This window comes from Podarcis erhardii, assembly GCF_964252035.2.
Source record: "Podarcis erhardii genome assembly, chromosome: 5".
Lineage (NCBI taxonomy): Eukaryota > Metazoa > Chordata > Lepidosauria > Squamata > Lacertidae > Podarcis > Podarcis erhardii.
In genome coordinates this window covers 70,844,718-70,916,806 of record NC_138509.1, presented here as the reverse complement: position 1 = coordinate 70,916,806, position 72,089 = coordinate 70,844,718, and the positions used below count along the sequence as shown (strand labels likewise).

Below are 72,089 nucleotides of genomic sequence, written 5' to 3'. Positions count from 1 at the left end.
GAAGCTCTTCAAATGCCAATCACCCACAGTGAACGCCCTCAGTCTCGTCACATCCTGGAGGAGTAACACAAAGGGATTTGTCCCTTTTGTGTCTTCCTTTTTGGGGTTGGTCTTGCAGCGGTGACCCACTTGCAGCCGTGGCTGCCAAATACAGTGGTACCTCGGGTTAAGAACTTAATTTGTTCCGGAGGTCCGTTCTTAACCTGAAACTGTTCTTAACCTGAGGCACTACCTGAGCTAATAGGGCCTCCCACTGCCACCGTGCTGCCACCGCACGATTTCTGTTCTCATCCTGAAGCAAAGTTCTTAAGCCGAGGTACTATTTCTGGGTTAGCGGAGTCTGTAACCTGAAGCATATGCAACCTGAAGCATATGTAACCCAAGGTACCACTGTAAATAGGCTTCCTCTCTGGAAACCAAGCACAGCTGTGGCAAGTTACTGCTCTTCATGAGGTAAACTAACTTGACCAACAAGCTGCTGTGCTCCAGGTGCCTAGAAAAGAACTGAGGTAGCTAAGGTTGGTATTCTGTGGTTACTGTTTATGCTCAGTCTTGGGCTGTTGTCGTGTTTTTGCCCCCTGGGGTTTTATCTGGAAACGTTGGGATTCCTCTGAGCATACCAATACTTCTCTCTCCTGTTTTAATCCCATAGCTGTCAGAACTCAGAATCTGAGTTCATTATTCGCATATATAATGTGTCAAACTATAAAAGATGTTCTCCTCAGTTAAGCTCTGGTCAATCTACCAGTAGCTACAACTGTAGAATGTGAAGGGGTTAAATAAGTGAGTTTTCCCTGTTTTCTTTGTGATGGAAATTCATCAGCAGCTGCAGCAGAGACTGCAATAGCACAGTGATTTCGGAACTGCCATAATTTGCCTCCCTTCTTATACATAAATGAGATAGCGTGTTCCTCTTAGGTGCGTTTCATTTCTCTTCCAGGTTTAGAAGAAAAGACCAATGATAAGGGGCCGCAAATTGCTTATTCCAGGAAAGGCTGGCACTAAAAGAATTCTGATGATAGGGAAATGATTATCAGAGCATGGCTTCTTGAACATCACGGCCTGAAGCGCAATGTAGCTGACAGGCCTGTGAAATGAAACAGTAGCTGCGTTATGTACAACAGGCTACACACATTTGGAACTCCATCAGGCTGATGATTTGATTATATAGCTTGCCTTTTCATCTCATCCTCTTTTTGATAGAAGCTGCAATGTGAGACCCTTCTAATACACTGCTGCCTAAAATGTCTTAAAAGCTAGGGCTCCTAGGCTTTTAGTAGTTGCATGGAAGGCAGAAATTAGACAGGCAAAGCTATTCCTGACATAGATTCATAAACTTATAGAACTGTAGAGTTGGTAGGCACCCTCAGGGCCATCTAGTCCAACCCCCTGCAATGCAGGAATCTCAACACTCGGTCTCCCGTCCAATTTGAAACCAGACCAGACCATGCTTAGCTTTGCAAATGTGCTAGCTGTTTTATTGCTACCCTACTGGGAGGCCATGAGATGGAGTGATGGGGAAGCTACCCCAGGTGAATATCTGGCTGTCATCTGCCATTAAAGAAGCCTTGTAAATTAGTCTCCTCCCCAGCCACCCCCAAAAAAGTTACAAGCCTGCAAAAATCTATGAATAACCATAGTTTAGAGGTCCCAGGCCCTAAGGAAGTCAGACTATCCTCTACCAGGGCCAGGGCCTTTTCAGTGATGGCTCCGACCTGGTGGAATGCTCTGTCCCATGAGACTAGGGCCCTTCAGGATTTAATCTCCTTCCATTGGGTCTGTAAGACAGAGCTATTCTGCCTGGCCTTTAATTTGAGTTCAGCCTGATCTTTTATTTCCCTTCTCTTCCTTCCCCCTCCCCTTTTATGAAGATTACCTGCTCTGAGACCCCACAGCTAATTCTCCCCTGGCCTCCTCGCTGCTCCAAGTAGGACCAATTCAACCAGATAGCCCTGAGGATTATCTAATTGATTTTTGAATTTTATTGTTATTCATGTTTTTATACTATATTTTATGCTGCTTTTATAATTAAGTGTTTTAAAGTGTTTTAAATTTGTTGTTAGCCGCCCTGAGCCTGCTTTTTGAACCAAGAAGGGTGGGGTATAAATAAAATATTATTATTATTATTATTATTATTATTATTATTATTATTATTATTTAATCCTGCTGGGGGTGGGGGGTGGCTATCAGAAGAGGGACCGAGAGTCCATCTCTCCTGAAGCAGTGCACTCCAAATCTCTGTTGGATGTGGAGAAGTCTTTCCTCCTCTGGCAGCCCACCTGGTTTCTATGTTGGGCCTGGAGGAAGGATGGAGCACTTCATTCATCCTTTTGACAGCCCACTCACTTGCCTGCATGCCCTTCACTGGGGCTAGCAGGCTAGTGTTTAAATATAAGTGCTTTAAAGGGCTCAGGGTGCTTGCCAGCAAAAAGAAACATTTGTGGCACTTTATTCAAAGGATACACATCCCAGGAGGCTCTGCTTGCCTGCTGTTTTCAGAGACAAGAGAAATAAGAGTGTTTCAAGTAGAGTTGGACAAATATGTCAATTTTGCTTTCTCCATTTTCCAGTCTTAAATTCATGGTTCTCCACATGAGGGTTTTTTTTTGGGGGGGGGTTATGGGTTATGAGTGGAATTCTCAACAATGGGGTGGTGGTTTTTTGGGAGGGCGAGACCCTCCTGCAAATACCATCCCACCATGTTACTCCTAAGAGCGCCTCCAGATTGTCAGTATTTTGCAGGAAGGATTCAAGCTCACACCATAAATTGACCAATTAAAGTAGACTAAGGTGCTGTGTCACCTTAGCACTTCAAATCTGCTTTTTAAAAAAGAAGCAGGCCTTTCTTGCAGTTACGAAAGTGACGAGGAAAAGCTCTTTTTAAAAGATTTATTTGATTATTGCACTGTAGCAGGCTGGCAAAGATATTGAAGATGTCATTAAGAGCAGCGAAACTTCTGGAGACGTTGAGAAGGCATATTTAACTCTTGGTAAAAACAAACAGACTTTTTATATTTAAAAAAATGATCAGCACTTGAAGTGACTCTATTTGCTAAACTTGGTGAAATAGTAAGTTGAGGGAGGGGACACTATATGGGATCATGTTCTGAAAAGTGTGGCATAAATACCCCACAAGCAAACCATTATGAATGCAGAATGAATGCTCAGCTCATTGCTTTATAACCAGGCTGTACACAAATCAGAACAAATGTTCAATAAAGACTAGGCATCATGTGGCCTCTAAACAAAGATAGTGCGAGCAAGTCAAGACGAATGCTCCGTGAATAGTTTGTGTGGAGGAGCCATAACTGTCAAACATGTTTGGGAAGCAAGTTGGCAAAGAATACCACACTTCTAAAGTGTCCTTTAAAATCCCTCCCCATCACACTTATAATGAATTGCCAATCCCTCTTTAGCACCTTTGCTTTCACCCCTGCACCCCATTCCCTGATATGCAATACTTTATTCCCTCCCCCTTTTATGCACGTATTACTTTGAACTAAGTCAATGTTGAATACGCACAAAATTTCACAGCAGCAGGTCTGCTGGCTCTGCTTCCGATTCTCTTACAGTCCTGTTCTGAGACGCATTGTGCCAGCAAAGAAACACTTGCGATTTGACGCACCAGCTGCTGTGCTGATGTTACATCACTAGCAATGATATTACGCTGATGTTTCAGGAAAATATATCGGCAGGAACATTTAGGAATCTGCTGCCTACCTACAGTTCCACTTGAAGGAAAACATGCCTGTATGAGTCAGTTTCTGCATTAAGTATAAAGACACAATTTTGTGTGTGTGTATGTGTGTGTATGTGCATAATTCTTCCTCCCACTTATTTTCCACAGCATCATTCATTTTCCTCCCTGGAAATGCTGCTTTCAGTGTTTTTTTATGGAGATCCTGACATGAGAATGTATTCAAGCAAGGGATGCCCCACACAGTCTGCCATGGGACTTGACTGCCTATCAAAATTTTCACACTGTCTTTTCATTCCAGAAGAGATTGCTCAAGCCAACTCACATCATAGAATGAAGACAAACATTACAATGCAATTCATTTGAATTATAACACAGCAAAGTCATATGTTTCTATAATGTCGACGGCGATGAGACTGCCATTTCTCCAATGCTGGTTGCCTTGGACCAGCTGTATGTAGTTCCTTAAATATGCATATTAGGGTGTTCCTTGAATAGTACAGGTGAACTTACTTAATTTGTAATTTCCAGAACAATACACAGACTGAAACATAAGCATTCTTCGAAATTTGCATTTCTCCAAACTTTGCAATATAATAAAATGTATTTTTTTTAAAAAAAATACACATACTAAAGAGTGAATACACATACAAATATTCATGAAAATGACAAACACCTTTTTTACTGCAGAAAATTGCTTCACAAAGATAGGTTTATTAGGTAAAATTGCATACCAAAAAAGTGTATATTAGTTGACTGGGGTGTGGTGCTGGTGAATTTTCATGAGGGAACTGATGTGGAAATGTGGAAAACTGAGGAGTGGACAAATGAAAAATTGAAAGGAACCAAAATAGACAGAGTTTCCCATCCTTATCCTTGAACCACCTTCATCCCTGGAAGCTCAAGTAGCCACAATGACAATCAGATTGTGGCTTGAGACATATAAGCATCTACTGTTTGAGATGCTCATGAAAAAGTATTACAGGAAACCAGCCCAAATGATGTGCTTAAGCTGCTGAGATACTGTGTTTATTACTCTGGGAAGTCTTTATCAACAGTCAGTCCAAGCTCATGATGATTTCTTTATTGATCACTTCCTATAATAAAACATCCCTTCTTTCTCCCTGGGAAATCTGATTTTGCTTTAAATACAGCAAGAGTTTTGTTCTCTGATCTACCCGACATCAAGCTAGTTATTGAGAGGAGTCTTTTCTGCGGCAGCTGGCCTTTGTTTTGGAGAAACAGCTAGTATTGATGCTCACAACTACAGAGTGTTCTAGTTCCAGCAGTGACATCTGATATCATCATGGAAAACTCTCTTGGCAAACTTCATGCATTTGAGAAGCCAGGCTGGGTCTAGTCAGATGATGGAACCAGGCAGGGTTCATATTCTTCATCTGGAAAGCATATGAGCCTGTGAGATGTAACTTTGTATGAAGGACAGTTCCAAAACATATTTGTTTTGTTATTTCATTTCTGCTTAAGTGCAGCGAATTTCAAATAGCAAACCCTTTGAAGCATGCGCACAAACATAGGACTTTTAACAAGTTGAGTTTAGATCTGCTTTATTTTTAGTTATTTTTTGTAATATTGATTATTCAATATACTACTTGTAATTTTTATTGTTGTAAGCTATTTTGGACAGGCTTTGACTAGAAAAGCAGCATATAAATATTTTTGATTGAAGTTTTTTTATTTAAATCACCCTTTGGTGCAGAATGTGCCATGGCAATATAGTCACAATGAAACATAAATAGAGGCGGGGGGATAAATGTAATTTTTTTATATGGAAAAAGCAAGTGCCAATGCTATGTGCTTGTGTGTGTGTGTGTGTGTGTGTGTGTGTTTGCATGTGCGTGCATGTGTGTGCTATGGCTACTAGCCACAGTAGCTATGCTCACGCTCAGAGGCAGTGTGCCTCTGAATATAAGTGGGGAGAGTACTGCTGCTTGCAGGTTTCCATAAGTGGTTGGCCACTATGAGAACAGAATACTGTACTAGATGTGCCACAGGTCTGATCAAGCAGAGTTGTTCTTCTGGGTTTTTTTAAAGGGAAAAACACCACCCTTCTTTCCAGGGGCTGCCTGCATAAGCCAAACAGGACTATAGACTTGGTGATCTCTCTCCCATGGATTCTTCCCCACTCCCCCCCCCCCCAATAAAATTGGTCTTTTATGCATGACTTGCAAAAACAGCCACACACAAGTATTCATTTATTGGTGTTATCTAAACAACAATTGTGTGCGTCTATTTATTGTGAGAATGTTTATATTACCCTCCCACAGAATAACCTGCTGTTTTCAGCATTCACATGATTGGTTAACTGAACTCAATGAACTCGGGGGGACTTACTTCTGAGTAAATATGTACAGTGGTACCTTGGTTCCCAAACAGCTTAGTTGTCGAATAAATGGGCTCCTGAACGCCGCAAACCCGGAAGAAAGTGTTCCGGTTTGCAAACAAATGTCCGATGTGTCTTCCGCAGCTTCCGATTGAAGCTCCTGCAGCCAATCGGAAGCCGCGCCTTGGTTTTCGAATGGTTTTGGGAGTCGAACGGACTACTGGAACGGATTAAGTTCGAGAACCAAAGTACCACTGTATTACGATTCCTTTGCATGACTCTTCTAAACAAACCAACCCTCAGAGTTGTGTTAGAAATGTGATTGTTCAATTAATAGCATCTTAGAAACCAGTGAATCATGGTTTGCTTTAAAAAGGAGTTGGTCTGGGAGACATGCAGATACTTCTGCAAGAGTGTCAGAACCATGTGGAGATTCAGAAGTCCCCCAGCCAATATTCTTAGGGTGCAAAAAAGAAAAAAAGAAACACGATCAAATGAGATTAGAAAAAAATTACTTTAAACATTATAACAGCATCAATAAGCAGTCCACATTATTGCTTGGATGATCACAGAGGAAAGCACACACTGAAATTTTCTCTGGAGCTTTTGAAAAGTTGGATGAGTGCAAGAATAAATGGTCTGGTGTTAGGCAACTCTGTATCTACTTTCTTTCATTGCAACACTCAAAATTAATTCCAAAAATGTTGATTTCAAATGGATCAAACAACATAATTCAACAGTAAATGCATCCGAGTCTAAAACAGTGCATAAGAATATCAGTCATGTCTTCCTCCGAACGTGTGACCCTCCACGGCATATGTGGCTGGGATAAAGAAGAATTATTGTCCAAGGGCCAATCCTGGAAAAGTTAAAATGTTCAGTCCAAGCTGACCTGTTCATCTGAGTCTTTTGAATCATGAATGGAAAGTTTAGCCACAGTGCACAGCTTTCCACTGTTCAGAAATCTAATGAGAATTTCAGACAGCTTTTACTCCAATCTCTGGTGAAATTGAAAAATGCACACCCTTCTGAGTAGCAGAATCTTACATTTAAAATTAATATTGCTTTGGGTTGAAGCCAGGCAAAGTTGGGAATTCTTTCATTACCTGAAATCAATGGAATAAATTGATGATGGTTAACTTGATTTCCCATTGATTTCAATGGGAGCAAAGCACAGATATGATCCAATCTATTAAATGTTAAACTAAAAGTGAACAAGAAATTTCTTCAGCAGATAGCTGAAGAAATTAGAACTGTACAGAAGGAATGTTGCATTCTTTTCAATGAGCTGCAACTTTTCTACAGATTTATCCAATGGCAAGATTCACAGATAGATGTATCAGACCTAAGCAGGTGTTGCTACATGTGAAGGCAACCTCTACCTCAGGTGTAGGGAACCTGTGGCCCTCCAGATGTTAAAGGTAGCAGAAGAGGTGGTGAGGGTTGGTGAGCAGAGTGATCAGTGGTGGTAGCCCCTAGTGATTACATATTTACAGTATTTCTTAGTTCAGGGGATCTCAATGGATGCCCAAGTAATTTAACAACAGTCATGCAAGAGCATTCCGAAGAAAAAATAGAACTGTTAAAACATTTCCAAAAATAAATGAAAAAGAAAGTGAAAAACCCAACCCACTCTCAATGCCATTTAAGACAATCATATTGCCTCAACAACAGCAGAATACCAGTCTGATTTTTATCACAAGACCATCCTAAACAGCCAAGTAGTCACCATTCACTAAAAAAAAGGCAGCACTGATTATGCCAGGCAGACCTTCCTTGTGGAAGGTCAAGCAAGAGTTGCAGTACCAAGACTGAAAAGACCCTGCCTCATGTGTGCCCACCCACCACCCCTGTGGCAGAGGAACATGGAGCAGGGTCTCAGATGTTGGACCCAAGGGATAGGCACACATATGAGACAAGGTATTTTGGATATCCTGGTCCCTGTAGTATAGGATTCCAAAGGTGAAACGCAGAACTTTTGGGTCTAAAAACAGTAACCAGTCCAGATAGAATAACACTAGTCCTATGCCTCACACAGCAAGCTCAGCTTCGACTGTCCACAACAAACACTGTCACTTGTATGCTATTTCAGAGGAAGTATGAAAGCTATGCTCACAACTGCTGGAATATGGGGGGGGAGGGGTTCTTTTTTCTTTAAGGAGAGTGAGAGAGGGAAAAGAACCAAACAGATGAAAGCAATGAAATCCCCAAAGTATTGACAGCGTGGGAGTAAACATGTCAGATTGGGTCAAGGTCGTTTGAGGAACTTTGCCAGTTTATGACAAAATGAATCCTATTAAAACGGCACAACGTACATGTTCTGCAATCACCAGTCCAAGAAGTTAGAATGGGATAGTCAATGTGGTGCCCCTCCAGAATCTCATCATCCCACATGATTCTCTAGGCTGAGTCATGTTGCTAGGATTTGCAGACCAACAACATATGGAAGGCACAACCTTAACTAACCCGTTAGGTTCACTCATTGAAAAATTGTGGTCAATTGCTGAAGTTCAGGGGGCTTCTGCTTCTTCAAGAACTCCAAAGTAGGACCCCACTCATTAATCTCTCCCACTACATCAGGCATAGGCAAACTCAGCCCTCCAGATGTTTCAGGACTACAACTCCCATCATCCCTGACCACTGGTCCTGTTAGCTAGGGATGATGAGAGTTGTAGTCCCAAAACATCTGAAGGGCCAAAGTTTGCCTATACCTGCACTACACGTTATTATGGGAGAGGCTACAGAGGTAAAACCTACAAACTGCTATGGGGTTTTTCTTTTCTTTCTTTTTTTTTTTTTTTGACAATCAAGCAGTATATAAATGTTATGAAATATAAGAAAATTAATGTGCATCATTTGGCAACTGCTACAAAAAGCAATGACATGCAAGAACAGACACAGATCAAATGCTGCAGAAAGCTTTGTATTACCTCAAACGCACTATAGTTCAATGGAAAGTGTTTCTAGTTCAGCCAAGCATCAATATGAGCAATATGATGTTAGAAGCGATGTAGCCGCTTGTACAAATCACTGTGTGTTCACTAGGGCTTTTAAACAGACAACTCCTGTCCAATTACAGCACCCCAGCTTCTGCCGGCAGTGTATACTAAACCTCAGAAAGTGCTGTGGAATCAGAATAAGGAAATAAGCACCCATTTCCAATGGGAGCAAACCCTCTATAAAAGAGTAGAGCTGCTGGACCATCTGGTCTACATCAATGTTGGCATTTTCAGTGTTGGCATTTATGTAACATTCTCAAGATTTTTTCTTCTTCACATGAAATATGCACATTCTGTATTTCTTGCCAAAATGTTCCCAGAAACCCAAAGGGGACTAAACACTGTCCAAGGAGTTGCGAGACTACAGCACGACACAACTCCACCTAATACTGAGCTTCGCCATTTAAGAAAATGCAAAAAATGCACAATTGCTCACACGAATTTGGAACAGTGGGCTGCTTTTGAAAGCGAACTTTTTCTAGCTCTTGGGTGCTTATACAAGATAAGGATGCCTCAAGACACACCTCAGTTTCTCCCCTCCACTGATGATGCTGCAGTTCACATAAGACAGACTAAGTCACAGGAACAGGGGGCATGGAGCACTGGCGCGTCATAAAGGCATCAAAGTCATAATGTCAGTCATAAAGGCATCAAAGAAGTGAGTGTTTTAGTCCTGGGTTGCAGACACTGCTTCCTCTTCCAAGTGAAGAAGGCATTCCCAATTCTGAGTTTGGCTGCAATGATATACAGTATTCCAGGCTTTCTCAACTTTGGGTCCTCAGATGTTGTTGGACTACAACTCCCATCATCCAGAGCCAGCAGGGGCAGCAGTCAGGGATGATGGGAGTGGTAGTCCAACAAGGCCTCTCCACTTCCAGGTGGGGTGATGTTGCGGACAGGCCATGTGGCCTCCCGCACACAGCGGGGGCTGGGCTAAGCCCCCACGTCATCAGGGAGACCCTGGCTGCATCACAGCCCCCGGACAGCCGAATTGTGTGGGTGTGGCTTAGTGCTTCGCGGCCAGGGGATCTCCCTTCTCATTCCGGCTTCCGCAGATCTCCCGCCCTCCCTTCAAGCGTTCGACATATTGGCCTTGCTATGGACTTCGGTTGGTCGCCTGTTGAGGGGGCCTGGTAGGAATTTTTCCACTTGGCAAATTGGCACTGGCCATTTGGTTTTCGCCTACCTCGTAGCAATCATCACAACTTTTGGAAGGTTTGGCGGTTAGGCATTGGTAAAACCTGGTTCGGGAGAGGGGAGGTGTGGCCATCACCTGCCCCTCCATTTTAAGGGTATTTCCATTTTAAGGGTATTTCGTTAAAGGGATCTGGGGGCGTGGATCTTGTCCAAAGCCCAGGTAGGGGCTAGGGCCATGCCACGACCCCATCGGGGACCCTGGGGGAGTTCTTAGTTGATGTACATCAACAGGGCTCCCCCTATTGGTGGTTGACCCTTACTGGACTACCTGCATGGTGGGCAGGAGTCAGATATAGTCAGTTTAATGCCAGTGCCTAAGCTAATACCGCTCACATTCTGTAACCAATAAAGTTGTGGCCCAAATTTGCCCATTTACCCTAATATACTGTGTCCAGGTGTTATTATTCGACATAAAGGGAGACCTCGGGGTCTTGACATCTAGGGACCCAAGGTTGAGAAAGGCTGGTATATGCACTTACTTGGGGGGAATTCCCATGGGGCAGGCATATAATATATAAGCTTGCACTGTCATTAATTCTATGAAGCAAGGAATAGGGTTAAAGGCCCATCAGGGTGACTCTCTAGAAAAATACAAAACAGGAAGCAAATTAACTTGTGAAACTCAATTTTAATTTTAATTTTGAAGTGTAAATGTCCAATTACAAATAAATAATTCATACAATATAACTCAAGTTATGATAGACACATTTTCAGGCAGTTCAGAATAACAACCAAGATGAATGAATTTACATTAAATAATTAATTAGTACAATGAACAACTGGTCATCCAGTTATGTTTTCAGCTTGGTCTAATATGTGTACAGCCTTTTAAAACAGTTCTCTCTTTTTGCCACTTTAGAAGACAACAAATGCAAACAATTTTCATACAAGCCCAGAAGAACAAACACATTACATTTACTTTAAAAATTTCAAAAATTAGTCAAATGGGTGAAGTGGAAGTCTTAAAGCAGGAAGAAAGAAAACCCAGCTTGTGGAATTTTTGCAGCCAACAGTTATTTTCTAAGGGTTTCTGTTCTGCTGAATTTGCTGCATAAATTCTCAAGCATTATGGGCTCAAGGAAGTTTTTATTTCAACTCTATACATTTTTTTCGTCTTTGCTAAAAAGCAAAAGCCCAGAGAACACTTGTAGGCTTCATTTTGAGTTTTAATTGCACACTGCTTTTAGCTTTAACTTCAGCGAATTATTTTACTGCTAAAAAGACAGCTTCCCCTTGAGGTAAATAGATGTATTAATTGTAAACTGCAATAGCAGCAGCATCAGTAAAAGCACATAAAAAGTGTTTCCTGACATAAAAGGGTACAATCACTGCTGCTTTATTCTTTTCTACAGAGTTTGCATGGGGCTCCATCACAAGACCTGGTGAAATGAATGACAGGAAGCAGTGCTTGGGCAATTTCTTTTACATTCATTTCCACATGAAGCTTTGCTTCTCCTTGTTCAAGGATACATGCAGTATCTGGGGCAAAACGTATTGATTTTTTAAACCCTGAACTTTTTTTTTTTAATGTGGCACTTTTACAGTTCATTCTGTTTTCCCATAGTTCCTATCTTGAATGTCTATGGACCTCTTTCCCACATCTGCAGTCCTGTGGAAATCACATTCTTGTGGCTTGAACCTTTGTGGTTTTAAGCTGGCAAGATCCACAGGATCACTCACATGCAGGTGGTCACATTATTCACCAGATCCCACATTGCTGTGGAATCCTATGGAAAGGTAGATCCCCCTTGGCAGCAGGAAGATCTTAATCACATTTAATGCCGAAATCCATCTTTCAAAACTACATCTTTTTACTGGGACAGGAAGCAAATGTGCCTGTGGATCAAAGCTAAAGTAGCATATAGCTACATAACAATCTCCCTACTATTTTGAAAAATGTGGGGAAGCAGCTATGGGAGCTGTAGTCTTTAAGCAGAGGGAGGAATTGCTGAATCCTGTCTCACTCGAGCCCATTTCTTTAATTCAGAACTGCTTTTCAAAATATATTTTTGCTGTGTGGGTAGAAAAGTGGTGATAGAGGCAAGCAGAAAACTGCTTGAAGGCCAAAGCTCCAGAAGGACTTCTCCTCTACAGCTCTTCTTTTTCTTTTCCAAAAAGATGTTTACACACATTTGCCATGCAATGTCTAGCAATGTCTTTTTTAAAAATGGCAAGGCTCTTAAGGTTCTGAAGCTACACAACTGCGTTTCCAGGTCTGGTTGCTAAGGTAGGCCTACTGCCTCTGCTCACTTCTACTTCTGGTCCTGCTGCAGAGCAGCCACGATGGCATGCAGCCAGAGATAAAAGAATGCTCACAGTTCAACAGCCTAGAAGATACTGCAGCACAAACAAGGAAAATAGAAAAGAGACTGCCAAAAAACAAACCCAAAAAACCCCACTTCTTTAATTTTGGTGACCAAAGACTATTTATGGCCCATAGTCTTTTCACTTTGGTTCTTTGCTTTAGTACCTGAATCTAAAAAAGCATAAAGAACCCTCCAGCATGAAAACCATTCAATGGAAATAATAAGCTATTCCATGGAGCCACACGTTAGGCCGTTTGGTATCTTCACTGCAAACAATAGCTGTCATATACAACATTTCTCCAATAAAGAGAGCACAGTGATGCTCAGAAAACTAATTTGTGAAAATTCTCAGAGATGTGTTAGCAATGATTTTAAAAATCCATCAGTTTTAATGACAAGGTTGAACCCATACAATCAGAAATGTGTCATCTAATGTTTTTTAAAAACAGAGGGCAGTATCTAACGTTTGTCATTCTCAGAGCACACCCACTGGACTCAATGGACTGATCAATCTATTGATTTCAGTAGAACAATGGATTTAGTTCTGGATTGTGTCACAAATGCTATTCCCACAAATTGTTATTAAAGGTGTGTAACATTTTTAAGCACAATGAAGAAACTAGATAAATGTGAAATTGAGCAATTCAGGATGAAAGAAATATTTTTAACACCCATCTACCTTATTTTTCTCCAAATGAGTTTTCATGGCCAAGGCAACTTAAACACAGTAATTTTTAAAATGATATCCAAAGTGATTTTGAAAATTAAAAAAGTGAACTTCAATTACTCATTTGCAGCTGTGGGATCTTGTATCTTAGCTTAGATCAGGCTGCCCCAACCTTGTGCCTTCTAGGCATTGTTGGACCATGCTGGCCCTGCTGGCTTAGGGGGAGGGGGAGTTGTAGTCCAGAAAATAAGGTGAACAGCAGGTTGGGGAAGGCAGATTTAGCTAATTCCACCAGGCTATTTCGTTTCATAATATAAAAAGATGCATTAATTGAGTTCCCAAGGAATACAGTAGTATCTTCAATTAGTGAGCCAACTGATTTTAATTATAGAAACCTACCTGACACTTTGCAATAGAACTCCATATATTAGGAGAACATAACACTCTATACACATTCTGTAATCTTTTTCTAATTAAGATGCCTCCCCAATTAAAGCCTCCCCAATTAAAGCTTTTTAAGAATCTGTGGCCACAGATTTTTTTCAAGTAAAGGATGGGCATGATTCAACCAAAATTAAGCATTTGTAAGCTCCATTGTTTTCAGTGGGAGAGAAGCAAGCTTTCATTCTCCATCAATGGGTTTTAAAGTGCTTAATGCTGGCCAGATAGTGTCCAAAATCTGAATATCCAATGCCCTACTACCAAGATATAGGTCCAAGGCCACTGTTTTTGTAATTTAATAGAAAAGAAAGTAAACCTTTTCAAACTAAAGCCTCTTCCACACTTCAGACTTGTGTATGGGAGAGATCAACCGTTGCACCAGCAGGTGTGCCTCCCCCCCCCCCCACATTCCCAGCCCCCCACCTGCTCCAGAGGATCACCCAACCAAGTAGAATTGGGGGGGGGGCACAAGGGGGCTGTAGGGAAGAGGAGAGGAAGGAGAAATCTCATTTGTGAGATGTCACAATTGGATATCAATTACTTTACATCTTCTATATTCTCAAGTTGACCATAGAAATTATATTTGTAATATTGCCGGGGGGGGGGGGGAGGAGGTAAGTAGATGAACCAAATATTGAAAGGTTTTCCGGACTGAGACCTTATGTGGCACTTAAAACTTTCTCAACACATCATCATAATCTGGAACTCCAGTTAACCCTCAGATGCCCACACAGAACTGAATCAGAAGGCTGCACCACCACTTCAATGTCAGGAAAAGCACAGCTTGCCCATGCCATTGCCTGCACACTGCTTCCCCCAATTCTGCAGTCCATCCTGTTCTGCTTCTACAGTTATCTGTGCACACACCAGAGCATGTGGACTGGAGCCCGATGGTAGTACTTATAATGAAGCACACAAAGGAACACATTTTCAAACTGAAGATTTGGGGCACAACAATGACCAAAAAAATAAATAAAATGTGACTCAAGGTTATTATCTCAAATACGGTTAATCTGGAAGAATGTTTTCTTTCGAAACAGCAAATTATATGCCCAAGTAACTTGCGTTCAGGAGTAAGGTACCAACAATGGGATAATTAAAGACGACATTTCCATCAGCACCCATGACATTGAGACAGACAATAGTAAACAAATCACCATCAGTACATTTGAAAATGTTCTCCAACGGCACAATCCACCATGAATTTATCTTGTGCAAACCCCCTACACACACACACACAAACGCAATTCAAATCCATTTTGGCTAGGCTTGTGCAGGAGAACGTCGCAATCGACTGTGTTCTTAAAACATTTGGGCTTCAGCTAGACCTGAACTGGACTGTAACTGCTGATTTATACGCACATAATAATAATAAAAAAAGCGAGAAGCAGCCTGAATTGTAAAGCAGATAAAAATCAACACACATAAAAGTCCCATCTTAGTAAAGGACATTGTCAATCAGAATGCAATTCATTTAAAACTGAGTTGTCACTAGTTTTAACAAGTCAATTTCTTTATAAAATTGCCTCAATATATTTTCAAAATTGAACTATGTCTGTTAAACAGATTATTCACAGGTGTCACATCTGCTGTGTTAGAACATACTTTGCATGACTCAAGCCTCATTCCCCCTTGTTTTGCAGGAAGGCCTGCTTATATACAGCACTTTGCCATGACCATTTTTCCTTATTTCAGATAAAAATAAAATATATATGTAGGAGGAAATTGTCAGGCACATACTTCAGCTGTTACTTTATAAGTCAGAATATCAGACTATTTCTCTAGCAATTTTATACAAAACAATTGCACAGCAACAAATAATCTGGTGTTCTGGCCAACAATGATTTTCACCTATAAGTCATTTCATTGTACATAATTTCACATTGATACCTCTTTAATATTTAAATATTTACGTAAAAAAAGGCCCCCAAACTAATCATTTTGTATACAGCCAAGTTCTCCCTCTATATATCCAAACTTCAAAAAGTTACGAATGGAAACATTATACAGGATTTATAAATCAGGTTTAAAAACTTGAGGCTTCAAAATCAGGTTAGCCCAAAAGGACATTTAGGAAAATCCACTCACTGACAAGGTAGCAGAAAAAAAACTAAGGGAGGGAAAAAGGAGACAGACACCAATTTTCTGCCTTAACATTTTACTAATCCTGCCAGTTAAAGACGCTGATATTATCAGAAGAAACAGCATAAGCTGAGAGTGAGTAAAGATGTTTTTAATGTTGGTCCCAAGTGATGAGACATGTGATTCAAGTATTTCCTATTTGATCTGAGCTCACCATAGCAAAGTGGTGCAAGAAAAAAAACCATTATTTTATTTTTGTTCCATACATTCGATTAATATCTTCCTGGTAGTGTGCAGTAAGCTCTTTCCGTTTTAGTTTGAAGGCATCTGTCACCAAGCCTGTCTCTGGGGTCCAAGGTTCAGGGCTCAAACGGATTTTGAGTGGGATTTCAAATTTCTCCAGATTAGCTACAACAGCAGAGAGAGAAAAAACATCCAATTATACAGTGTATTTCAAAGAGGACAGCACAGAGCTGAGAAAGGGGCAGAAAAAGGTCAACCACAACAATCAAGGAACTGCAGCATCATCCCCTCTGAGGAAAGGCTAAAACATTTTGGGTGTTTAGCTTAGAAGAATGGGAATCACAGAAAAACAGGTATGGGGTGCAGAAAGAGTTCCTCTCGCTTTGACAATACTGTACTAAAGCTGGTGTCATCCAATAAAAGAGGCAGACAAATGAGGTATTTTACACAATGAACCATTAATTTGTGGAATCCCATGCAATGAGATGTGGTGATGAACATGAGCTTAGAGGTCTTCAACAGGAGATTAGTCACATTCATGGAAGATGAGTATGTGAATGGGGAATATGAACAGCAATGGCAGGGGAGAGCTGTTGCCTTAATGCCTTGGTTGTGAACTTCCTGGAAACATGTGGTTGGCTAGTGTGGGAAACAGGATGTGGGAAAGCAGATGACGCTCTTCTGTAATTTTTAATTGTTGCTTTTTAAGCAATTCCTCAACAACTAGTGGGGATGAAAACGAATCTAATCTTTTCAAGAAGATCCTATCACTTTTCTGATACCTTTCTTTAATTAACAGTTGTTCTGCATTTTACTTTGCAACTTTGTTTACCTATGTGAGCAGCTTCAGCTATAATCTTCTGTGCTTCTTTTTCCATTTCAGGACTGTTACATATCTCCTCCACAGTTCCTTTAAATCCTTTCTTTCGTGCTAACTCTTTAAGTTCTTTATGGTTTGGCACAACAAATCCAATGACGTAAGACTGGAAACTAAAAAGAGCGAGCAAGAGAGATGCACACCATTTCAGACTGATGTTTATATTTCTTCTTGGCTTTATGCAACTTTTCGTATTTTACTATACAGTGGTACCTCAGGTTACATACTCTTCAAGTTACATACACTTCAGGTTACAGACTCCGCTAACCCAGAAATAGTGCTTCGGGTTAAGAACTTTGCTTCAGGATAAGAACAGGAATCCTGCTCCGGCGGCGCGGTGGCAGCAGGAGGCCCCATTAGCTAAAGTGGTGCTTCAGGTTAAGAACAGTTTCAGGTTAAGAACGGACCTCCGGAACGAATTAAGTACTTAACCCGAGGTACCACTGTACATGGATCACATTTTTTCCTAAACTTATGCCCAAGTATAGAGTGGAGCACATGTTACTTTTGCCAAAGAGTTACTATTGCAGTGTGCACCCCATGGCAAGTTTACACTGTAAAGCCATTGTACCAGACTTGCTCAGACATAATACCAAAACCATGGTTTGATATTACAGGTACAAATCTTTAAAGACCCTCAGCAATAGAGCCCCTGGGAAACCAAAGGAGCAGGAAATACTTTTTTTCAGGCAAAGAGACAATTGTTAAATCTTAAAAGGGTAAAGGGGACCCCTGACCATTGGGTCCAGTCGTGACCGACTCTGGGGTTGCGGCGCTCATCTCGCTTTATTGGCTTCATGTGGCCAGCATGACTAAGCCGCTTCTGGTGAACCAGAGCAGCGCACGGAAACGCCGTTTACCTTCCCGCCGGAGCGGTACCTATTTATCTACCTGCACTTTGAGGTGCTTTTGAACTGCTAGGTTGGCAGGATGTTAAATCTTACTGATTAGTTAAATCTTGTTTGTTAAGTGTCAGTAGGAGTTGATGGGGAACAATGAAGATTTGCTACTGCACTTTCCACAGCACACACTAGATTAAAATGAACAAAAACAAAACACCTCTGTCAGGCAAAAAGCTATTTTCTACTCTTTTCATTTGCTCGGTACCCTTCCTCCTTCCTAGGAGATCAGGGGAAGGCAATGAGTGAGCCTGGGCTTGAAGACACTCCATTTCTCCTTGCCTGATAGGACAAGATGTGGGAAGGAGAGCTTCAGGATTCCGGTATCTGCTTCCAGTATGAACAGCTGTAACATGTAGCCAAGATCTAAGCTTATGGGAGTTCTGTGAACCAATTCAGCAGTTGGTCTTGGGACAAAAACCTATTAGCAGTTCCCTTCAAAGACAATTAAATATGGATGTTTTTGAACAGTAACTCACAGCTAGCTTTAATTTTTCTTCTTCTTTGCCATTGATTCACCAGCTGGTGATGAATGGAACAGAAGGAATTTATTCTGCTATCAAGTCTATGTAAATTCAAAAGGGCATGTGATAACTTTTCAGCTAAAAGCATATAAAAGTTTCTAGATGCAAACACTGCTCTAGCACAAACGCAAGATTACATGGGCTGTCTTACCTGCTCGCATATACACAAATATTATCTATTAGTGGAAGATTCTTCAAAGCAGCTTCAACTTTACCGAGAGAAACATATTCTCCCGCTTGAAGTTTCACAAGGTCTTTTTTCCGATCTATAAAAAGGGGAAATAAAATTAATGTGATATTCATTAAAAGTTCAGAATACATTAAACACAGGTGTACAGGAGGAGACTCACTGCAGACGTGGAGTTTCTTTTATTTTTATTTACTTAACGGAGTTCTATTCTGCCTTTTGTGAACCACACTCCACAAAGCAGCTCACAAAGATATACAAAACCATCCAAATCCCATACAATATGAAACCATTTAAGATCTCCATTTCCTAACACCAAAAGCCTAATCATCAATATAATAGTAAAAACTAAAATACAGTAATGAAGCGAAGGTCTTCAGGACCAGCTTAACAGAATTCCATAATCACTCCCTCTTCAGGGAAATCTGAGATTTAATGATCTAGACTGGATTTCTGTGGCTAAGTTCTGCTAATGTGCTTAGCCCTTCAACAGATCAATCACGGACTGGACTTTTTAAAAAAATGATCTTGCATTAAAACTTTTGTCTAGTGACTTCATAAAGTCCCACAACATGCATTTAAATCTTGAACATGCTCATATAAATAATAGAAAAACCATGTTTGTGGCACGAAATGGTATTTCTGCAATAGTCTTGCTCAGTCAAGTATTACAGGATTAACTCACCAATAATTTTTAGACAACCATCTGCCTGGAATTCCCCAATGTCACCAGTGTAGAGCCACCTCTGTCCATTCTCATCCACCATGAAATCACTTCGGGTCCGTTCTTCATTTTTGTAGTAGCCCATAGTTATGTTCTGACCTCCAATAACAATCTCGCCTCTAGGATATGGTTTGTCTGTGTTAAAGTATCCACCTACAATAAAATTTCATGAAGTGGGAGTGTTAATGTATAAATATGTACTGTATATATTTATAAAATACAGAGTAGCCACATTCCAAAATATGTTATGCTATGTTTCAAGGCAACGGAAACTTGAAAACCATAAGCAAGAATGTTACAATGCCCAAACCACCAAGGATGTGTGCAGAGGAAGAGAACTTTGGGTGGAATTCACTGTTGCACTGTGAATTCACTGTGATGAATGTTCTAACAGCACACGTATTACAGCTTGCCAGATAGAACAATCCCCCTTTCCTCCCTTGTGTGCTGTTCTGGGGTGTCTCCTGACCCCAGACAAGCCAATTTCAGGGAGAATGGGATGTGAATGAATCAATTTGAACCTCAAAAGCTGTCTAGAGATGTAATTAGTTGATTGTGCAGCTTATTTAGATAACAGATGAAATAAGATGCCACTTCACTTCACACATACTTATCAAAATGGAAAAGGATATATGATGCAACGGGGCAAAACATGTGCTTTTCCAATATGCAGATTACTTTTCTCAACACAGAGGTTACTATGTGCAGTGGCCCTGAAAGCAATGCCTAAGAAGAAGATTTTGAGCCCAAGTCTTCCACATCTGAATACAAACAATCCACTCTAACACACAGCTGTTAGGGTGTCAGTTTTATAGACCTAGTTGTCTACATTTATCTCATTAACAATGACTCACAGTTTCCATCAGGAGGCTCAAAGTAAGCAGGGAAACAAATCAAATGCAGTTTACACTGAACTTTAGTGAATCCAGCATTTTGAAGCATTGCAAGTCCTTGTGTATGTTTCTCTTCGTTAATATTTCTTTATCTAGCAGACTTTATAATATAATTTTAAAGAGAAACAAAAATATATAGTGCTTGGATTATTTCTCCAGACTGCTGAAAATAGAACAAATACGCTGAAAATATTGCTCATCTTCTTGCGCTTTCTTTTAAGAATATTTATTCCAACATTTCTGTGCACAACACGAGAGGTGATTTATTAAAAAATTGACACAAGATGTTCAGCTAGAAAACCAATGTATCATTTCTTCCCAGCATGAATTCAGCATTCCTATTTCTTATGGAATACATCCATACTCATTTGCCTTCCATAAGTTGCGACTGGTGGAAACCACAGGAGAGAAGAGTCCTCTGGTGCTCAGGTCCCGCTTATGAGTTTGGCATGCGTGGCTGGTTGGACACCATGAGAACAAGGTGTTGGAGTAGATGTTCCTGGGTTCTTATGTTCCTAGGTTGACATTTCTCTTGTCTGAAAGATGAGAAATAAGAGCTCCCAAAACCCCTTGTGCCTATAACCTGCACAGGGCAGATAGGGGAAGACCAGCAGTATCTAGCTATAGAAATATATATATATTTTTAATGTCCAGCAGCACCTTAGAGACCAACTAAGAAGTGTGCATACACAAGAAAGCTTATACCAAGCACAAACTTAGTTGGTGTCTAAGGTGCTACTGGACAATTTTATTTTTTATATATATATTTCTACTGCATCAGACCAGCATGGCTACCTACCAGTATCTAGCTACGTGTGGGCAATTTAAGGGGGAAATCTATGGAGACTTAAAACACTTCACACCTGGGAGAGAGGCAGCAGTACGATATTGTGCAGAATAGCAAGAGATCATAAGTTTGCAGCCTTAGGAAATGTAATTAGAGACAGGGAAAAAGGATTGTGTTTAACCCTTTGTTCTTTCTGCTCAATGAATTGACTAAGCTGTCTCTCCATCGACTACTACTTTTTGAGATGTCGTTGAGAAGACACAAACAAAACCTTGTGCTAATTGCTAAAGTGCACCTTGCATGGGGGGGAAAGCTTTAAAGGGAAGGGTGAGCTGAGCAGAGGGGTTTTAGCTAAGAACTCTCTTTCCTCAGATGGCATGGAACCGAGATCATGGGTGGTATTCAGCTGGCAGTGAGGCTGAAGGAAAACAAGCAACCTGCCTCTTGACCTCAAACTTTTCACCGTGGAACATAAGGCATGGAAGAATGTGTGGCAGAGAGGACCTGCATTTGGGGTACTATGCGCCTAACACATGTCCTCCGAAGCCGAATTTTCTCTCTCAGAGACGTCGCTGTTTCCTCCCCTCCACCTGTTGCTAAGAGTTTCAGTGGGCTGCTTCACAGTCTTGGAAATAGTCAAAGGAAAGGGATCATTAAACGCAGGGCTACATCTCCAACCCAAATCAGGTGCCACTGGCTGTTTTTAAAACTAATGGAAGGAAATATCATCATGGGAAAGCTGATAAATGATCTCTGATGTTAGGGCTAGTTCTGCTCTCATAGGTAGTTTATGAAATATCAGAGGGTGTTGCTTTTAGTCCAGCCACCAGCAAGCCAGCCTTTGGAAGCATGTTAATAAAGAGCTCAGTGGATCACTGCCGCATTATTCTATTTAAACAAAACGTTTCAGTCTGTCTTCAAACAAAAGGATAATAATCACACATTGAATAAAGAACTTCCTACCTTCTACCCAATTCATGAGCTTGATTTCACAGCAAACCAAGGGTGCTCCCACTCTGCCTGTGGCATAGTCCCAAACTGAAATTTTGGAAAATAAAACATCATTAGGAACTCAAGAGGTACAGCTTAGAAACCATCTAAATATTTCTTTGAATACCCATTGTAGAAAATGAATAAAAAGAAGTCAATAAATAAATAAATAAATATTTCTTTGAATACCCCATGCACCATTTGTTTTTATTTATTTAATAGAATTTGTATACCACTTAAATCATAAAAACCTCTAAACTAGACATTAATAATTACCAAGAAAATCAGGTGTAAAAACAAGCTGAACTAAAAGACTGACAAATCAGCAGTTAAAAATTACATTAATATAGAAGAAAATTCCATATTAAAATACACGTCAACTTTACAGAGATTTTGGAGTAAAGTACTATGACTTTACTGGTAACACCCAACTACATCTCTACACCTGGATTGGCACCTGAACCTAAACCCACCACTTACCTTCTGTTATCGTTCCAGCCCCAGAGGATTCTGTTAGTCCATAGCCCTGTCCCACTGGGCAACAGAAACAAATGTTCATGAATCTCTGAGTTGCTGCAGAAAGTGGAGCTCCTCCACACAACAAGACCCGAATCTTTCCACCCAGCAGCATCCGGACTTTCCGGAAAATAAGTCTAAAAATGTTAAGAATATGTTTTTATTGCTCAATAAAAATAATATCAATAATAAAGAATCGGAAATCATTGCACATAGCAAGTTCTGCAACATATATGGCACAATTTATGTGGAAATTGTTCAATTTTGTATACTTTTTGATGTGTTTCGCTTATTATTTATAGCTACTCCTGTAGTTAGCCACTTTGAGCATGGCTTTTCTATGGAAAGGCATCATATTCTATGCTTTGAATTCTATGCATGCTTATTGAGAAGTCCCACTGATTGTAATGGGAATTACCGTACTCCTAGAAAGTGTGTGTGTAAGTTTATAAACAAAGGCAGATGAGAGGGAATACAGACTAGGCAACAGAGTAATATAAATTGTTTTTTCTTTCTTTTAAATACTTTATTATTTTTACTATTTGCATGCTGCTTTCCCACATAAATATGCCCAAAGACACTCGGAAAACAACGGCAATACTCTTCAATTTATTTCCAGGCTCAATACAAAGTACTGGTTTTGATCATTAATTAAGGTACCTATCCTCCCATCCAGACTACCAGATTTGTGTATTGCTACCTAGGCCTGTCTTCTAATAGCCAGCAAAAGTGTCCTGGTTCCGTGACAGATTAAGCCATGCAGGCCGCTCTTCATCCGTCCATCTCCCCAAGTAAAAACTTCACCCCTTAAGGGGAAAAACATGCACACCACTCCCTCAGTTACCTACCTGTCACACAATGGAGTAGTGTAGCCTTTTGAAATCTGTTCCATCTTGTAATTATAAGCCAATATAAACAGATTACGTTGGAAATTGGACATTTCGTTAACTCGATTCATGACATTTTTGTAGATTCGATCCATGATTTCCTAGTTACAGAAATGAATTAGGCGTATCAAAGCAAGCCAACAACAGGTGATAAATTTAGATTTACTGCACAGGTCTCTGAGGGCATTAGTATTAGAGAGAATTAGAGGGGGCAGGCCAAATTTGACAGGTGGGCTTTGCTTTTCAGGAGTTCAAAGAGCAGTGTAGGGCTGCTTGAAAGCCCTTTGCAAACATCCCCACGCAGCTCCTGAAACCTCCTAAAACAGGGCCATAAGGAACAGTGCCATGCTGTTTACAAAGGGCTGTTTAAAAGCCCTTTCCCTAACCATTCTGCACTGCTTCCAAAGTCTTCAGAGGTTTGAGGAGCAGCACAGAGATTTTAAAGAGCAGTGTAGGACTGTTTGGGAAAGGGCTTTCAAACAGTACAACACTTTAACCGCCAGCTTTTGGAGGTTCAAAGAGTAGCACTGGGAGAGAGAAGAAGTTTCAACTGAATGGAAACAGCTTCCCCCTCCTTCAGCAAGGTGTGCTCTCACCAGAGCTCACTTTAAGCTCCCAACTGTTCCTCTGAAGCCCCATCCTTACCAACATCATGGACAACTTCAGGTCTAGAGGTCTAGAGTGGGTGGACATGGCTTCCTAAAAAATGGCCTGGTGAGACAAATGGGGAGGCCTGGCATGCCAAGTTTTGCCTGTGGGCCAGCAGTTCCCCGCCCTTGATACACAGCATGAACTATAACAGAAAGCTTGGCATAAAACAACTTCAAACGTTAACTGTTTTCCCCTCAAATCTATTTGCTCATACTACTTTTTGAGGGGCTGCTCTGAGGAGGCGAGAGGAGGAAAATAAGCTTTATTCCACTTGTGACTGTCAGGAAACATGTCATAGTAAATATTAATACTATGTTTTAAGCAACTTATTAATAATATAAATTGGCAGGATTAGTTTTATCATTGTTGTTTATTGAAAACATGAATTCACCCAACCATGTGGCTATTTCAGGGAAGTTCCAGAAGCAGGAGGCATTTAGTGAAGCAACTACAGACCTGTCATGAGATTTCGCATATTATTCCCATGCACAGTCCCATAGTGGAATGAAGGATTACCTGGGAACCGCTTAAACAGGCAATAGAGAAATTCCTAAGGTACTAAACTACCTTCAAATCATCATCTCATCGTATGTAACTCTTGAAAAAGGCAGTCTTCAAATGCACAACTTACCGGCACAGCTGCCATTAGCGTTGGCTTCAGTGCAGAAACATCACCTTTACTTCCTTTCTTTATTTTAGAGGACTAAAAGAGAAGTGAAGAAAGCAACATGTAACCTTAAGTTAGTCTTCATCAAAAATCCTCTTGTTTGCCCGGCGTAAAAGATGCACACACTGGAAAAAAATCATGTTTCACCATAGCGCTGGGTCAGAAAGCATCTACAACATATTTTCGTCAGAGATATTGAAACAGATATCCTGTTAAGTAGACAAATACTTAATTTCACATATATTTTAGACAACTTTTAAAATGCATAATTTTAAAATGCATAATTTGATACTATGGTCCAAGGTTGTTTTCAGTGGGTAGTTGGACACAAAATGTTGTGTGTACAGTTGGAAAGTGGATGCAGATTTTGAAAAAAAAGGGGGGGATTAGTCACGTTATGCTTGTGTGTTTATTAAGCACTTACATGCCAGGCAGTATTAGGACAGAATGTGCACAAATTATAAGGGTAAAATGCACTGTTTCCATGCTTAAAACAAATTGCCCAAACCATACAAAGAACCTTCTTTTAGGACAGAAACACCACTTCTTTACCTTCATCTTTGGGCAGGCAACCCTTCCTTGTAAATACCCTTAAAAGTGCTTTTTCTGCTGAACTGAGGCAGATTCATAAATGAATCATTGCTGCATAGTAGATCAGAACTACTGACTGCCATGAAGAAGCTACCATTGATACAAGGTCTAAGCCAAGCAGACTGTGTGCTTGTTCAGCTTTTTCCCCTATTAGTGTGGAGTGTCAGATAGGGTATTTGTCTAGTAGAAAAACGTGCTTTTAAGAAGCGTGCTATTTGTTTGGAAGTGGGAGAACCTTACCTGATCACTTAATGTTTGAGGTGATGAATAGCCAATACGGCATCCGTGAGTCAAGCAAACAAGTTCAGCACTTAACTCCAAAACATGAGCAAGTGGCAAGTATCCAATGTAAGTATCTTTCTCTCTATGGGAATAAGAGAGAGATTACGGTAAGCTCTGTGCCAAGTTGTGTCAACCCACTGCTTGAGACTGCAGCAGCATTATAATCTAAAGAGCATCCTGGCACAACAACTTTGCAATGCTGGCATATTGTCATATTTAAACAAGAGCAGGCCAAATTATACATTCTCCTCGTGCATGTGGTTAAGCATTCTGGCAGCATGATTTACCAGAAGTAAGACTACTAACCACTCTTTTTCTTAAATCAGTCAGAACATTTCACCTCCATAATTAATTAGTTCAGTATCAACAGAAAATGCAGCACCATTGGGGGGGGGGGATCTCTGGTCCACAAGGTCTCCCCATTTGGCCTGTGAGGCAGTTTTGGCCAAGTCACACACTCATCTGCCCTAGCCCCAAGTCATAGGACATCAGTTGTCAGGGAAGGTAAATACAGGGCTAAGCCAAAGGGAGGTTGCAGGCACTGGTGCTGTGACTTTTCTGGCGTGGTTTCATTTCAAAATTTGCTTGGCCAAAAACAGGTCACTTGATGTTACTGCAATTTCAGGTATTGTCAAGTAGTCACCCCCACCCATTTGCCCATGGATGGGTGTCTCTGCAGTATATTTAAGCTTCAACTATCAAAGGGTAAACAAAGCTACAGGAAAGCCCTTGTTCCAAATAGCTTTGAGGTTTCAATAATCATGTTTGTCTTTGCAAAATACAATCACACTAGTGCAAAAAGGTCTGGTTTTTTTTTTGTGATTTATCATTCCTGACAATCTATTTGTACTGAAAATGGTACTCTTGCCAGACTTGCAAAACAGTCGCAGAACTTCTCTTTTCTGAATATCCAATACTAAAGAACATAAACCAGAACAATATGACCACATATATTCCAACATTTTAGGTGAGCATGGAAAGTTCTTAAAGTAGGGGTTCTTTTTGTGCAACAGAAGTTTAATTAAAGCCAGCATTGTACTATATTTCTCTAAGGACGTTAACAACATACACACTAATGTGTTCATTTCAATAATTTTAGTGATAAAGCAATAAAAGCATCATTTAGGATTATGTGTGTTACATACCCAAGATTAGGAATCCTTTCAGCCATCCCAGTTATACCAGAAATAAGATTACAATGCGAGATCATAACGCCTTTTGGGACACCTGTAGAACCACTGGTATACATTATTACTGCAATGTCCGATGGCAACGGTCTCTGCTTCTGCTTGTTGGCTGGAACTTAAAACAAAAAAGAAGCAAGCGTCAAAACAATTTGAAAGAAAGCAAAATTGAAAGAAAATCTAAAATATTGACTACTAAGTTATTCTTGTTGTAAACCTTAATGTGTTCTACATTTTTATATGTCACCATTTTAAGCCAATGAGTGAAGTCAGGGCTGTGAGTGATAGGTGGTTTCTCTGAACACTAGGGAACAGGAACCCTGGGAGTCCTAAAGTGCTGCTGTTTCCTGCTACCCTACAATACACTTTTCCTGCTTCCATCTTATTTTCTAGTAGTCCCTGGAATCTTTGTTTGCCCTTCATGTTTTACTAGCAACCAGGATGCATCTTTCCACTGGTAGGTTCACCTGATATCAGGTATTCCTTAGAAGTTATTTTCTTAAAAAAATACTGCTACGCAAACTCTGTATCTTGATTAAAAACATATGCTAAAAATAATAAGTTATCAACACAACACCCATCCACCATATACCCTGGGCAGAATATAACTGGCAAGATATTAACCACATTTAGCATTATCATGTCTTAGATTTCCTTCACTTTTTTCAAGAAAATACTATCATTAGGAAAAAGGAAAAGGTATACGTACAGTTTTCTGTTTTCTCTCCCATAGCTTGAACAGATGCCATCGTGTGAACAATTACCCCTTTGGGGAATTCTGACCATGTTGTTGGTGTGCCATCCACAGTAATAATATGGCGCATCAGAGGAATCTGAGAAGCAATACTCTGCAGAAAAAGATGGGGCAAACAGTTTAACTGTTTCCATCATAATAATCATAATGCCCTACATTTGCAGTTCTATACTTTAATAGTTCAACCTGCTGTAAATAGAGCGCATTCAAAAAAGCTAATTTGATGTCATCTAAGTGGGGACGCAGGTGGCGCTGTGGGTTAAACCACAAAGCCTAGGGCTTGCCGATCAGAAGGTCGGCGGTTCGAATCCCCATGACGGGGTGAGCTCCTGTTGCTCGGTCCCGGCTCCTGCCAATCTAGCAGTTCGAAAGCACGTCAAAGTGCAAGTAGATAAATAGATACCACTCTGGAGGGAAGGTAAACAGCGTTTCTGTGCACTGCTCTGGTTCGCCAGAAGTGGCTTAGTCATGCTGGCCACATGACCTGGAAGCTGTACGCGGGCTCCTTCGGCCAATAAAGCGAGATGAGCGCCGCAACCCCAGAGTCAGTCACGACTGGACCTAATGGTCAGGGGTCCCTTTACCCTTTACCTTTAGCTGCTAACAGTGCTAATATATTTTTAAGGTATATTCTTTCAGTCGTAACTTGTTTTAACCCTATTCTTTTGGTTGCAAATTGTTTTAACCAATTTTAAGATTTAATTTTCACATTTTAACTATTCCTGGAACCTTATGGTGAAGGGTGGGTAAAAAGAGGGCAAGCTGATTAATTACTATTTACTACCACAACCAGCCAGTTGTGAAATTTCAATATGTTTGGAATAAACAGTATCAATGTAATTTATAACAATTCTTGCTGACACTAAAAAACGGTGTGCATTAAAGTTCTAATGATGAACTTAAAAAGGCACAGCTTTTCTCAGCTGACCATTTCGCTTGTCATTTCCCCTCAGAATTCTTCTCCATATATCCTTTCTTCTTCTTCTGTCCACTCCTTCCTCTAGCCATCTTATCTTCTGGTTCCCTGGCTCTGCTGCTACAAATACTTTTAGTGAATTATAATATAGATTACACTTGGAGACATGGTCCCCAAAGTGCTTTTATGGTTACACTGTGAGCCAAGATGTTGGCCTATGAAGCCAATGCTCAAAAACAGGGTATTTAACAAACCCTTTTATGGAAAGAAACTTCAGATCTGCGATGATTTTTCCATGCTTCGTTCAATTAGAAGCAAATAGAGAGCAACCCATCACGTCTTGACAAGTTTGCTGGCTCCCCCCCCCCCCAGCAAATCTTGTTAAAATTGTTTAGGCTGTATTACTGGCTAACTGGCTAACACAGCTTTTTACAATATAAGATCAAACCATGGCAGCTAAATTACAAATTCAGAAGCACACAAACCCCACCCTCCACCTGAGCTGCACCTCCTGACTTGCTTTGGGGACAGATCCAGGACAGGGTGGTAGGTTCCCAGGTTGCTACAAGCAGGGCAGATTGGCTTGATCCAGGGCCAAGAGGCCACAGGACAGCATAGCCCTACTAAGGGTAGGATATAAATAAATATAACAACAACTACTGCTACCACAATACTAGGATATGAAACATTTATACATAGCACACCGTCCATGTACATGACACTTTGCAAGAATGAAAAATTGCCCACATTCCCTGAAGTGTGTGTCAATGTCAGAGGACTATCTAGTACAGTGGTACCTCTAGTTGCGTTCACCTCTGGTTACGTATCCTTCAGGAACAGACTCCTTCAGGATGCGTACACGGCAAACCCAGAAGTATTTTTCCGGGTTTTGCCGTGCGCATGCACAGAAACACTAAACTGCACCATGCGCATGCGCAGGACCTCCAGTTGCGAATTCCTCGGGATGTGGCCGGAGCTCCGGAATGGATCCCGTTCACAACCAGAAGTACCACTGTATTGAGTTAAGCACCATTTTGGGGGTGGGGATCAGTCCTTTTTAAAATGGAAACTAAAGGTGCATCCAAATCATTTACACTTCCATAATTTTCTGTTACATAAGAACATAAATCTGTAGAGCAAGAGAAAAAACCTGCACTATATGTATATCACCTTTTCCTCTATAGAATTGAATAAACAAACGAACAAAATCCACATTTGTATACATGCATCCAATTTGTCTAGCCAAGGACAATCCTTACCTTCAGTTTTGTTTGCATCAATTCTCTGCTGGTAATAATGGTTGTCACTGCAGTTTCATTTAACCCATGTACTATCGCAGGGCCTCCTAGAGTGGCATAAAGTGTAACAACTGGGGAGGAAATGAATAATGAATTTCCTATTATTAATTATTATTATTAGACTCATATACTATAAATGTCCAGGATACAAAAGATACACTGCATGCTGAAAATGTCGCAGTACACTGCTGCTTCAAATTCAAGATTTCAAACTTTGAGAAACATAAAATGCAAATGTACTTTGGTTTCACTATGCATATTTGTACTCTGAAGAATTGAGGTCTTATTTTCCAAGCCACACTAGCAGGATCTCACTTCTTTTCTTTACAGAAGAGGTCATGTGACTTTTTAGTTCTACACCGCACTCTCAACACAATATGAGAGCACAGAGCACAGAAAGGACTTCCACCTTAGATACTTCCCTCCCATATTATCATCGGATCATAGAATTGTAGAGTTGGAAAGGACCACAAGGGGCATCTAGTCCAACCCCCTGCAATGCAGGAATCTTTTGCCCAATGTGGGGCTCGAACCCACGACCCTGAAATTAAGACTCTCACGTTCTACCAACTGAGTTATCCCAGTGAAGTAATATCTCAATGTAATTACTTTAAGACAGGGGTCAGCAAACTAAGGGCCGCAGGCCATATCAGGTCCATTTGCCTTCAAGATCCGGCCTGCGGACTGTCCGTGGATCGGCATGGAGATTCTGTTCATTCGTTTTTTTCCTGTGCCATTCCATTCCCCCCGCCTTCCTCACACACACCGTGGCGGCGGTGCCTCCCTCCCTCCTCCCTCCTCCTGGCTTCTCCCTGCCCTGCCTAGAGGAGGAAGGGGGCTGGGCTGAGCTGGCTGATCGCCATTTTAAGCAGTCCAGAGCCAGCCCTTTCGCACTACTCATCTTCCACCGCTGCCCTGGTGCTCCTGTGGGCCAGAGAGCAGAGCAGACAAGCTCATTCTGCCTACCCACGAGAAGCAGCAGCGGCAGCTGCTTCTCTGGTCCGCCACAAGATCTGAGGGACAGTGGACCAGCCTGTGGCTAAACATTTTTTGCCAGCTCCTGCTTTAAGAGTTAATTCGGGCATACAATTATTCTCCAAACAAACTTGAAAAGCAAGTAATATTGGCCACAATTATATTTAAGTTACAGTGGTACCTCAGGTTACATACGCTTCAGGTTACAGACTCCGCTAACCCAGAAATAGTACCTCAGGTTAAGTACTTTGCTTCAGGATGAGAACAGAAATCGTGTTCCAGCGGCACGGCGGCAACGGGAGGCCCCATTAGCTAAAGTGGTGCATCAGTTTAAGCACAGTTTCAGGTTAAGAACAGACCTCCGGAACGAATTAAGTACTTAACCCGAGGTACAACTGTATTGTGATGTAGCAAAATTTGGTTTTGCAGTGGCGGAAGGAGTATCTAATATTTGCAGGAATATGGCACTCTGATCACCTGCTTGGGGACTTTGCTTTCAGCTAGTCTCCTCAGCACTGAGAAAACAGATGGTTGCTTTATTACTTTGGCAGGAAAGGATCTCATACATAGCACTCTGTATGCAACTCACTGCTGTGCACAAGGATCTGGACCAATTCGGGAATTCTACAAATATAAATGGGTTTGCTTTATGGACATCAGAGCTGTGCATCTACGCTGCTCACTTGAAAGCAAGCTCTGCTATAACATCCTGATTATTGTGCAAAGTGCTTTAAAAAGCAGCCTCTGCCATTTTTCTGACCCCAACCGTAGCTGTGCTATGTAATGCCAGCCATCTCATCATTCTGGTCCTATGCATGGAGAGTTTCTGTGTCAGTGTCAGCCACTTCCCAGAAGCCATAGCAGTAGCCTGGGAATTCTCAGTGTCAGAATGAAAGCCTGGGCTTGGCAGAAGTACATTAACACAACAAAACGGTTTCCAGTAGTCTCAGCTTAAAGCTATAACATGCACATCAGCTCATACATCTCAGCGAACATGTTTAAGATGACTATTTATATATATCAACAGCAATTAACCTATACGGTATGGGATTGTAAAGTGCTTTTTAAAAGATATGCACACATATTTGCTGCGAAAGAATTTGCTGTTGCTTGCTTGTGGATTTTGAAGTGTGCATTTGCACCTGAAAAACAGCCTTGTATGTTGATAAATCAAAACCATGTAGTGTAATCCTAAACAAAGTTCAACAGGACATTTCATCAGGGAAGTGTGCTGTAGAATTGCAGCCTTATACTCAGATACAAGGTCCTGAAATTGATAATCCCAGGCATACAATTCAGCTATTAGTTGCAATGCAGTTCTTTGGAGTCACTGGTTACAACAAAAACCATTTTCCTTGATTCAGAAATCTGAATGGTTGCCATGAGGGTATTTAACAAGGAACACAATTCCAAACTGTTGCAAAGCAAGTACACATGTACATTGTTTTCTTTAATTTGGTGGGAGCAAAGTACAAAAGATTGCCTTTATTAGTTCCCATGTGCTCTCTGTGCTCAGTCCAATGACCCTCATTATATAAACACAAGATTTCCCTAGCAGGCTCTCAGCAAGCTGAGGAAGAAAGAGTATAATCTCTCAAAAAACCATTGATATTATTCACCTAAAAACTGGAGGGAGAAAGGGGGGGGGGGGAGATGAACGAAGTGAAAAACAATTAGGCAGTTAATGAAGTCAAGAAGCTTGTCCAGTTTACAAAATGCTGCACTGATGTCATGGAGAAAGAGATGAAGTGAGCCACAGCAGCTGCAAGTGATTATCGTGCAGTATGATCTACCCAGTTGCCACTTAACACTGTGTATAGCACTTCTTCATGCACACATAAAATCTGATTAAAAATTATAGTGTTACAAACTGTAAAGTAAAAGCCGGCAGGTGTAGATTTGTTACTTTCTAGCAATGACAAAGCAGAAAAAGCTTTCCAAGACTTTGTTATGGAGCTATTTTCAAATACAGTGGTGCCTCGCAAGACGAAAAGAATCCGTTCCGCGAGTCTCTTCGTCTAGCGGTTTTTTCGTCTTGCGAAGCAAGCCCATTGACGGCTTAGCGGACTAGCGCTATTAGCGGTTTAGCGGCTTTTAGCGGCTTAGCGGCTTATTGGATAAGCGGCTTAGCGGCTTAGAAAAAGGGGGGGAAGGAAAAAAACCCGCAGGAACTCGCAAGACATTTTCATCTTGCGAAGCAAGCCCATAGGAAATTCGTTTTGCGAAGCACCTCCAAAACGGAAAACTCTTTCATCTAGTGAGTTTTCCGTCTTGCGAGGCATTCGTCTTGCGGGGCACCACTGTACCACATTTTTCACTCCATAAGACGCACCAAACCATAAGGCACACCTAGTTTTGGGAGGAGGAAAACAAGAAAAAAAAAATTCTGAATCCCAGAAGCCAGAACAGCAAGTGGGATCTGGCTTCTGGGATAGCCTCTTGTCCTGGCTTATGGGATAGCCACGCACAGCCTCTCCTGGGCAGTGGGATGAAGGCTCCCCCTGCCTGAAGAGGCTGCGCGCGGCTAAGGCAGAAGCCAGAAGAGGCACTTCGCTGAAGGGGCGCTGCGCAGAGAGCGAGAACTGCGCAGCGCCCCTTTAGCGAAGCGGGAGGAGGAACAGAAGGAGTCGCTTCTGTTCCTCCTCCGGCTTTGCAGGACAGGCGCGTCGCTCAAGGGGTGCTGCACAGTTCTCCCTCTCTGCACAGCGCCCCTTTAGCGAAGCAGGAGGAGGAACAGAAGGAGCCCCTTCTGTTCTTCCTCTGGCTTCGCAGGGCAGGCGCGTCGCTCAAGGGGCGCTGAGCAGTTCTCCCTCTCTGCGCAGCACCATTCGCTCCATAAGATGCACTCACATTTCCCCTTACTTTTTATGAGGAAAATAGTGTGTCTTATGGAGCGAAAAATACGGTACTTAAAGAAATTAATTCTGGACAGGGGAGGGGGGGCTACTTTAAAGGACATGCTCTACTGTTTGTCCCATTGGACTGTGAACAATGTTCATTCACTTATCTCCAAGGAATAAAATATTATCAAGAACAAAAATCAGGGCAGTTTTGGCTAAATATGCACATAAGTTACCATAACAATCAGGCAGAAAAATCCTTTAAAATAACAGTAAAGTTTAAAATGCAGTTAGTGGATGGAGGGGACATGTGCCACAGAAGAATGAAGATTTAAAAAAATAAGCACAGTTAGATCAGGCCTATTCAGGAAGAGCAGTACTTGGCCAAATCTAGATTAGCAAACATATTTCCTTGAAAAATTAAACAAAATTTAATTCGTTGCGTTTCACTGCCTGCAACTCAAGTTTCAAAAACGACTACGTGAAAAGCATATGACAATATTACCATCTGCCAGCAAGCAAGTCAGCCAAGTTCATTCATTTGACATCACCAAATGCTGTGTCACGCTGTGAGCTGAAGCACGTCTCAGAAACTTGAAACATCCACTTAAATCCCCATCATCTCCCTTCCTACCAACCCCCCTTTCAAATGCAAATTTCTTGATTCCACACATTTCAGCATTTCCTACATTTTCATGTTACCTTAAACTGACCCTTTTGAAAGTTAAAAGTCTTATAAAGGTCTAAGTGGAACTTGCCACAGAATTGCAGTATTTCTGATGGTGTTTTTTGTCTGTCTGTCTGTCTGTCTGTCTGTCTGTCTATCTATCTATCCAGCTTTTGGGTACTTTAATAACTCTCCTTATTAAGGCAAACAGCGGGGTGGGGGAACTATCCATAATGTTGCCTTCCAGTGTAATTTATTTCTTGCAGCAGTGTTTTCCACAATGCCCCCTGCAGGCAAATACTGAGCTAGTTCAGATGTCATGCCAAATTATGAACGATGGCTTTGTGACTATGAGCTTTATTACCACACCATAATTCTGATTACCTCTCCTAGCTCCAAGGTGTCAGCAAACAATAATTTGCAATTTCACCCAAACCAAGGCAAACCATAATTTGTGTATGCCATAGAACCAAAGTAGATATTACTTGTGTTGATACTTAAGTCTCTATTGATTCACAATAAGGATTTGCAAATGTGATGTGGATAGCTGTTGTTTTGAATTATTGTTTGACAAGGGAGAAAATGCACTGGAAATGTATTTTGTACTGTATTTGTGTACAGTATTACAGGGTTACAAGCAGCTATAAAATGGAGTATAGGAGCATTTCCATTACTTTCATAAACATATTCAAGAGGTCTGAGGATAATGTGCATTCCCCATGTGCTCCACAGATCGCTGGAGGAGGGAACTAAACTCTACAAAACTATGACAGGCATGGCCAGGTAAAGGCATACTGGTGAACAAGGTGGTGATGGAGGAGGAACTTACCATGGAACCACAGAGATGAACATGGAGGGAAGAAAGATGCAGAGCAGAAGCAGCCAAGTCAGCTAGTAGTTATCAGATCATATTTGACTCAGCTAGTTTTCTAGTTGTGATTCTGTCTATTAAAATAATTGAGATTCCTAACTGCAGGGGGTTGGATTGGCTGACACTCAGGGTTCCTTGCAACTCCAATATTTGTGATTCATGGAAATCCCATATGCTTGATTGCCAGAATGATTTAATAATCAAGGTGGATGAAGCAAGTCACAGATAGCAGGGAACTGTTGGCTCTGAAACTAAATGCAGAATACGACTGCAAGTGAGTAAAATCCTTTTTTTTTCTAGGAAATGTTTACGGTTGAGAGTGTTGACGTTTTTATTGTTGTAAAAGATATCGGATACTGCAATTTTTTATGAGAGGTGTACTTTTTTATTGTAGTATTGTATGATTTGGTGAGAGCCCTTGGCTACACAATAAAGATGTGAGATTAATGAATAAAAAAGAAGCAAAGATCACCACTCAATCTAGTAGTGAATTAAGCTGCTGAGTGCTGAGAGAAATGGAACTCGGAGGGGAAAACATTCATTCGCTGAGGAACAGGGGAAGGCAAAGGTTTTATAAACTACCTTTTTTAAAAAAAACACCTAAAAATAAAGAGCCATAATGAGTCTCTCCCCACCGCCAAAAAAAGGGGGACTGAGCATGCTCAGATTTTATCCTATAAACTACCACCAAGACACACCAAGTATCATTTGGAAAAGAATAACAAAAAATGGAAGACGGGAATGTCAAGCTTGAACTTCCTCTAAGCTTACCATCCCCCTACCATTGGGTTGTTCTCGTCTTTATTTTGATTACAGTGATACCTCAGGATGTGAACGGGATCCGTTCTGGAGCCCCGTTTGCATCCCAAACAGAACGTAAGGTGCAACACAGTGTGTCTGCGCGTGCGCAGGTCACATTCTACCGCTTCCGCACATCCGTGTGACGTCATTTTTACCGTCATTTGCCGCAGAGCACAACCTGAAAGTGCTCAACCTGAAGTGTATTTATCTCGAGGTATGACTGTATGTATATTTTGTGGTTTTATATTGTGATTTTATCCTGTGAACCACCCTGAGACCTGTGGGTATAGGGTGTTGTATGACGACGACGACGACGACGACGACGAAGAAGGAGGAGGAGGAGGAGGAGGAGGAGGAGAAGGAGAAGGAGAAGGAGAAGGAGAAGGAGAAGAAGAAGAAGAAGAAGGAGAAGAAGAATGAACCAAGAAGAAGAAGAAGAAGAAGAAGAAGAAGAAGAAGAAGGAGAAGAAGAATGAACCAACTATCACTACGTAGCCTATACAATAATGGAAGCTGTGCCAGCTTTTCTTTTAGTCCATCATCTAGAACTGAAGTAGCCATGATACTGGTACTTTCCACAATTTTGGACTACAACTCTCATCAGCTGCAACCAGCACAGCCAATAATAATTGAGAGTGACAGGAGTCACAATTCATAACATCAGGAGGGGTTGATGTCATTGATTCCTGGCCTAGAAACGATAGCAAGGCAGCCCTCCTGTTAGCAACCACTTCCTGTCATAGGCTTAGCTCCAGAAGTTGCATCTTTACACTGGCAAAGGGGACTACTGCCCAAGCCTGGGCCATGCTCTTGCCAAGCCTTGCAGCTCCAGAAAGTAGCAAAAGTATTACATGCAAAGCTTGTGGAGATTTTGCAAAGATACATGTTACATGTCCAGCTTACATTTAATGAGATGCTTTCCTTTTAAATGGGTGTCAGTTCTATTTTCCTCAGAATATACTGAAGTAATTAGAGCAAAAACTATGAGGGGAGACAGAAGCAGCAAAGCTTCCGTTGAAAGAAAAGCTGTAACAAGCTACTCCCACAGCTATAGAGAAGCTATATATAATAATCTGCCAAGGAAGAATAACCAAATCTTCAAAGTGCTTTTTGCAATTGCTTACAATGGCCTATTATACCAGTCTCAGTTCCTTTTTCTACTTGGGCTTTAAGTGATTTCTCTTTTGAGTTGTAATTTAACATTCTGCAAAACTGCTCTCTGAATGAAACAAATTTCATTCATTTATGTTTGCTGTTTTTACTATGAAAGGGTCTTTTGATTGCTCCTATTAACTTTTTGGTGAGAACATACAATACAAATATATAAAATCGGAAAGAATTGTTCAGTCTTCTACAGACATTGTTCTTTGCCTCTTACCAAGAAAGATGCTTTTATTGGTGTCCTTTAGAATCACAGAATTGTAGAGCTGGAAGAGACCCAAAAGGCCTTTCAGTCCAACCCCCTGCAATGCAGGAATTATAAGTGGAGAATCCCTGACAGATGACCATCCAACCTCTGCTTAAAAACCTGCAATGAAGGAGAGTCCACTACCTTCCAAGGTAGTCCGTTCCACTGTCAAACAGCTCTTACTGTCACAAAGTTCTTCCTAATGCTTTAGCACTGCTGAAGCACTGCTCTTGCACAAATGAACTGGAATTGGACTTGTAACAATGGTTTTCCAGACTGGAAAGAAGTGTGGTGCTTGGAAGAAAGCTGCCTGCCCTTCAAAACTGTCACACGTGCTTGAAGGAAACCAAACCTAAGAAAGGCTGTGTGAGAAAGGGAAATTCCCAAAGCCAGAACCATCAGCTCATCCTAGGAATTGGTATCTTTGCAATTCCATGGAGATGGCAACCCAAGTCCTAGGAGGAGACAGAGGAAGAATCTTCAAAACAAAACTTAATCATACTAATTTAGGGACAATAGTAGCTGCCCTACACAAGTTATTAAAAGTGTTAGGAAAACCTTCTCAGTGTATCCAAAAGCTCACAAAAAAACCTGATAATGCCATAAAAAAATGCTTACGTATGAAGTTGTTCATGAAGCAAGCTTGGGCAGCGATCATCCACTCGGCTCTAGTTTCACAGAAGATGGCAATGTTTGTCTTCGGTTGAATGCCCAACACAGTTAATCCATCTCCAAATTTTTTCGCTTTATTGAAAACATCATCGTACGAGAGCCACATATATTTTCCAAGGATAACCTTAATAAATAAAAAAAGACTTTTTAAAAAATCACAAACAAGCCTAAGCATGCATAACTGCATTTCTGTGTACTTGCTTGCCTTTGTCTTTCATCTCCATGTTTGTTTTCCTGTCTAACAATAGTTAGACTGAAAGGCCTATGAGATGCAGACATGACATTTTGCATAGGTTACTTTCCAAAACTTACTGTGCAAAGTGGTGCTGTATGAATAAAAATACAATAAAGAAAAAGAAAGGGTACGGAACTGTTTCTTATCTCCCTAGTCAAGTGAATGGATTAACTTTGTTATACCAAATGCCCGTATTGGTCTTGAATATAAGCCTCACTTTTTTCCCCCAAATTCCGACCGTGAAAAGTGAAAGTGCGGCTTAAATTCGCAACCTTACAAAAATGGGCTTTTATGATATCGCTGCTGAAACAGACATACGGTAAAATGGAACAAAAAAATGTTTCATTGCCTATTTGAGAGCTTAAGATGGTTCATTTGCCATTTTTGGGTGTGAGGGCCTGCGGAACTGTAGCAATTAAATTGCAATTTGCACTTTTAGCAATTGTACGGTAACTTTTGCGGGCTTGCAAGATCAAAGCCTTAAATTGGCTAATAGTTACAATTCTACCAACTGCAGCAATTTTCAGCCTGCAACCCAATTTTAAGGGAGTGGCTTATATTCGGGTATTGTCTTTTTTTCTTTTGTTTCCCCCTTTGAATTTTAAAGGTGTGGCTTATATGCGGGTGCAGCTTATATTCAGGCCAATACGGTATCAGAATTGTATCAATTATCTGTAAGTGCTATTCAAGAAGAATTCAGAGGTGAAACAATCCCAAGCCCCAACCCACCATGCTGGAGAGGATACTGAATAGAGCAGAGGGGTCCTCTACTCAGTGCTGCACAGCTTCTTTGGCCTTCACCATCAGGAAAGCTCTGCCAGCCTCCGACATTGGGGAAGGCCTGCTGGTGAGGAGTGCCCCAAAGTGCCCATACAAGCGGCAGGTGGAATTTACCAGACATTTCAGATTGAAAACCCAAGAACAACTTTGATTTTCAGATTCATACCAGCCTTTTGGACTACGTTTGTGTTTATAAAAAAAAGGACTGAAGTTACTAATACATCTAAGGTCAGGGATGTCCAACCGGTTGATTACAAAAACTGTGGTCCATTCTCCCTAAAAAAGCTCAACTCTGTCTCCCTAAAAAAGCTTAACAACTCTGGTCAATCCTACTGTGAGTAGATCACAGTCTCTTGGAAGTTGGACATGCCTGATCTAGGCTATGGGTTTCCAGATTGGCAAAACAGATAACAGTTTTTTCCTGTTAAAGCTCCTACATGGAGTAGCAACTGTGGGTAAGGGGCCCATGCTGCACAGTGTTTGCCCCAGATCCCAGACCTGCCTTCCTCTTGGTCTCCCACTGAGGAACTGAGTGTGGTCGCCAGACCCCTGCCTCACACCACGACAGCAGCTTTAATAGGAAGAGACTGGGGTGCCTAATCTATGCAATTTTGCACACAGAAGGCTATTTTACCTAGTGCTGCACCGCACAAGCAAAAAGCGTTCAACAAAAGTGAGCATAAAAAGATAAGCACTGCTCTCTAGTGTGTGCTTTCTGTTATAACACTTAAGTACAAATACGAGTCTGCTGTGATCAAAAATTAAGTAAATTTCAATGTGGCCATGAGGTTACTAAGGTTGTGCTCCTAAGAAGACCTGCTTAGGAGTAAGCCCCCACTGCCGTCAATGAGACCTGCATTCAAATCAACATGCACAAAATGGCAACTTGCACCCTTCAGCTTGCATTCCTTCATTGAATTAAAAGGAAAGCCTCCTCTTCAGATTCCATACAAGAGTTTTGACATAAATTATTAACCTTATGTGCCACTTAGGACACAGAGGAAGATTACAAACGTTTGTTGCACTGCAATTTTCTCCTAAATGTATAAAATTCTATTTTTCAGCACAAAACAAATAAACAATTCTCAGATGGGAATGCAGAATGTTGTTGTAAATATCCCCCAAAACTTTAGATTTTTATGCATAAGCTCTTAAATTTCAGTAATGGAAGGAAAAAATAAGACAAGCAGTTAAATTCACCAGCAATTATGCACTTGAAAATAAACAGGATTTTATCATCTACACTTGGGGTTTTTTGTTTGTGTTTAAATAAACTAGAACATATCCAATACTGCCATCATATGGAACAAAACAGAATAGCAGCAAGTGTGCTTATTCTGATTGCTATTCACCAGAGAGCCTTCTTGACATTAGTATTATGGACACAGGACAGCGTTGTCATGTTTTATTTATTTATTTATTTATTTATTTATTTATTTAATAGATTTATATATTGCTGTCTCATAAATATATATATTGCAGCAGTTTACAACAACATAAAACCAGATGATAAAATTATAGAAAGTTAAAAACTAGTTTAAAACAAATAGAAATTAAAAGCATACATCAATTGACCATGGGGGGGGGTGTACTCTTAGCTACATGCATAGTTCTGGAGGAACAGAAAAGTTTTCAGCATGTTTCTAAAAATCGGCACAGATGAATTGGAGGCTATGATACTTAGTTGTATTTTACAGCTTGGTTTTTGTTTGTTTTTGGTTATTGTATTTGTGTTGTGAACTGCCCTGAGAAACCTGGTGATGACGGGGCATGATATAAATCTACACTTGATCTTAGCTAAAAGGCTGAAAGCAGTAACAAAAATTTTCCAATGACTTATCTGCATGCATATTTGAATCTGTTTTTAACATCACACCACGCTCACCATTTCAGTAGTCTAGCACGTTCAATAAAAGCCAATATGGCTTTTAAAATACTTTATGTGAGCTGTACCAAATGCAGTCTGACAACTCCTTTTTCCCTACTTTAGCCACCATGTTAACACTGACATGGAGCTAGGAGAATGAGGCTTACTGAAGGAATAAGTGTTCCAGTTAGGTGACTCACTTCTCTGCAGGAGGTTGGGCAGGAGCAACTTGGAAGGTTCTATCGGTTCTCCCCACCCCAAAAAGTGGCACACACAATTGTGGAGAAGAGGTCAGCTCTGTGGAGTTCACGGTCCCCCCTTGACGTTAGCCAAGCTGCTTTAGAGTGTAAGGGGCAAAGAACTGAACTCTCACTTCTCTTTCTTCTCACTTCCCAGGTCCAGTTGGGGGGTGGTCAAACAGAAGCTCAGAAAGGAAGACAGCCCTTCATAAAGCTTTGCCAGACACATTATTATAAAAAGTGGGGAAACTAAGATGACCATTCTGCTAGAGGAAGGACACGTGGGCTGAAGTGTCCTGGAAAAGCTTGTCCTGGGCTGCACTTCAGGGCCAAAGAACTACAATGCTCCCACAACTCAAAAGTGGTCCGCCAGTGGATAAACTCAACATTTTAATCAGATCATTCTTCCCTGCCCCCACCTCTTTCCCTTAAAAAGAAAAGTAAGAGAATAAGCAGTTCCATCCCTGCATTTTGCAACTGCCAAGTAGTTTAATAACTTGCATAATAGAATGGCCTAAAGCTCCCTCATACTGAACATTCATTCCACTAATTATGCTTAGAAAATAAACTTACTAAGTAGCTAAAATGTTAATCTATGCTCAAAAGCCGTGTGCAGGCAGTAACAAGTTGTTTTCTCTAACTTTTCAAGCCAACCAGGATGAGGGTCATTTATGAATCACAAGCCCTCGCTGCTCATGAATAGCAAGTTTTAGCTGGACTCACTTAGGAAGCCAGTATTTGTGGCTGCCCGCAATTATCACCAATCCATCCCCTGCCTCAAGACCTCTGGCAGGAAGAGAGAATGCAAGCAAGGAATGGCATGCTTTTTTCCTCATCTTACATTCAAGGGTATATAAAAAACCAAGAGCACACAGCCCGTGCTTCCCATTAAAATCCTCCATATGCAACAAGAAGAAACTTAAGAGGATAAAAAATAGGTAAGAGAGCAGTGGTACAAGGGCAATATGACTAATTTGTTCACTGGATGAGCTCCCTGCACTGCTGCTGAATGTGGGAAGGAGGGTCTTAACTCAGCAGTAGTGCACATAGAGAGGGTCCAAGGTTAGTCCCCAGTCTCTCTATATGGGGATGGTAAAAGACCCCTGAAGATGGACTGGCCAGGCATTAACACAATTTCCTTTGTTTTAAGAAAATGGTAGGAAAGTCAAAAGCTGGCTCAGTGTATAACGTTTGTTTTGTTTTATTTATTAATAGTTATAACAACAATTTTAATAAAGAGTAGCAGCTGTGGCACTAATGAGCGCTCCTACCTCTTCTCAATTCTAATAATGCTACTCTATTGGCACAATTTAAGCTATGTTTAACACCATATCCCAGTTACGTGATTCTCCAGAAACAAAAGACTTTAAATGGACATTTAGACGTGACTGCTGGGACAGAAAATAAAGACAGCTACTGAACAGATCTGTAAGAAACCTGTACCTCCATGCTAGGAAGGGATTAATCACCCAGACTTTAAAATCACAAGAGCACTCCTCCCTTTTACAGCATCGTTGTTCACATTACCTGCATGGGTAATGGCCATTTTGCTCTGCAGCTAAGCCATTTTTTGGCTTTGTGTTGTCATTTGAACCCAGTCTCCTAGTTTAGCTCTCCAGACAAACCACAAAATGTGAATCTTGGGCAACCTTTTGTCACAGCTCTTGGCATGTCTGGAAAGAGCTAACCCACAAGCCCATGTCTGAATGGCACATTAAGCCAAACCATGGCCTGGTTCAGTACAGTGACAAAACAATCAGGGAGGAACAAAACTGTCCCATTCTTTTCTGTGGCAGTTTGCTTGCTTGCACTAAGCCAAGCTATGTCCTGGGTTTACGTATGTACTGGGCCAATACTTTTGAAGCACTGGAACTAAATCAAGAATGTTGAGTTTAACTCCGGCACATGGAAGTGTCTCCCAACACCAAAATGCCCACTAGAGCACCTCGAACTGTTTTGGAGAAGAAAAAAGATGTGGCATGAACAACTTGCACCGATTCTTTCCTTCACCAAAATGAGCCAAGAAAAAAAGTCAAAGGACTTGGAGTTGGGAGGTGTTGGTCTGTCAAATACAAGTATTTTCTCTGCAGTGTATGGAGAACTTGGGCAAACAGATCTTTGCATTCAGTACAGTCGTCAAAGAGGGAGGAGCAGATGCCATCAGTAACTTGGCAATGGGATTTCTGGGTTCATGAAAACAAAGTAAAAACCCACTTAAGCCATGAATCAGTGATTCTCTACTATCATAAGCAAATCTGAAGTCTCCAGCCATTTCCCACAGTGCTATTTCACACAAACTATTGTGCAGCCTGTGGGGGCCCTCCAAGATTCCAGGCGATTGCTGCCCGGGCCAGCCTTTCCTTCTTGTCCCCTCCACCATTTAAGCGTCGGAACTTCTCCCAACAAGGGTCTAAGTCAACAAAGTTTGAAAAACTAGAATAGCAGATGACCATCAGCCATAAAAATGTACCCTCCTCCATGAATTTGATTACTAAACTGGAAGTTTGAGATGGCACTATCCCAACCAAAGGTAGCAAACATACAAATTATCCATCAAGACCCAGGAGAAGATTTGTGAGAACACATCTGTAGCCAACTGTTCTGAAAAGGTCCACACAGTAAACAAGCTTCCCTCTGTCAAATCAAACTTACCAAGGAGCACTATTATATTTAAATTTGCCGCAAAAACATACGCTAGCCTGCTTTCCATACCACGACTGCACATGCAATGTCTATACTCCTTCCTTACAACATAAAAGATTACACTAGGAGTGGGGAACCTATGGCCTCTCCTGATGTTGGCAGACTCCCAAAGGCCACCAGTACCAGCCAGCATGGCGAATAGGCAGAGCTGATGGCAGATGAAGTTCAGCGGTATGTGGAGGGTTACAGATTCCTCACCTCTGCTTCACATTCCATTTAAAAAGGGATGGTTTAAAAAAAGACGGAAACATAGCCTACCTTTTTAAAAACCTTTCCAGATGGCTGGATTTCATCTTCCTCCTTCAAGACTTCCCGTGTTCCCAGGAGTTTTCTGTCCTTAAATTTACTCCTAGCATACTTGAAAGCTTTGTCGAGTGTATCACAACCAGGGTATAATACAGATGCTAAGCAATGCAAACTGTTAACAGATCTGTATGCACTGCCTGGCCTGCAACTCACAGGTTTAGCTTTAATTTGCTTTGACTTGGCTATGACATGTCTTGCTCCAGAAAATAAATACCATGGAATAAAAGTTATAACTGTGTAAAGCAAGATTACAAAGTTTATAAAAAAAAGAAGCAATGGATTGATATCATGCTTTAGCTTCATAGAGTCCATTTTTGAAGATTTCATGCTCTCCTGTGTAGCTTACAAAGTATATCACAAAAAGATCAATGAAGTCCTGAAACAGAAAAGAAGGGGGGAAATTATCATTACACATTGACCGCATTGACTTAGGTTTCATAATTAAAAATCATATTCCATTTATGTAAAAGGCCAAGCAAAAGTGGAGAGGTTAAATGTTTGAGCACATCTTTCATGTATGAGTCCCCCATATTTGATTCACAGCACCTCCAGTTAAAGGGTTCTGAGGTAGGGAAACTGAGAAAGACATTTACCTACCCCTCCCCTCTACACAGGTCCCTCTTCCACTTCCTTGTTTTCTTTAACCAAATTTTTCACGATGAACTCATAAAATCACAGAATTGTGGGGCTAATTGTCAAATGAAGGTTAGCACTTTCCTCCAAGGGTTCCTGGTTTATCTAATCAAAGTTCACAACAGCAGCCCAATTGACAAATGATGTTTAGCACTTTGCCTCCAAGCAATGGCTGACAAACCTATTTCAAACCGTAGTTGATAGGCAAACTGCTGCCAAGTGGCTGATCATGATAAAATGATTAGGTAAACTGGGAAACGTAGAAGGAAAGATGCATTGCAGGCACAAGGAGTCTGCATCACATTCTCGAGCCTCCGAACCATGATTTGGAGAATGTGTTTGGGACATCTGAATTGAGCCCATACAGTGGTACCTCGGTTTAAGGACAGTCCAGTTTAAGAACGATCTAGTTTACAAACCAGAAATAGTATCTTGGCTTGAAAACGTTACCTGGGTCAACGAATGGTGGAAGGGCACGGGGGGTGGGAGGCCTCATTAGGGAAAGCATGCCTCGGTTTAAGAACGGTTTTGGTTTAAGAACGGACTTCTGGAACGGATTAAGTTCATAAACCGCGGTACCACTGTATAAAGATACCTGTGAACAATGTCTAGACCTCATAAAGTCAAATATATGTTGTTCAAAAGGATAGTACAAAATTCTCAGTATACTTAGAAGAGTCATTCTTAAAATATACTCAAAAATAAATTCCAAAAAAAACCCAAAATCTTTTTTTTTCAAAAAGCACAGGGAACTGAAATTTTCTACTGAATCTGCCACTGGTCCGCATAGCTCACAATTTCCTACCAAACTGACTAGCTGCAGTCCTCCTATCCACTACTTACTGCAAATTATAGACATACATTAAAGCTAAATTAAGCAAGAAATATGAATGACACATTCAGTATTTACAATTACCCTTTTTTAAAAAAACAAGGAACATTTTTTGAACATTGAGAAATGGCACATCATCATAAAATGTCATCTTTCTTGTTCACCTTACTTACCAAGCCATATTGCTATGTGGCCTTTAAATATATGTTTAATTCACTGGCAGAACTTGCATTAACACCTTCTGTTGTGCCTGTAAGAAAGCAAGAGAAATGGTATGCTTTTAGCTCACAAACCAAAGTTCAGATAATGATAGAAGGCCATGCTTTCTCCACAAATTATCATACTACATTCATCGTACTTCAAATGAATCTTACAATAAGCTATCTGAAAAAGGATGGGATAAAAATATACTACAAATCTAAATATTTTACATGCAATTACATTTCACAATTATTAACCAAGGCTACCACAACATTCAGTAAACCCAACCCAGCCAACCTTTCTGCATGTGTTCTGGAGTAAGCAAGCTACAGACAAGTCTGGCTAATGCTATTAAGATTGTAGTCAAAATCTACAAACTAGGGGCTATGCAAACTTTTACACAGAACTCTTCAACAAACAGTCATGCTATCGATAAAATTGAATTGAAGCACTGAACATTGCACAATGTGCACTAAAAGACCTAAATAATATAGGAGTCATAACCATAAAAGAAAATAGCAGCTAAATGGGCTAATATCAATATTTAAATGGATGCTAAAAGGCCCGGGAGGACAAGAAAATCCCTGCTTGGTACCAGCACAACATTAGAGAGAATTCTGCCAACCAGTTTCAGACAGCAATTAACATCCATGAATTTAACAGTTTTGTGGCACTTTACTTTTAAAAACTAATGAATTTATGAAGTTGATTAAAGATTCCTTTCTTCATGTAAAGAGAAAGCAGTGCCAGTAGCCCCAATTTCTGTCCTCAAATATGCAGTGCAAAGCAGGCTTGATGGCAGTTTCTGTATACTTCTAGTAAACAATTCAAGTAAGAATTTGGGCAGGGAGATTGTACCTGTGGGCTTGGTCATAAAAGGCCCACAGGCCCACTGGACAAAAAGATCAGCTGTGTCTTCCCCATTGTTCAGTTCCTCTAGTAACCAACAGAGAACCAACTTGTTGTATCGCAGGTCTTAATTTCTAAAGCCTCTCTTTCTTGCAGTCTCCCTGCAATAGTGTGGGCATCTAGGTTGAACAGAAAATACTGGCTTTGTTCTAGTGTCACAACCTTGGTCTTTCCTCTTCACTGGAAATGGTCTGGAGGACTGATGGGTCCTCCGAGTCCTGCAGGAACAGCCCCCTTTGTGCTGGCCTATTTTCACCTGGCCAGGGGGGGGGGGGATCTGACTGACTCCAGCTACAAGAGGTGGTGGGTGGTGCTGTGGCAGTGGCAGCGGCCAGAGACCTGTTTATCCTGTGACACCTGGAATACTTCCTACTATGGATGTCTAGAAGCTAGAAGATGGCTATTGTGTTTGTTTGTTTTGTTGGGATCAAGATTTGTGTTTTTTTGCTGTTATTGGTAGTATGATATTTGTTGTTATGGGTATTATTCAACTAAGTTTTAGTCAGAGTAGACTCACTGAAATTAACAAACTTAACTTAGTCATTTTCATTAATTCCTATGGTTCCACTATGAGTAAAACTTAGCTGAATACCACCCTATTTTTTTTAATATAGTTAGACCTTATTTTGAATTATGTGCAAGTTTAATTTTACTGTAAACTTAATGAGATGTTTTCATTAATTCATGATAAGGCATAACAATAACGATAAAAATAGGGTGATTTTACAAAAATATAACAAGATTTAAGTAATTAAGTAACAGCCACTGTGGAGTACTTTGTGGTACCTCGGGTTACAGACACTTGAGGTTACAGATGCTTCAGGTTACAGACTCCGCTAACCCAGAAATAGTACCTCAGGTTAAGAACTTTGCTTCAGGATGAGAACAGAAATCACACAGCAGTGGCATGGCAGCAGCGGGAGGCCCCATTAGCTAAAGTGGTGCTTCAGGTTAAGAACAGTTTCAGGTTAAGAACGGACCTCCGGAACGAATTAAGTTCTTAACTCGAGGGAGTCCAGGATTCAAACCTCCACCTAGCCATGAAACCCATTGGGTGACCTTGGGCCAGTTACTATCTCTTAACCTGATCTACCCCACAAGGATGATGTGGGGATAAACTAAAGAGAGAGAAGCAAGTATATCATAGGCTCACTCTTCAGCACAGCTAAAATTAAATTATATTGAAAAAATACTATTTAAGAGCAGTTATTCTTCAAGAGCACCTTCTAACTCTGGTTGTTGTTAGAGATAAAAGGAGTAGTCCTAGTCAACTCTGAAAAACAAGGGGGTAGGGAAAAGGCAGGTTGATTCCCCACTTCACCCTTTCTAAGCTGCACCCAGGTACTACAAGGAGTAAGGTGGCTTATATAGTCTTTCTTTGCTTTATTTTACCCACACCTCTTTGGTGACAAACTATATTATGGTTGCAGCTTTAAATAATGTTTTGCCAGGTTCCACTGAAGTATTAAATAAAAAAGCCTGTTTCAAAGAAAATGTGTTTTAGGATTTATTCAAAATCAATCTGTCCAGAGTTCTGGGAAATGCACTGACTGATCCCATTATACAATTATTATACAATAATTACTTTCAGAGGTACGGTACTTAAATGGGAAAGTGGGAGGAAATCCAGATAAAAATGTGTTTACCAGCTGATCTGATAATCCTGTGGCGAACAATTAAACTAGAATAAAGCACAAAGTGTCAAGACAAAGAAACCTTAAATGACTTCTCATTGTTGTGGTTGGTACCGATGGGACAGCAGTTTCTAGACGCTTCAGTCTCAGCTGAGTATTTCACCCACAACGTTGCAGAAATCTAAAGACAAAAATGTGAAACTAAATTAAAGCAACTATAAAAAACTAATTGCTGCCCTTTCACCTAAATAGATGCAAGATCCAACCTGCAAATTTTCCAAGTTGCACTACATTAATTAGATACAGACAAAACACAATTACTGCCACTGTACCCCATAGTCCATTGCATCACATTTTATTTATTTCCAGGATTTGTATCCCACCAACACAGCATTCAGGGAGGCTCACAACCAAAAAGACTAAAACCTAATATCGAAGACTAAGCAATTATACATCATATTGATTACAAGTCACAGGCCAATTTATCCAACTATGAGACGTGCACCATTCACTCAAATCAGGATTCTGTTGGTTACTAGCCCATGTCTAGCGGATCATGCACATCTACCACCACGTGTGGTATTCCATTTTTGGTACATCACAGGGAACAATTGCCTTTTGATAATTTGCCATACTCTAAAATTTGAGTCCTGCTCACAGCAGTGGATGCAGACAACCAGGTGCCTACTGTTAGGAACTGGAACAGAAAACATCTTCAGGTGCTTCTCTTGCGGACAACATAAAAGCCCACTATCTCACACAGAGGAACTAAGTCACAACGGCCTGTATCCTCCAAATCGTAGAAATGTGTACTTTGCAAACAATAATAAAATTTCAAACATGCAAGAACAACATGCTGAAAGACTGGGCTAGAAGAATTACTGATGGGCTTAACAAAACAATTCTCTCTTCAACTTTTGCACATATGTCCTAAGGAAGGCCAAGGCCATCTGCCCCCAAGATCATAAGGTGAAAATCCAAAAGAATTCAAAAATGCTTAAAACTACAAGAACTTCTAGTGTACAGTTTTCATTTTTGATAAGTAAGTGGGTTGTCTTGGTTTTAAAAAAATTAACTAGAATCACCTTGATTAGGTTTATTCTTTTTTAATAAACGCATTCAACTCAGTTCGCAACAGTCAAATCTAATATAGAATAATGAGTTTTTACTAGATAACTCAGTCATTAGAGCATATGGCTCTAAATCTCAGGGTTGTGGGTTTAAGTCCCACACTGAGAGAAAAATTACTGCACTGCAGGGGGTTGGAATAGATGACCCTTGTGGTCCCTTCCAACTCTATGGTTCTATGATAATATGAGAGTGAAGTCCTAGGGCACAGTTTCTCAAACTGCAATCCATGAATTCCATTCAGATGGCCTAAGGAAAAGTTATGGAATGTTTGATAAGATCTGTACTTGGTCCTGAACTTGGTTGCTTTTTTTCTGAGAACAGTGCATGAGGCTGTTTACACAGAGTCAAATTATCAAAAAGATTAACAAGGACCCATGATTATCAGAATTATTATTATTATCAATTTAATTTATACACAATTTAAGCATACACAAAATGATTAAATATCTAAAAACAAATGCAGAATATGACAATGATGCTGGTGTCGAAGGGGCGATAATATTATGTTTCATATTTAATCCAGAAACAAAACCTGTATATTTTTCTGGCTTGGTATCACCATACTCACTACATACTTTTATTTGGTTGCAATAGCCTGCATATGTTATCATCAGATGCACTTCCGCTAGCGTACATTGTTGGGTATTTTGTGGCGGTTTGTCAACTGTGTGTTTAAGGGTTTCACTTGGTAGAGTGAAGGGAAGGGAGCGTGGAAGGGAAACAATGTGTAAGCCCATACAGTACATGATGTGAATTTATAGCTGTTAATGAAAAGGAAACTCCCACTTAAAACACAATCTTACTCACAGTTGTTCCCCTGCACCTTTTACAGAGCAGAAGTATAATGCAGAGTAGAAGTATAAATGCACGAGGTATCAGCTACACCAGTGTGGTGTAATGGTTGGTGATGGACTAAGACTTGGGAGACCGTCCAGTTCAAAACCCTACTCACTCATAAAGTTCACTGAGTGGCCTTGGGCCAGTCACCATCACTCATCCTCATAACAACCCTGTGAGGTAGGTTAGACTAACATGAGGAGAGGGAGAATTATGTATGCCACCTTGAGTTCCTTGGAAGAAAAGTGGACTATAAATGTAGTAAATAAAAACAGTATTTTAACAAATGCACCTTGCTATAAATTTTACATATTTATCATAAAGTTGTTTGCACATTATACAGTTTAATTTTACTACCTGCTGAACTTTCTGTGCACTGCTCAGTTGCATTTCAGGGCTATACTGCAAACAAAGAAAAATATGTCACAAAATTACTTTGCTGCCACATGTATCAGGCTCCACAGTGAACCAGCAAACCATCTGCTTCTGCCCCAGTATGGGTGGCGACAATATAGAAAAATAATGGATTGAAAACACCCAGATACAAAATTTAAGCTACTGATCTATTTTATATGTACTTCACATACAATCCTGTGTGTGTCTACTAAGTGTACTAAGTCTACTAAGTGTGATGGGAGTTAAATTGGTCTTACCTTCTGGTGTGTGATTGCAACCTTAGCTTGCAATCCTATGCACATTTACTAGGGAGCCTGGGTCAGTGTACATAGGACTGCAGTTAAGTCTTCAGCTACTTCATCAACTAGCAGCAGTAACAGGTGTTGGGTGAGAAGCCTGGTGATAATCTAGCCCCATCAAAAGCTATGCGGCAGCAGTATTCAGTTCAAGTATTCAATTCAAGTATTCAATTCAACTGTCAAATCCGGAACTAATTACGTGAATTAAAGGAAAGATTATTTGGGGCCTCTTTCCTTTTTGATAGCACACGTGCCTTAATGTTTTTAGTTCTTCCGCTGTGCTTGTGGCTCGCTATCTACAAAACCAAAAACCAGTAATGAGTATAAGCATCTTAAAATTGGAGCTAAAACCAAAGAACGGAACAACCGCCCTTTCGCCATTCATTTTTAACAGAACAGGAAAGCGTTGGGGCAACTTGTATCTATATATATCTATATATAGCTTCGGGGAAAACGCGTGGAAGTTGGCGAAGAGAAAGCGCTGAGTGAGCCGAGTGACGCTTGCTTGGCGTCTTTCAGCATCGTCACCCGGATGACGGAGGAGGCCCAGCGCTGTTTCGAAAGGTGCAACTCTGGCTGGGGTGCAAACCTTACCTGGCCAAGTGGGATCCCTTGGTGGGCGGGAGGGAGGGGGGGGCGACCTTCGTCCCCCCGCCCCCCACCCGCTAGGTGTACCAGGCAGCACCCACTGCCATCCGATTCCTTGTCCCGGGGGTTGAGAGCAGCCTCGGAGGAGGCGTTGCCGTGGAAACGGAAAATCCGCTTTGTGACGCGGTTCGAAGAGCGGCCGCTTCCCTCTAGCCCGCCCCTCCCCATCCGAGACCCAGACAAAAGGAGCGGCTCGGAGCCCACGTGGCCGCAAGCCGCAAGGCACTGGCCTGTTTCCACGCCCCCAGCCCGTAAACTCCGCCCCCCTCTCAGGGAGCGCCGCGCATCGGGGAAACCTGGCTTCACGCGCATTCCACAGGGGTTCGGTGTCAAAAGATAAGCAAGGTTTGGCTGCCGGGTTGGAGCCCTACCTTCTAAGGTGCGGCTGCGGTTGTTTCAGTGGGCGGGGGGGAGAAAAAGCTCCGCTATGGAGCTCCCAGTAGTTTTAAGGAAGGCTTTTGCACATGTTTCTGCACAGGAGCGGGTAGTGGGAAACGCCCAACGAGCCCATCACGAGTTTAGGAGAGCTGCAACATGCTTTAAGCGCGATCTCACAAACTTGTAGGGTTTTCCCTGCTTCCTTGAATGTGTTACGTTTCAATGCAGCTACTGTATAGGAGTGTCGATTAAGCTGCCATGTGTTGGTTTTTACGGGTCTCGTATGCTACTTCATGCAACACTTTTCCTGAAGGTTACTCTATTAAAAATTGGACTACACTTCCTCTTATCTGCAGCTCACCGGCTTGGCTGGCTGGTGCTGCTGGGAAATGAAGTACAACAATGTCTGGAGGACCACAGTTTCCTCATCCCTTGGGCAGGTCCTGTCACCATGTTTGACAATCTGCACATATGCACATATGCAGCCTAATGGACTGGAATTCTTGCTTCGATTTCAAACTCTTATTTTTGTAATGAAATGGCAAAAGTAAAGTGAAATAGATCTTTTACCAGGATAGTCATCAAAGTTATATAATCTGAGCAAGTCAACAGCAAGTTGGGGTGTGTGAAGGTAAACAAACTGTCATGATACATGACATAGGTGTTTTACTCTGGAGCTTTTTATTAGCTCATCAGGATAGTAAACATTAAATGTTGATTGCCACACAAAAGCAATACAGTCTAGTGATCTGTGAAATGACCATGTATTGGGCACACCCACAGCCTTAAGATTTTATTTGGTAAATATTTTATTAATACGCCTTTAAATTCAAAATTTCCTGGGGGGGGCCTTTTAAATTATAAACAAGCTTTCAGGCAAAACAAGTTTTCACACTATAAAAAGGTGGCAATTGTGGGGTATTCTTATTCATTCTACATTGCAGTAGACATAGTATTATTCTGCTAATGCAGCCAAACAAATAATTGCTATACTTTATAAAAAAATGATGTGAATTAATAAGGTTTTTATTGTTCATGTTTAGTAACTGCAACTGTAAATGTCTACCATTTGTTTGCTTACCTGTGAACTGATTTTTAAAAAATCCTTGCCCCTCTCTATCACTTTATAGGTTAATTGCTATAGCTCTTTCCATAACTGCATCAAGAAGATGAGGAAAGCTCTACCTGTGCAACAACTGCTTGATGTTATATACACAGTATTGGGAAGACATGGCAACCAGTATTAAATCAGACAAGCAGATGTCTTAGCTCAGCATTCTGTCAGCAGTTCTAGCTAACTAGATGCAGTTCTGGCTAACCAGATGCAGAGCTTAATGTTGGCTCCTCACTAATGGGAAATGCATGGATTTAGCCTTGGACATTATAACACAGCAGTGCCATCAAACACATAATCCAGTGGTTTTCAACCAGTGTGCTGCTGCACCCTGGGGTGCCTTGAATGATGGTCAGGGGTGCCGCTGGCAACACTGGCGTCTGTCACACTTTTCTCTGGTGCCTCTATCCTACCTCTGATGCCCTCTCTGATGCTTGCACAGCTGTTTATTGCAGCAGTCCTGGCTATAAGCTCTGCAGGTGAATGGTGCCTCTGGAAAGCACCCCTCTTTGGGGGGAGGCAGCTCAGAGACCAGGGACAGGCAGCGCTCAGAGGACTCCCAAAGAGAGGGGAGAGTAGAGGAGGCTAAGGGAAAACTCCACATGGAAGGGTGTTCGAAAACGGGTGAGAGGCTGCCAGCTCTGCCGGCAAATGGTGACATAACTGGGCTCCTGAGCCCCACAGGGGTGCCACAGAAAGAATGTAGCTGGTCACGTTGGTGGACTCACAAAGGTTGAAAACCTCTGACATAATCTATAACTCACTAGCATAGCTCTTACCTTTAGAATTGACGACACACACAAATGTTCTCCCTCTTATCCCGAGTAATTATACCATACTGTATTGTAAATTAGAATAAACCCTTCCAATAGAAGAGGCTAGTACTTCCACAGGGTCTTGAGCCCCAGCACTGCTCACTTTAGAAAGGAATTCCTGGCCAGATGCCTGTAGAGGATTTCACAAGAGCAGGACGATTTTCACCCTTTGTTAGTCAATTGCTACCTAAAACCCAGAAGTATATTCTCTACATTAAAAATAGGGTTTTGTGATTTAGCATAGCCTTCTAAATTAAGCCCACAAAGCTTACTCCCCAGCAAAAAAATTAGTGCAAGCCCCCTCCTCTGCAGCTAGTATGGAAATGCAAACTTAGTGGCCTCTTAGCAGGCTAGTGAAAACAAAACAAAAAGCTTGCCTTCTATTAGAAAGAAAAGCATAGGGTGCCCCTCCTGTGTTGAATGTGGAAGAGAAGTAGTTTTCCATCCTTTGCCATTAACATGGTATCCAAGTGGAGTGCGGCACGAGTACTCACCTGCATAGAATTCCTCATCACTCACAGCTACCTGGCAAGTTGTTAAATACAAGACTGATTTAATGGCCACAAACACATTAGTCATCCCTTAAGTGGTTTTAAGAGACCTATTTTATGCACTGGGGCATAAGAACAATCTATGGCAATTCATTCCAAAGATGAACTCTGCACTGCGAGAATTGAAAAGCCACAGCTTAAAGCTGGCAAGCAAAATTATATATACCTCAGATGAATCATATATATATATATATAGAAAAAGGTAAAGGACCCCTGGACGGTTAAGTCCAGTCAAAGGTGACTATGGGGTTGCAGTACTCATCTTACTTTTCAGGCTGAGGGAGCCGGCATTTGTCTACAGACAGCTTTCCACATCATGTGGCCAGCATGACTAAACCACTTCTGGTGCAATGGGACACAGTGACGAGTGCCAGAGCCCATGGAAATGCTATTTACCTTCCTGCCGCAGTGATACCTATTCATTTACTTGCACTGGTGTGCTTTTGAACTGCTAGGTTGGCAGAAGCTGGGACAGAGCAACGGGAGCTCACCCCGTTGTAAAGATTTGAACCACCAACCTTCCGATCAGCAAGCCCAAGAGGCTCAGTGGTTTCCAGGTGTCTCACACTATCTGAGGTACGGCAATCAGAAGTGTAAGGTTCATAAAGATAACACCATAGACTTTATGAAGTAGTTTAAGATTGACTGTTTAGCTAGCAGTATCTCACTTAGTTGTGCACAATGACTGTTTTTTTGTAACTGTTTCAGAGATTGGGAAAGGATAGGAGAGATATTCCACAACCCAGAGCACACTGAGGATTGAAAGCATATTACAAGAATCCAGCACTTTCCTCAGTACACTGAATCTTGCAGGGGGTGGGGTTATCTCCAGTAGCAGACAACAGAAATAGCAGAGCAACAGAGAATAGGAATTGTACATGCAGTCATTGATAGTGAAGACTAGGCAAGCAGGAGCATCTTTTGCCTGGGCTATAAACGAAAGCTCATACCAAGAACTGACTTAGTTGGTCTTTAAGGTGCTACTGGAAGGAATTTTTTTGTTTTGCATGACAGAAAGCAGCAAAGGAGGAGGAAAGGAGGAAATAGTGGCTTCTTCATGGCTCATGTGCTGTCCCTATTATGTACTGTTACTTAGTGGTAGGTTTCGGGTTGAATTAGCAAGGGCTGGTATTGATTGATGCTTTATCATGTCAATGTAACTTGCTGAATATCTCTTACTATTAACTAGTAGTCACAATCCAAATTGCACAACTCGGGCACTGCGGCCAACTGTGATAATCACAAACCAGAAGCCAAGGAAGCAATCAGTACATGTATGGGGAGAGGTAGTCTCCAAGGAATCTTTCTTTTAACATGTGGAGTTTCCTTCTGCTTGTTGTGCTCTTGGTATAAATTGCCTTATGCCAAATCAGACCACTGGTCCAGCTTGCTTATGGTCTGCATTCTCAACAATGACTGGCAATAGGTCTCTGGAGTTTCAAGACAAAGTTTTTTCCCAGCCCTACCTGGAGATACCAGAAACTGAACTTGGAATCCTTTCCATGCAAAACATGTGCTCTACCACCGAGCTACAGTCATTCATATGTTAAACACTTATTAACTGAATGTTGGATAATTTGTTACAAAGTACCCCCCAAAAAATCCAGCTTTTGTTTTGGTAGCCTGTACCTGAGAAGTGAAGTTAATTTGGCCTGGAGAGAATCTCCATTAAAGTAACTCAGTCAGAGCACATTCAAGAGATACAACACCTCCGGTGAAATCAATTGATTTCTTCACTGTGAATCTTTCTAAACACTTCTAAATTGAAAGTTAAAGAAAAGAACAACAGACACCTTCTAAACATGTGAAGCCAGGGTGCAAATACCTAAAATCTTACTTCTTTCCCTACAATAGCTAATCTGGTAGTTTCAAAGGCCCAAGGCTCCCACCAGAAAACCCACAAAAGAAATGTAATCCCTTTCCTTCTACCCATTAGGAAAGCAGAATAAAGATGCATTTGTAGGAGCCATACCTCAGATATTTAGGACAAGCTTCCTGTCTGGCACCATTTTAAAACTTTTAACACCCAATTATTACCAGGAATACAGCATTTGTAGTCTTTTTTATTTTAATATTTAAGCCCAACTTGAGCATAAAACATGTTTTTCACCTTAGCAACTAGGAATCTTTGGAACCCACTACAGAAATGTTACTTTCCACATAGTAGCACATACACATCACTGTCCTTGTCTCTTTTCTATCCTTTGCTACTTCTTACTTCAGAGGTCTCCATACTACCACCCCAACAAACTCCAACAACTGAGAAATAAAGGAAGATATGAAATCACACTCCTCTCTTCCCTGGCAAGCAAGTCCATTGGCTAGCCAAACCCTTCATTTCCCCCCTTGCCTTCTCTACCAGCCCCAAGCCATCTACTTCACCCACTTTCTGCTCCATAGGGCAGAATGCCCCTTCTCTTTTAGCTTTTTACTATGTCATCCCAGTCTGTGTCTCAGCCAGTCCCTTTCTCTCCCTGCTCCTTTTATCTTGTGCTTTCAAGCCCCTAATTGGGTCCCTTCCTCTTGAGTGAAATCTGCCCCTTTCCTGTGCTAAATCTCTCATTCTATTTTGCTCATTTGGTGATCACAGACTACTGCTTTACTGCAGGTGGGCATAATTTGGGGAAATCATGCTTGTGGACTAAATCTGAACCCCTGCTGGGTCAAGTTTGGCCTGCAGACTCTAGTCTAGAGATTCACCACCCGTGTTCTACTCAGTATCAGTTTTCCTTCCAATATCAACTTTAGCCAAATCTCCTTCGTCCAACATAAAACTCCACTTTCTCTAACCAATTTTACTGCATCCTAGTTTTTCTATGTTCTGAGGCATGCTTTTCAATATAATTAATTATACTCTTCTATTGGTTTTTAATTCAACCTATTGTTAACACACACACACAGCTTCTACAACATTTTTTAGTAAGAATGCTTATTTTCTTTTTGATAAAATAAAATGGTCTTTCTTCTTCTTCTTCTTTTGCTATCCTTGTTGACATTTGAGGTGCCAAATTCTGGAGTGCATTCAGGTCTCAATGTCAAAAGAGCCTTTAAAAATGTGAGCAGGGATGTATGTTACAACTTCAGGCTTGCATGCACACTTGAGGAGGTCCTCAAGGCATTTGTTCTGTATTTTCAGAAACATAAGTAACCCTCAAATGTTACAGTAAGATGTGATCAGTATATAGTGCTAATTCATTGCTGTGCCAAGCAGCCCCAACACTTTCATCTTTTGTAATTCCCACCAGATTCATTTATCCAATGAGATCAAAAAGTTGCTTAGGCTTTGCATCATGTGTGCATGGTTAAGAAACAATGAAAACCTTTATTACTAAGCCTTTCAAACATAAGAAGAGAGATAACATTCCTTACTATAGATACAACAGATGTCCTTTGTCTACAGAATTAGAGCATCATTGTGACTAAGTACCACTTGGTAGTTGACTAAGATTAATTGGATAAACAGAAGACTATAGTCACCAGCTCTAGATACCCAGACATATTGCCTTCAATAATGACCAAGCTACAGGTAGGGGAGATGTGAGATGCAAACTTATCCAGTCTACAAGAGCAAAGACTACCGTATTTTTCGCTCTGTAAGACGCACCACACCATAAGACGCACCTAGTTTTGAGAGGAGGAAAACAAGAAAAAAAATTATTCTTAATCCCAGAAGCCAGAACAGCAAGAGGGATCGCTGCGCAGCAAAAGCAGTGATCCCTCTTGCTGTTCTGGCTTCTGGGATAGCCATGCAGCCTGCATTCGCTCCATAAGACGCACACCCCTTGTTTTTTAGGAGGGGAAAAAATGTGTCTTATAGGGCGAAAAATACGGTAAGTCCCTGGTGTTTACTGAGGTGATACACCATGACTATACCACTTCAGACTGCAGATTCAGCTTCCATAACTGAATAATAATAATAATAATAATAATAATAATAAACAACTATAATAAATCAAATTTGTATACTGCCCTTCATCCATAGATCTCAGGGCATTTCACAGTGTAAAACCTGACTATTGCACCCACTTCTACAAATAAAATATTAGACTATCCCGAGGATTTCATACAGTAAAGCATTCAATTATGCAAGTGGTACAGTTCAGATACAAGTTTGTCACAAAATGAGTACTAGATCTTGGTGAACCAGCAGTAAGATGCACAAACTACAAATATTTGGGCTGAAGGAGCTTCTCTTTTAATGCAGGAGTTTTCCTAAATACCTTAGGAGTTCCTGCCAGCAGTAGAGGCCCCTTCTGTCCCTCCCCTCACTTCTGATTTTGGCAAACCATAAACGAAACATGTAATTTTCGTCTTTCTTCCCTTATTAGCAAAATGCAATGCAATTAATGGACCTAACTTAGTCATGTTCATTCATTTTAATCCAGCTACTCCAAGTAAAACTTAGTTGAATACCACCCATTGTTAGCTCATCAGGCTCAGGCCCTCCTGGAACACATAGAACACATAGAAAAAGGTGGTCTGGGATAGGTGTACCCACATTTTTAATATTTTTCCACTGAAACTACATCTTTGTTGACCCCTCTGCATAAGTCATCTTTTCTAACACGCAGGTTATCCAGACAAAAATTAATGTGTGTGGTCTCTATTAACTGCTTAGAAGCCATTTGGTAATTAATTAATTAATTAATTAATTAAAATAATTATAATATACTCCAGGACAAAGAATATAAGTTCCATGCAGCCATATGAATGCACACTCACTCCTAAATTCCCATTTTTATATTCACAGATATACAGACAGACAAACAGAAACTTCTCCAAGACATTACAGGGAACTTTAGAAGATAAGTTCTCAAAAGGCCATATCTCATCTGTAAAAATCTCATTTCTTCCTGACTGCTTGCCACACATTAGACTCAAGCTACAGATTATACAGGGGGAAAGAAGACATATCTTTTGCCAGTTGGTGGTAACTATGCCATTATATTTTAATCAACTGATTAAGGGAGGCATAGGCAAACTCCGGCCCTCCAGATGTTTGGGACTACAATTCCCATCATCCCTGACCACTGGTCCTGTTAGCTAGGGATGATAGCAGTTGTAGTCCCAAACATCTGGAGGGCCAGAATTTGCCTATGCCTGGATTAAGGAGTTCTATTTTAAAGTCATATATATCATTTTTATACAATACCATCTATGTACATTATATATACATAGGAAGTAAGAAGATGCCCCCCAAAAGTCACCTACAATTACAATGATGCAATTTCAAGAATAAAGTTTGAATTATAAAATAGTCTAATTGCTACATTTAAATTTATTTTCTAAGACAAGTCACACAAGCAATATGTTCACCCTGTACTGTTAGTGAAGCATTCTATAAAAATGCACAAAAAATAGCAAACCTTTTACAGTGGTACCTCTGGTTACGAATTTAATTCGTTCTGGAGGTCTGTTCTTAAGCTGAAACCGTTCATAATCCAAGGAGCGCTTTCACTAATGGTGCCTTGTGCTGATGCTGCGCTGCAGGCGCATGACTTCTGCTCGCATCCTGGGGGAAAGTTTGCAACCAGGAGCATCTACTTCCAGGTTAGCAGAGCTCGTAACCTGAAGTGTTCACGGTACGTAACACAAGGTTCCACTGTACTGTTTAAATATGCATTCCGTGCACTCTCCATTCTTTCACACATGAGAAGTAGGGTAAATTCACACATTGCAAAGCAAAAAATCCATGTTTGCCATGGTAAATCCTAGCAAAACATATATTGTCTTATACACCAGTAGAACCTTGGTGGTTCTAGGAAGCCTTAGTAGCTTCTTCAATAAGGAAAGCAGAAATAGGGACTAAGGCAGGCATAGGCAAACTCGGCCCTCCAGATCTTTTGGGACTACAACTCCCATCTTCCCTAGCTAACAGAACCAGTGGTCAGGGGTGATGGGAGTTGTAGTCCCAAAACATCTGGAGAGCAGTGTTTGTCTATGCCTGGGCTAAGGTTTCTTGCACAGTACCTGGCTCACACAAATGGTCTCCTCCTACAGAGAACAGCCAAAGAGCTACAAGGCACCTCTAAAAGTCATGTGAGGCCACAGTGAAGGCTGGCAGGTCTGACTATAGTTCCACACGACATTAATGACTATATTAAGATAATAGTAAACCATGGTTTATCATTATATGAGCAAGAGGGTCAGGGTCATGCACTGCCCGCTTCTCTTTTCTGCAGCAACAAGATCGGAAGTTTTCACTTCTGTTTTTAAACTAACTATGGTTTATCATTATGCCCAAACCCAGACAAAGTGATTTCTAACCATAGTTTTTTGTTTGTTTCAATAACCCAGATTTAATCACAGTTCAGACTGCAGGTACAACACCAGACTGCTATTAATTGACACTTTTAATCTCATTGTGGCCCTACCAGACGGGTATCAGACAAGATTCAAACACATACTGGTAAACCATAGTTTAATGTTACATCTTAACCAAGCCAATATGTGCCAACAAATATTTCCCAAATTCCGCAAAATGCACTGGGGTTCCTTCACAAACAAGATAATGATGTTTTAAACATTTGTTATAAGCAATTGCCCTTATTAATGAAGCCTTTGCAATATGCTCACAAAACATTTCCACCATCAAAGCTTTTCCTACTGGGTTAAACTGAAGGACAGGCCCCATGCATAAATTGTGGTAGCATTATGAACATGTTGCAGCAGACATAGCACTGGGATAAGCAATTTGTGGTATACATAGAAAAGCATTTCCATGATGAAACGTGCCCACATGCAGGTGATAGCAGAGAAATAAACACCATATTACACCACCCTATATGGGTAATAGTTCTGTGGTATAGCACCTACAAATTTAAGAAACTCAGTTTGCCTCCCAGAGTATGCAATTTTATTCTGAAAAAAGATAGCTTTGTATGTTTCATCATCTCTGGTGTGAACTCCTATAAAGAAGAAAGTGCCTACCCACTACTAGTAAAAAAAAGGTAAAAGTAAAGGATCCCTGGACGGTTAAGTCCAGTCAAAGTCAACTATGGGGTTGCGGCGCTCATCTCCATTCAGGCTGAGGGAGCCGGCGTTTTTCCACTGACAGCTTTCCAGGTCAAGTGGCCAGCATGACTAAACCACTTCTGGTGCAACGGGACACCATGACAGAAGCCAGAGCGCATGGAAATGCTGTTTACCTTCCTGCTGCAGCGGTACCTATTTATCTAATTGCACTGGTGTGCTTTTGAACTGCTAGGTTGGCAGAAGCTGGGACAGAGCAACAGGAGCTCATACCACCATGCGGATTCAAACTGCGAACCTTGCAATCAGCAAGCCCAAGAGGCTCAGTGGGTTAGACCACAGTGCCACCCGTGTCTCTTTTTGTCATACTAATAACCCTTGCTGTTTAATGTACTGCTCTGAACCTTTAGAAATTTCCACATACCATTCATACATTTATGGTGAATGCCCTTTCCTACTCATCCAGACACATGCTGTAGGGCACCATTGCCTACACTTATCTCTATTATTACATTTACTTCAACAACAGATAACACTCCTGGTACACCTCAATATACTTGCGGAACACTGCCAAAACATGACACAACCACTGATCACAAAAAAAATCACCTGTGTAATAGAAACCTTAGTGTGCCACCAGAAGAGCAAGATTGAGGCAGTTTTGTATAATTCCCTCTCCAGGCCCAGCAGGAGGAGAGTACTGCTAAACTTGGCCCAAAGCCAGCGGAGTTTGGACTCTGAACTTTCATTTTAAAATAAAATAAAAAAACAAGTCTTTAACCTTTGCAAACCAAGAGTTATGAAGCAAGACATGCAGAGCCATGTCTGCATTGTGAGCCATCAGCCTATTCCTGCTTTTCAGTGCTTCTAGCCAATTTTTGAAACAACTGATGTGACAGACAAGTGCTAGAGAAAAATATTAGAGTCACACATCCACCAGGGAAGACCCTCAAAACCAGGAAGACCCTGGTTCATTTTGAAGCTGACTTTGGGTCTTCCTTCAGGTGTGTGTGATTCCCCCTCCCCCCCAGATTCAGATAACAGAAGAGAATGCATGGTTCATTCTGAAGCTGTCCCCCCCCCCTTTTTCTTGTAGAGTTGTGATTGCTGCCCAGTAAAAACAACTGCTACTGCAAGGCAGAAGGTAGAAACAAAGACTTTATACTCTTGCATTCAGGTTTAAATACTTGCAAAACAATCATTGAGTGTACGGACATTTTAATTCCCTGCAATGAAAATAATATCATTATTAGTATATCCATTTGGGGGGCAGAGGGAATAGATTAACAGCTCTGAAGTGTACCCCAACCCTGACATGTTGAGGGGGTGGGGGTTAGGTAAATGCAGCTGGGAGGTGTTTATTGGTTATACAGTGGTACCTCGGTTTAAGAACAGCCCTGTTTACGAACTATTCAGTTTACGAACTCCGCAAAACCAGAAGTAGTGTCCTGGTTTGCAAACTCGGTCTAAGAACGGAAGCCGAATGGTGGAAGGGCACCAGTGATGGGAGGCCTCATTAGGGAAAGCATGCCTCGGTTCAAGAACGGTTTTGGGTTAAGAACGGAATTCCGGAACGGATTAAGTTCGTAAACTGAGATACAACTGTAGTAGCAACATGGAGACAGTTTTCACACTTATGAGGGAATAAAGAAATTCTCCAGGCGGAAAGTTGCTGCTGATATAAATGCTAAAATGGGTATAGCTATGTAAAAGGTTTGTGTCTTTCTTCATAACCCTTGGTGAGTGAGGGACAAATTACAAGCTACATATAGTGTACTAGGCCAAGAAAATCCTGTTGGCATCCCTGGTTCTGGCAATCCAGAAAAAGAGAAAGTAATAGCATTACCACTGAACTATGCTACATGGTCTGTCTGTTTATTTTTCTTTACACAAATGTTTCATTTTAATATAAAATATGTCTGATTATGGAGAGGTAGCTTGACAATGAATAGTCAGCTATAGTGTATCAAAGAAACAACCTAATCAAAGCCTATCAGTTATGTCGTGAAATCTCATGATTTTAAGAGCCCTACTTTTGCCCATTGGAAATTAGTAACTGCAATTACCTATCTACAGGATCCAGTGAGTACACAAAAGGCTTGAATTATTCAAAATGCCATAATTATGACCTGAAATGAAAATGGGGGGGGGGGGGGGAACTAGCCAGAAATATGGCTTACATGGAAAAATTGCAGGAATTTATTGAAGGCACATCCTGTACTTATGTTTTACCAATACAGTAGACCCTCAACTTGTCTGAGAGTTAGTTCTGGGGATTGTGCTTAAAGCCAAAATCACGCATAGTCAAAACCCACTGTGTTCAATGGTAGGTGGAATTACCAAAGTCATTTTTCCCGGAACCCTGCCCCTTTTCATTTTTTAATGTTTTGCCACATGCATAAAGCTGAATACGCACAAATTAAATGCGTGCAAGTTGCAGGCTTACCATAACAGTTGATAATTAATTAACCCTAGTAAGATTTCAATGTAGCTTAATGATTAATCATGTATCAGTGTAGTTCAATCAATTAGCATCTTCAAAACAAAGAACTACCTCTCCAACTCTGAGGAAAGAATCTAGTATCATGTCAGAAGTGCAACATTACAGGTTGGCCTCTGCTCTACACTGTTGATACAAACTCAATGCATACCTCATCAGCCAGTATGAATACAATCATGTTAGCTGTGATCCTCTAGTTACAATGCTCATTTCAATTTCTCATTATCAACATTTCAGAATCAGTTTATAAGCAGTGTTTTAAGCTGCAGCCAACTATGTCTGACTGGGAGGCTACATTTTTCATCCTCCACACACTAACACTATTGTATATCTTTCCCTGCTCTTTAGAATCAGAAAGGGAACCCCCATGAGAGGTTGTTGCAGCCCAACAGAGATGACACATCTGTGAGAGATCAGAATCTTTTAGTAACACTAGCCAGTCCCTACCAACTTCACTGGTAACAAGCCGAAGCAATCCACAACAACTTCAGTTTTCAGCTTCCCTAAACACCCAGAACATTAATATGAATGGCTGCCAGGTCGCAGCCTCATCTGCATTTCTTGGCAACATGTTATGCACCCCAGCAATGTGTATCAATGAAGATGCATATTTGGAACAGGATTTGAGTGAAAGTTGTCTTCATATACATTGGGGGGGGGGGGCGGTCCACCTAACCTAACCCAATGACAGAACAACGCTAACCATGTCTACTGAGAAGCAAGTCCTATTGAATTCATTTATGTGTACCCCAAGTTAAGAGGAGTTAGGATTACAGCCTTATTATCCTTTTGTAAATGGCAAAAGGAAAAGCAGTGTAAAAGTGGGTTTTCCCTACTCTTTCCATGCTTGTTTATACATTTTCTGTACACGAACCAGTATCATATTGTTGTTATATGTGCATTTGGAAGAGCTTCCTAACATACTAAAAGAGAACTGGCATCCTAGCCATTCCACTATCTTTACACAAGCAGAGAATTAGCACTGTAATTCTAGCTGGCACGAAGTGACAGAGCCCTCAGAACTGTGTGTGCACATGCACCCCAGTATTGTTTACAGGAGTGTAGGCTCCACTGCTCTTGATTTTTCCCTCCTAGCTGAGAGTATAAGAAAGGTATTTTTAAGGCAACCCTAAACCTAAATGGTCAGGGGTCCCTTTACCTTTAAAGCTAAATCATATTGGGGTCTAAATCCCACTGACCACAACGGAGCCTCCTGCATAGGACGACTCTGCGGACACAAGCTCACCTATCAGCGGACTCTTGTTCCAGGCGACGGATCTGCACGTGTGAAAAAGCCGCTGCCTTTCCGGCGCACCGCGCACGACTTTGCACACCCAACCGGGGCACGGCAGAGACGTGCCTGGAAGGCGGGACGTCCTAGTAAGTACATGCCGCGGCGCAACCCAGGGCACGTCTGCCCGGAAGCAAAACCCTCGGAGGGGGAAAGCGTGCACGCAGCTGCCACCTCCGCGGGCCTCAACCGAGCACAAGAATGAAAAAGAAAAAGCGAAAGTGCCGACGTGTAACCTCGGTGGGAAGTTACTCGGGATTTAATCGCCCCGGAATGAAATCGGGTGGTCCCGAAGCCAGCAGGCCTAGCGCCGCCGCGAAGCCCCCACCCCCGGCCCTTTCCCCACGTGCACCTCCGGGCCCGTGGCCGCCTCCCCGTCCCTATGCTGCGGGCCCCGATCCCTCGCTTCCCTCCCCTTGAGAGGAGACCCTGTTCGTCAGCCAGCGCCTGAGAGGCTCCCGCCGCCTGAGACCCTCCTGCCTCGCCGCCGCCTCTGACCCGCCGGCCCGCTAAGCTGGGCTCGCCCTCGCCCGCCCGCCCCCCGGCTCCCCAGCCCCCCAGCCCTGACTCACCGCCGCGGCCGGAGCAGGGGGAAGCCGGCGAAGGGATCTGCGCGTGTGCCGAGGGTCGCCTCGGCCGGCCGCGCTGTGTAGCTCCAGCTTCGGGGGGCGGGCCCAACCCCCTCGGAGCCAATGAGAGGCGCCCAGGCCGCGGAGATGCCCCGCCACCGCCTCCTTTCTCTCTCGCGCGCTCGCCGACCCCTCCCTCCCTTCCTTCCGCTCCGAGCTGGCGCACCTCACAATCGCCACCGCCGCCGAGGAGCATCCTCATTCCATATGCCTGGGCGGAGGATCCTCATTGGCTGGCGAGGGGTGGCGCGCGAGGGGCTGGCGCTGCCGCGTTCTAAAACGGCTGTGTCTGCGAGGAGGGTTGCGCGAGGGAGCTGCGCGAAGGGTTACTATCGGTCACCGCCGGGCCTGGGGTTACGGGAGCCGCTGGCGGGCCGCTGGTGAATGACACAAGAGACCCATTAACAGCTGCTGCTGGGGGAAAGTAGGCTCCAAGTGCAATATTATATATATCTTGTCTTTGCATTGCAAATAAACACGACACTCTCGTGGGCTTATCGGCTCTTGCATTAGTAGTAGTAGCAGCAGCAGCGTTACTTTCGTCATCGTCATGTGTTGCTCGTGATCCAATGTGATGATACAAGTCGTGTCGTGCATGTTCCAGTCAGAAAATATTCGGGGGCGCTTGCACCCAAGTATATCATGCACACAGGATTGCAGCCTGATATGTATACGGGAAGAGAGAGAGGGAGGGAGAAATCACCCTATTCTTCTGGTTGCTAATTGATTTTAATGCTGTTATTCTACATCGTTGCAACCCTTCCTGGCACCTCGCGGTGAAAGGCCGGTAGGAAATGGAATAAATACAATTAATGGTTCGTGTGAAGTTTATCATACGGATCAATGAGGCTTGCCTGCTCGACTCCTGCCATTTAATTCTACCATCTAAGCAAGTTATTATTTATTACATAACGATGTAATCCCCACATGTTCTTTCTCAACCACTATAGAGACTGCAGGAAAACCATGAATGGAGCACAGGAAACTCGGCTTCAGCGTTTTGCTTATTTGAAGGAAGGAATCCATTTTAAATTGGGGAGGGGGTTCCCCTCACACTTGACATTTATTTAAGATGTTTCATATTATCATAGCTGTCAACTTTCAGATTTGAAAATAAGGGATCAGCAGCCTCACCTGTCCCGGGGACAGTCTATGGGATATCTAACAATCCGGGATAGCAGCGGGAAACGGCGCTGGAATAAGGGAATATCCCGCACAAAAAGGGAAGGTTGACAGCTATGCATATTATAGCAAGTATGGTTGCTACTAACTGCATCAGGAAGAAGGCAACACAATCTTGCATATGTTTACATAGCGGTTCACGCCATTGATTTAAAATGGAAATTACAACACCCTTTCGATTCACTTATCTGCACTTGGCAATGAGCTCTGTACCTTTGAACATGCTCTGATTCCTGGTGAGTGTACCAGGGATGTTAGCCTTAGGGCAGGTGATTATTTCCTACTGATGTCACACATAATTGCTCTATAGGTGTGGCAAATGTGATCCCCACAACACTCTGCTACTTCATACAGCAGTGCGGAGGAGGAGGACAATGTAGACACCACAATCTACAATGGAGGATGTTGCACTGACTGCCATCCACAACATCCTTTCTCTTTTCTAAGGTCTTTCCCCCACGCTTTCAGTTTAGTGCTAAAGTCCTGAGCAAAGCTGTACAGGAAGCAGCTGTTGTCTGAGTCTCTAATCTGCTCACTATGAGAAGCTCCACACATCAATCATGCTTCCTATATTACATGAGTTTTCTGGGGCAAATGTACAACGTGTGAGCAACAGGTGCACACCTATAAGTGTCAGCTGACGTGGGGCTGAGAGCCCTGGTTGTGCTAAACCCTCCATCCCAAGCACATGAGCATTTAAGAGCATGTACCTGGCAGTTTAAGCATTGGTAGTACCATTGTACCTTTGACAAACAACTCACATAAAGCAAGGAGCCACTTTTAATGATTAAGAACATAAGGAAAACCTACTGGATCAAGCCAATGGCCCATTTAGTCCAGTGTCCTGTTCTCACAATGGCCACCAGATGCCTGCAAGCGGGGATCCAAGCTCAGGAGCACTTCCCCTCTTGGCTATTGATACTGATTTTGCAGATTTCCAGGGATTTATAGGAGTTTCCTTCTAATGGCCTGCATCCTCTTCTGACTTCCTTTCATTATGCCTGTTAAGTAAACTTGGATGGTTTTAAATGGGGTTTAGACAAATTCCATTGTCAGAGGCATCACCATGTCCTCCTTGAGGGGCTCCCCATAGAAATCTGGCTACCATGAAAACAAGCTGCCAGACAAGATGGGCCCCTGATCTTATTCAGCTCTTTAGAACTTTTTACTGATTTTCGTATTGTATATTTAAATTGCTATAACCCGTCCTGGGACCTTGGGATGAAACATGGGTGAGCAATTCAGTTAGTAGCAACTTAAGTAAGTGCACGTGTTTGTTATATCACTAATCATATTATAGCAATGTAACTATAAAACAAACATGTACAGTTAACTTAAGAACATTTATGATGATAATAATAATAACAACATGTCACTCTTTGTCATAGACCCCAGAATGGGTTGCAACAACATAATGCATTCAGTGCATCAATGCATGGTTAAATTACCTCATAACACCTAGAATAGCAATCACCCCCCTTGAATTTAAGAGATTTGTGCCTTTTGCAAGAATAATTCTAATGCATGCAACCATGAATTGTTGATAACAATGACCATTCACTGTAGGGAGCCAACGGCCAGAGCTTTGCACCTGAGAAACAACATGTGATCCATGAGGTTCAGTATGTCCCCTTGACCGCCTTAGAGGGCACCTTGGTCTTGACCAGGAGTCACTGGAACTGAGCTGCTTCTGTTCTCCCATCTAATTTTAGAAGCCCTTCCTACTGTCTCTTTAAAGAGGTGGCCAGTTGAAGTGGGGGTAAAGGGAAGAGTGGGGCAAGGTAGAGACTGTGGAGGGAGCAGCGGCCCAAAGGGCTGTTAATTTGTAACAGCCAAGGTAAGATCAGCAGACAGGGTAAAGTCAACAGATAGCTGTAGAATGAGCAGACAAGATAAAAGTCAGCAGGTCAAATAAGTCTTAGCCGCCAATCTGCTGGTTGAGGCAACTATTAATCATCATTGCCCCTTTGTCAATGGTTTATTTACATGGCCCCAGTTACAAAGGACAAGTCCCCAAGAGGCTGGTAAAGGTTTCTCTGATGACCTGACCCAGTAGAAAGAGGAGGATGTGCCATTGCAAATGGCTATTGAGCATTAGAAACAGGAGAATGCTAGCAGTGAGCTAAAGAGACAAAATATAAGACCGAAAAGTGTGGTGCTGCAGAATGTTCAGAATGTTGGTCTAGGACTGGGAAGACCCAGATTCAAGTCATCACACCACTGTGAAGCTCACTGAGTGAGTGTGGGCCAGTCACTCTCTACTACCTCAGAGAGTTGGTGCATAGATAAAATTGGGGGACCTGGGGGAGGATGTATGCCATCATTAGTCCCTTGACAGAAGGACGGAATATAAATACAATAATTGAAATAATAACCAGTATTTAAGAAAAATTGCAGTGGATAATTATTAAGCTTTTCAAGCTTTAAGGTGAACAGTTTGTGTCCAATATTAGCCTGTATTGTCAACTCCATTCATTCAGATAAACTAATTATGATAAACATGTAAGGGGAAATTACTTTCTCCTCCATACAGATACACACACACTTGGCCACCATAGTTTCAAATTCTGGGAACAGAAACAATTTCTATATCATTTCCACACATTTATAAAAAATAAAACAAGTCTTTTATGGGGCACAAAACTCTACATTGTTTATGATAGTTAACTCTACTGTTCATGCTCACTTTCCTTCCTCACAATGACTGGTCTAAAATCTGTGCCTGATTTGGTGCAAATAAAATGCTTGGGGCAGCTTCTAAACCACAAGAATCATGAGATCATCCCTTTTTGGGGTTAACCAGAAATGTTTTACTAGTCTACATGAATATGTGTTACAATGATGGGCAGCTTCCTGGAACAAGATACCAGTGTGAGCATCAACTATCCTAATCTTTTAAATGTGTGACAAGTCTCACAAGGTCTCAGACCTGGTGTGAGAAGAATGTTGGTTTAAGTTCATGAGCCTCTTGCCTGAGTTCAGAGCAGATAACTAAGTTACAAGAAGACCATTTCTTCACTTCTATTGAATCCCTGTGACGGGGTGAGCTCCCGTTGCTCGGTCCCTGGTCCTGCCAACCTAGCAGTTCAAAAGCACGTCAAAGTGCAAGTAGATCAATAGGTACCACTCCGGCGGGAAGGTAAACGGTGTTTCCATGCGCTGCTCTGGTTCGCCAGAAGTGGCGTAGTCATGCTGGCCGCATGACCTGGAAGCTGTACGCCGGCTCCCTCGACCAGTAAAGCGAGATGAGCACCGCAACCCCAGAGTCAGTCACGACTGGACCCAACGGTCAGGGGTCCCTTTACCTTTACCTTACCTGTCCCTTGCTTGAGCTCAACAATAACAAGTGAAGAACCAGCAGGGATGCAAGGCAGGAAATTGAAATGAAAGATGGGCAGATCTGGAATGGTCAAGAGGGTATGAAATACAGCAAGAACTTTCTCCCATCTAAGCACAACCTACTCTGCTTATCAGACTGGTAGACTTTTACCTAGTTTTGTGGTTATATATGTACAGTTATTAAGCCACCCCAAAACTGCTGGTTCAAATGATGGGTGAACTCAGCACTGATACAACACAAGAGTCTGAATGGCATCTTGTCAAGAGATTCTCCCATGACCTGACCCAGCAGAGAGGAGGAGGTGCCATTGTAAATGTCTAGGTCACTGCCAAATTGGTGATAGCAGAAAGGCATACACATCTATCAATGTCTACTTCTTCAAGTTTCTGATTATCGGTACTTTTCCTACCATAAGGGAATTGCCAAGATATCTAAATATGAAGGATTAACAGTGCATGGGTCAAAGAGACTAAGCTTTTCTCCCTCCCTCCCTTCCATCCACCCTTCCTCTTTGTGGCCAAAGCCTTGATTATCTATCAATAACCAAACTATCGGTGAGGGAGGAAATGCCCTGTGTACTCTAAGCTGGACATTGATCTCAGCGTTAAAAACTGAGCCAGCAGGATGGAGCTGAACACACTTGAACTTTACTCTGTTAGAAACCTTTGTCCAACTTTTTGTATCTCAGGGACATATTCCAAATGAAATGCCATCCCCTTGCACTTTAACTTGGTAATCTAAGAGCCAAAGTGCACATCATGCTCAGCTGTATGAATGTTCTCCCAGAGGGGGGGCAGAGGTTGAAATCAGACTTGGAAATTCACGTGGAAGAGAGAGAGAGATAGATTTACCTCCCGCTACCACCCATGGGCTATTTTTCTTATTATAAAACTAAGTTGTGGCAGTGAAAGAGATGGGAAGCATCTGCTGAAAGAACTAGCTTCTGTCTCTATCTGTTCAATTTCAGCTGGTCATTATAAGAACTGCTATTTAACATTTAATGGCTCTCCTCTAGACAACCTGCTTATTTGAACATTCATCCTAGTTGCTAGCACAGAATTTATTTGGAGGTTAAGCTATATCCACCCTTTACTTAGCATTTGTAGAGATTTGTTTGCTGAGAGTTTATACGCGGGTGGTGCTGTGGTCTAAACCACTGAGCCTCTTGGGCTTGCCGATCACGAGGTCAGCAGTTTGAATTCCCATGACGGAGTGAGCTCCCATTGCTCCATCCCAGCTCCTGCCAGCCTAGCAGTTCGAAAGCACACCAGTGCAAGTAGATAAATAGGTACTGCTGTGGTGGGAAGGTAAACAGTGTTTCTATGTGCTCCGACTTCCATCACGGTGTTCTGTTGCATCAGAAGCGGTTTAGTCATGGTGACCACATGATCCGGAAAGCTATCTGTGGACAAAGGCTGGCTCCCTCAGCCTGAAAGCAAGATGAGCGCCTTTGACTGGACTTAACCGTCCAGGGGTCCTTTGCCTTTTTTACCTTTACAGCAATGAGCATTCATCCTTGTTTTTGCATGCCTGATGCTTATATGTTCTCTTGTTCATTATGTGTTTTTCTGCATTTTTCACTGCATTGCCCCATTTCTTTCCTAACTGTAGAAAGTTGTTTTTAATGAGTTGGGCAATGGAGTACTTTAATATACTTTATTTGCTTCAATGGGTATGTTCTAATCCCTCCTGCAAAATAATGACAGTCTGGAGGTGACGTAAGAACTGGTTGTCGAGTTTGCCCCCCCCCTTCCTCTCACCAGATTCATAAAGTGTAATGTTTGCATTATCACCAACAATTATTGTGTCAATTGTCACTATAACTATTTTGCT

General features: G+C 41.6%; 1 protein-coding gene and 1 long non-coding RNA gene across 6 annotated transcripts; one reads left to right on the top strand and one right to left on the bottom strand.

Annotated features, from left to right (window-relative positions):
- Window positions 1-15,860: 15,860 nt before the first annotated feature.
- On the bottom strand, window positions 15,861-65,843 carry ACSL3 (acyl-CoA synthetase long chain family member 3). 5 transcript variants are annotated; one of them, XM_081861550.1, is made up of 18 exons: window positions 65,678-65,843; window positions 50,499-50,543; window positions 48,186-48,354; window positions 45,603-45,679; window positions 43,917-44,340; window positions 37,781-37,958; window positions 29,562-29,671; window positions 27,342-27,480; window positions 26,594-26,750; window positions 25,407-25,530; window positions 24,540-24,611; window positions 23,219-23,358; window positions 22,335-22,507; window positions 21,828-21,902; window positions 19,146-19,337; window positions 18,425-18,539; window positions 16,806-16,963; window positions 15,861-16,138 (listed from the first exon to the last, which is right to left on the bottom strand). In XM_081861550.1, exons 5-18 carry the CDS (start codon window positions 44,289-44,291, stop codon window positions 15,975-15,977), a joined length of 2,172 nt encoding a protein of 723 aa, XP_081717676.1. In that variant the 5' UTR covers window positions 44,292-44,340; window positions 45,603-45,679; window positions 48,186-48,354; window positions 50,499-50,543; window positions 65,678-65,843; the 3' UTR covers window positions 15,861-15,974. The 5 variants fall into 5 exon arrangements, with proteins under 5 accessions (XP_081717676.1, XP_081717672.1, XP_081717673.1 ...); XM_081861546.1 differs by having other exon boundaries at window positions 48,256-48,354; XM_081861547.1 differs by lacking the exon at window positions 65,678-65,843 and adding an exon at window positions 51,431-51,500 and having other exon boundaries at window positions 48,256-48,354.
- Window positions 51,606-59,307, top strand: LOC309341830. The gene is made up of 3 exons (XR_014156574.1): window positions 51,606-51,863; window positions 52,993-54,918; window positions 59,093-59,307. It is a non-coding gene; the product is annotated as an uncharacterized lncRNA (long non-coding RNA).
- Window positions 65,844-72,089: the final 6,246 nt, after the last annotated feature.

Bases quoted from the DNA above. Each gene is read 5' to 3' on its own strand.
- ACSL3 (XM_081861550.1), bottom strand. From the start codon at position 44,291: ATGAAATCTTCAAAAATGGACTCTATGAAGCTAAAGCATGATATCAAT. The intron at 26,751-27,341 runs GTACGTATACCT...TTTTGTTTTAAG, and splicing joins GGGAGAGAAAACAGAAAACT to TTCCAGCCAACAAGCAGAAG. The intron at 16,964-18,424 runs GTAAGACAGCCC...CGCTCTTTTTAG, and splicing joins ATTTGTGTATATGCGAGCAG to TTTCCAGTCTTACGTCATTG.